Source organism: Humulus lupulus, chromosome 4 (genome assembly GCF_963169125.1).
Source record: "Humulus lupulus chromosome 4, drHumLupu1.1, whole genome shotgun sequence".
In the NCBI taxonomy this organism is placed as follows: domain Eukaryota; kingdom Viridiplantae; phylum Streptophyta; class Magnoliopsida; order Rosales; family Cannabaceae; genus Humulus; species Humulus lupulus.
The window spans coordinates 213,221,071-213,293,159 of NC_084796.1; the positions used below are offsets into that span (position 1 = coordinate 213,221,071).

Sequence of the window (72,089 nt, forward strand, 5' to 3'; positions counted from 1 at the left end):
ACACCTAACTAATCACCAATTATATTCCTCAATATCAAATAGCCTCCAATAAATTTCCCAAATTCCCAGATATACCCCCAGGCTCCCCCAAGCCGGGTATAAATCCCCACTGTGACTTTTTTGCTAAACTGCTCACTAGGATTGCCTCGAGTCACAAGTTGTAGATATATCCACATAATAATGTGGCCTCAACGATTTATCACAAATATTTACATTTATGCCCTCAATGGGCCAAAATTATGATTATTCCCTTATAACCTAATCAGGGCCTACATGCATACTATTACTCATAATCATGCATTTTAATAATTTAAATCACACATAATCCATTTATGCCCTCCTGGCACACTAATCAAGACTCTTAAGCCTTATTAGTAATTTTGGGTCGTTACAGATAAACGGAAACATAGAAAAGAAAACTTCCACTAACCAAAAAGATCAAAGGATTCTAAAATGCTCATGTCAACAACATGTTTATTAGACAATGACGCACTTAATCCTTTGGTTAGAGGATCCGCCAACATCAATTCTGTCTTGCAATTATCTATAATAACATCTCCTTTCTTGACTAGGTCTCTGACAGTCAAATACTTGATCTCCATATGCTTCGAAGCACCACTGATCTTATTATTCTTGGCAAAGAAAACGACAACATTATTATCACAATAGATCAGCACAGGTAAGGCAATCGAATCAACTACTCGTATCTCTGTAATCAGATTCTTTAGCCACATAGCTTGTGGATGCCCCATAATAAGCTACAAACTCAGCATACATAGTAGATGAAATAATCAAAGTCCGTTTTACACTTTTCAAAGAAATAACTGCACCATCCAAAGTGAAAATATATCCAGAAGTTGACTTTAAATCATCCACAGAACCACCAAAATCAGAATCTGAATAACCAACAACTCAGAGATTCTAAACTTGCTTATAAAAAGCATAAAATTCTTGGTTCTCTATCAGTATCTCAAAACTTTCTTTGTAGCAACTCAATGATCACGCCTAGGATCAGACAAATATCGTCCAAGAACATTTACCACAAAAGAAATATCAGGACTAGTGCAAACCTGAGCATACATCAAACTCCCTACCATACTTGCATAAGGGACGTTTGACATTTCTTCTCTCTCTAAGTTGTTCTTAGGACATTTTTGCTTACTAAATTTGTCCCCTTTCAGAATAGGGACAGAACCAGGTTTACATAGATCCATGTTAAACCTTTTTAGCACACGATGGATATAAGCTTCTTGAGATAAACCAAGAACTTTTCATTTCCTGTCATAATGAATATCAATCCCCAAAACAAAAGATGCTTCTCCAAGATCCTTCATATCAAAATTTGTAGACAGGAAAAGTTTGGTCTCATTTAGTAGTCCCAAATCATTACTCGCTAGTAAAATGTCATCCATATAAAGAACAAGAAAAATATAATGACTCCCACTGAACTTCATATAAATGCATTGATCAAACGTGTTCTCTATGAAACCAAACGATGTCACAACTTTATCAAACTTCAAGTACCATTGATGAGATGCTTGTTTGAGACCATAAATAGACCTTTTCAATTTGCAATCCCTTCCACTTTCCTTGGAACCTTCAGGCTGAGACATATAGACCTGCTCATCCAACTCCCCATTGAGAAAGTAGTCTTTACATCCATTTGATGCAACTCTAAATCAAAATGTGCAAATAAGGCAATAATAATCTCGAATGAATATTTTGTAGAAACAGGTGAGAATGTTTCAGTCTAATCAATACCTTCTCTTTGAGTAAAGCCCTTTGCCACTAGATGTGCTTTGTATCTTTCAATTTTACCCTTATTATCCTTTTTGGTTTTGAAAATCCATTTACATCTTATTGGTTTAAAACCAACATATAACTCAAGCAATTCCCACACATCATTATTCTTCATGGATTCAATTTCATCTGTCATGGCTTCCATCCATTTAGAAGATTGTTCACTTTTAAGCTTCACTATAAGTCACGGGATCAACAACATGACCAATATCATATTCTCCTTCTCCAAGATAAACCAAAAAATCATTAGAAATTGCTGATCTCTTTGCCCTCTGAGATCTTCTTAAAGGAATGATTTCTGGAGTTGTTGCTTGTTGTTGAACGCCATCTTGAATGACGTCTTCAGTAGCTGGAACTTCTTCAAAGACAGGAGACTCATCCATAGTGGGAGCATTAACAACAGGAGTGGGAATAGGATCATTATGAGTATCATCTATCTGTATTATATCATCTCTTGAAAGAGATAAAGGAATGAAAATTCCACCAGATGAATCACCTGTTTCAAGAGATGGAGTAGAAACTTTCTCAAAAATATCAAATTCCAGAAATTTGGCAGTCTGAGATTCAACAATTCTAGTACCGTGAGTAGGACAATAAAATCTATAACCTTTTGAATGACCTGGATAACCAATGAAAAAACAACGAACTGTTCTGGGGTCTAACTTTTTCAAGTTAGGATCATAAATCTTCACTTCAACTAGACAACCCTATACACAAAAATTGTTCAAACTAGGCGTTCTACCAGTCCATAACTCAAAAGGAGTTTTGGGTATATATTTACTTGGAACTCGATTCAAGATGTAAGTAGCAGTCAAAAAATAACTTCACCCCATAAGAACTCTGGCATATTAGATCTATTCATCATACTTCTGGTCATATCCATAAGAGTACGATTTCGTCTTTCAACAACTCCATTTTGTTCAGAAGTACCAGGCATAGTGTATTCTGTAATTATACCAATATCCTGTAAGTACTTACACTACACCAAATACCCCTTTTCATAACATATGAATATAATACTATTGAAAAAGTATTATGATATATCAAATAATTAAATAATAGGTGGCAAAGAAAAAAAAATGGCGGTACAAAATTTTTGGAGCCCGCGTATTCCTTGTAAAGTTATCTTCTATCTTCTACCTTTTACTTTTTTATTTTCCTCTACTTTTTTATTTCCAAACCTCTAAAAATTTTCCATCGCCTACGATCATCGACTGTATTTCCAATGAAAAAATATCTTGTTCCACTCCTACGATCATTAACAGTGTTTTCGATCGCCTACGGTGTCTCCGAAGTTAGCCCACTTGTAACGCCCTGCTCCCTTAGAGCCGTTACTTAGTGAGTTTTGAAACAAAAGAAAAATGTGCAATGAACTCGCTAACCGAGGTTTTTAAATCAAAAGTGTGACTAAGCAAAAGTTAAGGCTGTAAACTTTAAAAATGCGTTGTTTCATTGAAAACTTATAGTATTTAACATTTGGGATCCCAAAATAAGGTTTGAAAACTATTTACAACTTAAAATAAGGTTACAGTCGATTAATTACTAAAATCACAGATTATTACAGCCATTTCTCAAATAAACCCCCAACCAAAGCAGTCGGGCAGGCCAAACATGTACGCGTCGCTTCATGCTCTCCGTACTCATGGCTGGTTGACTCAATCTTTGCCCTTACTTGCAACACAGAGCACCCGTGAGCCAAAGCCCAGCAAGAAAACTCATACATTATATAGCATATGCGGATTACACAGCTAACATATCAGATTATCCACGGATAAATGAGTATTCCATCAAACTAAACAAACACGACCATGCCATCCCAGAGGCATTACCTAAGCCTGGGGTCTCGGTCCTCACCGTAAGGATATCCCCTGTATCCATTGGGGTCCCACCCTGTCTACCAGCACTTCACGTGCTAAGTGTTACTTCCGGCCCCACTGCCGTTCTCGGCTCCCTTGCCGTTCATTCTCACTATAATCGCAATTAGCATAACTCAAATAACATTCAAACATATATCAATTCAATTAAGTCTGCACCCTAACATGTAATGCAATATAGGGCCGTGCCCTGATATCAATTCAATCAAGTCTGCACCCTAACATATAATGCAATATAGGGTCGTGCCCTGATATCAATTCAATCAAGTCTGCACCCTAACATATAATGCACTATAGGGTCGTGCCCTGAAATCACACTATGGGCCCATGCCCTGTCCTACGGGTGCTATAGTTTTCTTACCTGTCAATTTGATAGCTTTCATCACTTGACTCCTTGAGCACGATCCCACTCGAGCCCTAGTGCACACCTAAACACAGCCATAGGTCAAAGTCATCACCGAACCTCAAGTCCGAAAACCTAGCCTCGGGACCAATCCCGAGCCCCCGGGAAGTCCTAGATCCACAAAACAAGATGGTGGAATCGAACCCCGAACCCTAGGTCAAAATCCCTTAAAAATAACCCAAAAACCCCTTTCAGGAAACAGGGTAGCGCTACAGCGCTCAAAAGAGAGCGCTATAGCGCTACAAGCAGAACCGCACCACCCAGAAACAGGGCCTAGCGCTACAGCGCCCAAAGACTAGCGCTGTAGCGCTAGTTGCAGGCAGGCAACACCAGTTTTCTTTTTCTGCGATTTCTTTGAGCCAATCTCAACCCAAACTTCCCCAAATCTTCACAAAACTCAAAATGAAGCTTATAAACACTCTCCACTCATCCCAAGCATCCCCAAATCTCAAAACCCAAGCTCATGCATCCCAAATCTCAAGATTCACCATAGATGAACCCTAAACCCAGAAATTCAGTCAAACATCAAGTTAAAGGCTTAGAATTCATACCGTTGATGCAATTTCGACTTTGATTCAACTCCTACACCTCCTTAGCTTGCTCTTCTCAAATCTTGCCCAGAAATTCCCCTAAGATTCCCATCAATCCAGCTTAAATACACAGCCCAAACCAGTCAAAACCCAAAACTGAAAACTCTAAAAACTTACCTCAAACATTGATGTGATCTTGCTAATCCCTTGGAAAATATTCAAGCCTAGCTTAGGATCCTTGATGCTCAGCCTATCCTAGCTCTTCTCTGAGCTTTGCCCCAGGAAATTTGAAGAGAAATGGTGCTAGAATCCTCAAACCGCCCCTTTTAGGAAAACCCTCTGTTTTTCTCTCTTTTCTTTTTCTTTCTTTTTTTTTCTTTCCTTTCCTTCAGATTTCTCACACTCTCTAACAATCCCACTCACTATATAAAGCCTCATTTAATCTATCTCTAAGAAGCCAATTGACCAAAATGCCCTCCCTATTAATTCTAAACCCTTTTGTCCATGTAGGGCCATTTTAGTCATTTTACCCAATTCCCGCTAATTCCTCAAGAGTCTTTAATATTTTCCCGTTGCTTCCCAATACCTGATAAATCACCAAATATGTATTCCTCATTATCAAAATTAATCACAATATATTCTCTAAATTCCTGTTTATACCCGCAGGCCCGCTCCGAGCCGGGTATAAATTCCCGCCTGGACTTTTCCGTTAAACTGCTCTCTCTGGGATTGTCTCGAGTCACAAATCACAGATACATCCACATCACAATGTGGTCTCAACCATCAGCACATATCAATACAGTTATGCCCAAAATGGCCAAAATTACAATCATGCCCTTCCAACACAATCAGGGCCTACATGCATACTAATACACATAGTCATGCATCTCAAATAGTCAAATAGTCATATAACATGCTTTAAATCATAACCATACATTTTACTCAATAAAGTCACACATAAATCCCAATATGCCCTCCAGGCACACTAATCAAGGCCCTTAAGCCTTATTAGCGAAGTTGGGGTCGTTACACCACTGCTCTGTCTACAACAGTCGGCTCTTCGGCGTTTCCAGTCGTTCAGCTCCATCTTTGGTGGTTCTGATCACGCACTCACATCTCTCGGCTTCTCCTCATCAGTCCCCGAACACTTTAAGGTTCAAGAACTGTGGTTTTGGTGCTTTAATTTCAGGGAAGCTTTCTATCAAAGTTAAAGGTGTATTGAGTATTCATATCTCTCCTCATTCTTTTCTCTCGCCAAAAACACTTTGCCCGATAGCTTCTCCATCCGACAATTCAACGCCCATCTCCATCATAGTGGTATTCATGCCTATTGTTGGTTTGGCCTATATGTACTTAATGATTCTTGTGTTTTCTTGAGATGATTACTTCATAGCAGAAGCAGCTGCACTGAGACGAGGCATCCTCCTTGCGATGCCAGAATCTTCCTTGCGACATTGGCATGACCCCGTCGGTGGCTTGAGGTTTGAGATTCCAGACTGCTTTATCCTTGATGGTTGAGGTATTTTTATATGAATGATGATGATTTATTTACCCAATAATTTGTTGCTTTTTTGATTGATTATTACTCCCAAGTTTTGATTGATTTTTTGAAGATTTAAGCTTGATTTTTGGGCATTTTAGCATTTCAGCTAGATTTTTGGGCATTTTGTTGTGTTTCATTTACAAATCAAGTACCTCAGAGGTTTGTGTTATTGTTTATCATTGAAACTTCTTTATTTGGGTTGGTCTTGAATCTTAGAGATAAATATGTTACTTGTTTGTTTAGTTTCATAATGGGTTTTTCTTAATTTGAAAAGATCATGTCCTTCTTCATTTTGGGTATCTTATTTGATGTTGTGTATGAAGTATAATATTTAGAGATGCTTAGCTATTATAGCTGAAAACCCTTCTATCTTTTGCTCAGGTGATGTGGAGCATACTCACCTGTGGTGAAAGGATTGGATTATGCTTTACTTAATAAAATTCGGAGTGAAATTGACAAGAAGCCAGATTCTGGTGAGGAAAGTGATGGAAAACAACCTAGGTAACTTGCATATTCTTTGTTGCAACTTCAAGAGCCATTATAGTCTGCCATGTTTTGTGGATTCTGACTATGTAGATGCTAATTGCTTTATTATTATAATTATTTTTTGCTTTAGGATGAATGTGGGTAAAAGCTCTTAATTTTGTTTTTGATTTAACAAGGATGCCATTTTAGACCCGATCAAATTAAGTGAAAACTAACTAACAATTTTAGTAGACACATGTGTGTATTAAAGAATATGATACACATGTATTTTGCAAATCTGAGGTCTAGTATGTCTTGAAGTCTAAGACATCCAACTCCAGGTTGTTTATTGGAAAAGTGAAATTTTATTTGTTATGATTTGACAATTATTGACATATATTAATTTCTTATTTCTGTAACAACAATTAATGAAACCTCAGTTAGTATGCTTCGGGAAAAAGAAGAAGAGACTTATGCGATTAAAAACTTTGATTTCTCGCTCTCAAATATTTGTTTACTTTTCCTTGTTTTGTATTTTCGTTTTTTTAGCGGGTGATACTACCTTTGAAAACAGAGGCCTTTCTTTCTCCATTTTTTCTTTCTTTCTTTCTTTCTCAATTCATGTGAGGTAGTAATGTAGCCATATTGTAACACCTACACTGACATATTCATGTTGTTCTATGACAGGGCATCCAAGGAAGATTAACGATTGTTGTTTCGCACTGCGATTGCAAAGGTTCATTAATTTTGTGAATAAAGAAAGAGACATTTTATTCCTTTTATATCATAATTTCTTAACATATGTCTTATGTGTGTTTTCAGTCTGTTTATCAATGGATAGTGAAGCCCTAAACTGTTATCAAGTCAAATGAAATGTTCCTTCCCGGTAGAATGGCTTTTATTTTTAACATGGTAAATTATAATGGTTGTTTTTATTGACTTTTATATTTCTACTACCACCCAAACATGTTTAAAGTTCTACAATGGGAATTAATTTGGCCATAGGCCTGTCCCAGATAATTTAATCTTCCTATAAGAATTTTAGTGCTCTAACGCTTTTTCTTTTTCCATTTGTACCAGGAAAATGGGTATTGTCATGACATTTCGACTACGATGCATAGGAGTAGAGCTAACTGTCCACAGCCTAAGGTTTAAAGTTGTTGAACACTTCTGCAGTCTTATTTTCGGTATTGTACATCTTATTCAAAACTTCATTTAATTTTCATTGGGCAAGAAATGGTCACTGTCAGTGTAGATGGTTCTGTGCTTGATCGAATTTCTAAAATCATGTCATATTTACGTCTTGGATCTTCTGGGAAAGTTCTCAAAAATAAAAAGAAGGAAAGAGATGTAAAAGGTAATAATTGCAAGCAACTTGTAGCTTGAACTTTGTGGATATTGCCAAGCATGTCATTATTAGTTTATTTCATTTCATAAATAGTATTGAGATTTTCTTTGTTTGGGGTAAAATATAATCTATAAGAACACCAAAATTTCTAAGCGTTAATATAATTTATCCTGGAAGCTCTATAAATATATACTGTCCCAGTAGTCAGATTTGGTATAACTTAAAACAGTATTTCCAGGGAAAAAAGGTACAATTATATCTGGATAAGGAATTATTTGTCACAGTGCTTCTTCCTCCCCTCGCGCCGCCTGTTCTGGTCCTCGTCGCCGTTGTGCCGTCAGTCGTCCAAAGTCCCCGGCGCTGCATCTATCTCTTCGTCCATTAATTTCTTCAACAATTGTATTCACAGTAAAAACCCTTAAGCCCCTACATTCTTGTAGTGAGCTTAGTTACTTGCAAGTGAGAATGAAATTCTTTGTTATCATTCTATTTAGAAAAAATGAAGTTAATTTTAGGTTTAGTTGGTTTCACAGAAGAATGATGTGATTATTTATCTGTTATTAAATGAAAATTCCTCTGTTGGTTGAGAAAATATGTGTTTTCTTCCATGATTAGGAATTGTTTTGCTGATTTGAGAATTATGTATATATAATTGGCTTAATTAATATGTGCGATAGTATAATTAATCATTAATAATGATAATAATTACCTTGGCGTCCTTTCTTGTTCTGTGATTCATTCCAGCAATTCTTATCCCACAAATGAGCCTCATACCATGCTTACCATTTGTTTAGTATCAATGTGTACATTTTCTCACTTTTTGTCTATTGTGATGATACAATATTTATTTGGGTTTCTAATATCTCTGAATAGCATAGAATTTCAAGAACTTTGTTTATTAGTGCATACATTCTATTCTCTTAGCCTATTATTTTTTGGCTTTGCATCAGATAGGAAACCTCTATAGAAATAGTACCTACCTAACTAATGATAGAAGATGAAAATACTTGTATACATTTGATAGGAATAACATCCTCCCTATCATTACGCATTGTTCTAATAACTGTGCTTACCTATTGAACTTGTTCTCTTAAACATGATGAAAGAATAGCTTTGGAATTTCTTCAAAAATTTCTAAGCATCTCATGTATAGTTTCTTTCTAGAGTAGGCCCCAAGACGAGAGAGGTTCATGTTACAATCAGGCTCACTTGGAAGAGCTCTTCCATTCTGTCAAAAAATCTATCCCATTCATATAAACATTAATCAGGATGTTATATCTATTGATGTCTACTTTATGTTGTCCCTTTTCCATACAAGTAAGAACATTATTCTGATTCAATTCAAGTTTGTGATATGCGTGACTTAATTGTCTTGTTAAATTTGTTCAGGTCGTTTTTTTTTATTATGAATGTGCCCTCTGTTTCATTTGTAAATGCATACAAATGCATTACTAATGTGCTCAATTTGTTCCCAGGTTTGCCAAGGTTTCATTGTGAGCCCACCTTTGCATGCCTTCAAACAATAGACCCACTCAAATATTGTCTTTTCTTTGCATTTTCATTCTCTATCATATCAGTGCTTTCTGGTGTGACCACTCTATACAACAATGGATTAAGGTTTGGTGGCCCAGTGTCTCTTATTTATGGTTGGTTTGTAGCTTGATCTTTCTCCATGTTGGTTGCTTTGTCCATGGCTGAGATTTGTTCTTCTTACCTTACTTCTGGGGGTCTCTACTATTGGAGTACCAAGCTTGCTGGCCCAAAATGGTCACCATTTGCTTCATGGATAACTGGATGGTATGTAATAATATTCTTTTTCTAACTGTTAACTTGGGAAAATGTCTTTCTTCAATTTTTTCTAGTAGACTGTTTATACTTTGGCTTGGAGCTTTTAGAGTTTCATTTGGGGTCTAAGATTGTAATGCCTGTACAGTACAAAGTCACCATTAGTAAATATAGCACATACTTTAATCTTAGCACTAGACCTTATATATATATATAATTTAGTTAAATCAGTTAATTTAGTTAAGTTATTGAGAGTAATTTTGAGCTTAGTACTGGACCTTATATGCTTAAATTAGTTGAAACAGATAGTTTAGTTAAGTATAGGACTGTATCTTACTTTTCTTGATTCTTCTTTGTGGCTTGTATATATTGGTGCCACTTGTATTTTGTATTCATTCAATTCAATACAATTTCATTTTCTTTTATAATATGATATCAGAGAATTAAACTATTCTAGCTTCATTTATCTCCTATACTTTAAAAAGACAAGGTTCAAACTTGTATCTTAGGCATGTCTTTGACTAAATGAGATGTTCTTCATTGGAGATCATCACTTATAGATTTGTAAACTTGTTTAGAACAAATTTTAAGGAGCTAGGGTCTGGTCTATCCTATATAGGGTCAAAAAGAATGATTTTTAACACAAAATAACTGTGCCAAATCCATCTTTTTGAAATAACATCCTCTGATTTCTAAGCACTGTAGTTTCAAAGTCTTCAACGTTTTGTAATCATTAAGTAATAACACAACATGTATTTACATATTTTCAGTGGGCAATCACATTAAGTGCATATTTTTTTCACTTGCATAGCTTATTCAAGTGATCATTTCCCTTAGCACTGGTGGAAAAACTGGTCGTGGATATGAGGCTTCAAAGTACTCAGTCATTGCTTTCCATGGAGGAATTTTGCTTCTTCATGCTATCACAAACAGTCTTCCCATATCTTGGTTATCTTTCTTTGGACAGTTCGCTGCTGCATGGAATATTGTTGGTATGATCAAGAGTTTCCCTCTCCTGCCTATACCATACATTTTCCAATTTCTCACTGAAAATTACTGAAATTTTCACTTACTCATGAGTGTTTGTTCTTATTATCCTCATTCCTTCTATTGCCACTGAGAGAGCTAGTGTCAAATATGTCTTCACTCACTTCAACACTGGTAATGAACAAGGAATCGGCGACTCGGTTTACATTTTCATTCTGGGGCTTTTGATGAGTCAGTATTCACTAATTGGTTATGATGTATCTGCTCACATGGTATGAAAAGTTTATACTTGTCTCATATATAATAACAACTTCTTACCAAGATGCATATGACATTTTTTCCTAATTGACTTGTGTAGTGACCCCAATTTTTGTTCTATGTAACAGAAGGGTCAGCCTAATTCTTCTTGTTTTTCTTATTATAGACAAAAGAAACCAAGAATGCTGATAATAATGGACCAAGAGGAATAGTTAGTGCTGTTGGGATTTCTATCATTGTTGGATTGTGTTACATACTTGGCATCACTTTTGATGTAACCAATATCACATCCCTTTTGGATGAAAATAATGATTCTGGTGGTTATGCCATTGCTGAAATATTTTACCAAGCATTTAAGAGTAGACATGGTAGTGGTGCTGGGGGTATTGTTTGCTTGGGAGTGGTTATTATAATTCTGTTTGTGGCCTTTTATTGTTATATGACCACTGATTTTAAATTTGGGGACTTGATAATATAATTGTTATTCTAAATTTAATATGGAATGCTATTATACATACACATATATAAGTATTACATATACTTTGATGTAGATCATATGACTAATTCTGGTTGTGGGCATATAATAAGTATTTACTGAAATTTTGATTTAATGCTTTTGTGAAATCTAGTCTGACTTGAGAGAAAATAAATGGAAATGTATACATCATGTTGTTTTGTGTTTTTTTTTTTTATGTATTTAATAAAAAAAATTATTTATTAATCTAATTATTACTTTGTTCTTTTGTGATGGGCAGTCATGGGGTGGTGGTGGTGGTGAATGGATTTGGTGGTGATGCAGGTGGTGGTGGACGAATGCAGGTTGGTATTTCTAGTCTGTTTTTTTTCTTTTAATATCTTCGGATTTGAGATAAAATAAGAAAATAAATAAATATGAGTAATGTTCATTTCTGACATTTGATCTGATTTTTTTATTGAAGAAAGCTATTGATTTTTGTGGTATGCCCTGAAACAATATCTATTGGGTTGTTTATTGGAGTTGTTATGTTTGGTTTTTCTATTTGTGTTCTTTTTTTTTTGTATCTTTTACGTAAAACATTTTGGGTATTATTTTTATAGAAATAGAACGAAGTATATATATATATATATAACTTTACGGTGATGAAACAATATTGTATACATATTTCTTCAAGTCTTATGTAGTATGGATATGAGTTTATTTCTTATAATCAGTTTTGAATTTTTCTTGCTCTTGCATTTTTCATGGAGATACAAATTCTAGTTTTTCCATTTCTTCTTGAAAGTGAAATATTGATATGCCAATTTTTTTTTCTCTCTATTTTTATGTGGTAAGAATTGGTCAATATTTTTTGTTACAGAATACTAGAGAATCATGAATGACATTCATAAGACTCTAGATGTGCTCAAACCTTGTCTGAGCTTGAATGCACTTCATGTAGAGTTTGGCCAAACTCCAAACTAAGCACACCATAAAGAGTGGACCTCATTGAAATCCTTGTGAAGGTGATCATACTTTTCCTTTAAATAGTGCAAGTTTAGTTTGAAATGTGAGTTCAGATTTCTTTTCATTAGTTTGCATGGTTATGTTTTATAGTTAATTGTGATCCATAATATGCTTTTATACATTCAGAGCGTTAGGAGCTCTTTTCTCACACTTATTCATTTTTTTTTGTAATTCTGTATTTTTTTTTTTTTTTGTATGTCAACTCTTGCTAGTAATACCTTCTTTTTCTTTAGCTCTTCTCTAGTTGTAGATTCTAAAGTGATGAATTGTTTTGAGTGTCATTTCTTATGCATTGAAACATTAATATATTGACATGAATAGACAAGCTTATAACGTGATACACTAATAATGATGTTATGAAAAGTAGAGGAATAGAAATATAGAATCTATTGTGACAGGACCCAAGTGTGAAAGGTAATATATGACTTACTTTTTAAATTTCTATGCTTCTACATACAGAAAACTTATACAAATACCATTGACATATTCATGGAATCTTTCAATGATGGATTATTTTTATTCAATTGTACTAAGGCATAATATTTATGTTCAGCTGAAACTATTGACCCTTCTTTGTGTTTGTGATAATTCGTTGAGGTGTTTCTTCTTGTGTTCTTGTTTTAGTTTTTATGTTATGCATAGATAGCTTGATTTGAGACCCATCTGGTTTGCTATTTAGTGTTATTGTGTTGTCTGGAGTCTGGGTTTTGTGTAGATTGTTGCTATGTTAGTCTTTTGTTATTAGTTACTCCAATACAAGCCATATGATGCCCCGTTTATGTTGTAGATAGGCATACACTACACCAAATATCTTTTTTTTTTTTTACAACACATGAGTATAAGACTATTAGAAAAGTATTATAATAACTAATCTAAAAGTTGGTAGAGTGTAAAAGGCGGGCCTGAAAAATTATTGAGCACCAAAGTAAAAGGAAAAATGAAACTTTATTCTCTCGCCCAAATAAGTCACCCTCTGATAGCTCTTCTCTCACCTCCTTCACATTCTCTTACAATCTAGGTCTTTTGGAAAGAGTCTTAGAAAGCCCATGTCCTTTTAGCCAGATGAGATGAGTAGAACGATCTCATTTGCTCTAGTCTTCATTGTTTGTTCTCATATTAGGCTCATTCTCTTTCATTCTTTTTTACGTTCTCTCTTATAAGGGTAGAGGTATGTTTTCTGTGGTTTTTTTCTTCCTTTTTAATCAAATAAAGTCATATGAGTTTGATCTGTTCTGACTGTATATGGGTTTGTTCTATTATGAGTTTCCAAATATATGGATAAAGTTTATGAGATATTCAAAGTTTATTTTGTATTTTTTTTATTTGATCTTATGTGAGATTCTTATTTATTTATTGTTTTGCATTTTAATTTTTATATATTCTTTTTGGTATTTTTTGTATGATATTGCTTATGTGATATATATATATATATATATTTATATATGTATGTTAAAGTTGATTTCAACCAATATTAATTGAAAGCATCAAATTTGGGCATAATTAATTGATAGTAAAAATGGCCTATATTGAATTGTTCAATTTCAATCAAACTGTAAGAGTACTAATATAGTGGCTATTAAGCATGTGAATAATTGAATTCATAGATGGTCTATCAGCTACAATTTCTATTAGTTTGAGAGCTGTTGAAGAGACAGAGGTCTTCCTTGATAAGTAAAAGGATATTCTTGTGAACAAGGTGTCTCTAGCTGAACTGATCTATGTGAAAAATCAGTGCAAGGAGAGAAAAAGCGAGAGGAAAACAGAGGAATAAACTTGTTCATTGGTTCAACGAAGGTTGTTTTTTTTTCTTTTTCATAGAAGTATACTGTGGCATTTTTTTCTTTCATTATATTATATTTGGATCATCATATGAAAATTTTGATCTATTGAGTTGTTGCTTTTAGACATAAAATCATTGTTTTGCTTGCTGATTTTAGAAATTTGAGTCTTCAATAAAAGCCTAATTTATACTTTCACTAATTGTTTTGCTTGCTGATTTTAGGAATTTGAGTCTTCAATAAAAGTCTAAGGTATACTTTCACTCAGATTTGCCTAAGGTATAAAAGGCACATACATATTTAGATGGATACTGTAATTTCACAAGATCAAGTGACATTTGGTTCTCTGTTCTTTGGTTTTTCATGTATATGAGGATTTCTCTGATTTTTTTTTTTATTTTGGTTTGATAGAACTACATGGTGCAACATCAGTAGATGCTTAAGGTGAGGCCCAATATTTAACCAATGAGATGTTGAAGAAACCATTTCTGAGATTTTCAACAACTTTCTTTTGATTGGAAAATCGGAGGTCAGTATATTGAGCTATGATTATCTTTCAATGATGGTTTATGTAACGACCCCAAATTCGCTAATGAGGCTTAAGAGCCTTGATTAGTGTGCCGGGAGGGCATTATTGAGTTAAATGTGATTTGAATGACTTTATTGACTTAAAAGCATGATTGTGTGATTAAAATGCTTGTATGATTATATTGGTATTAATGTGATATATATATATGGTTTTGTGAGAACCACATTATTATGTGGGTAGGTCTGCACTGCATGACTCGAGGCGATCCTAGGGCTAGATAGCGGGAAAAAGTCACAATAGGGATTAACAGTTGACTTTGGATAAGTCAGGGGTATTTTAGGTATCGGGTAGTTATTTAGACTATCGGGTTATGAAAATAAATATATGGAGATATATTTGAGGTTAAGAAGTCTAGGCGGGAATATTGGGGAATTTTACCATTTCGCCCTCGGAGACGTTTCGGTACCCCGAGCCTTGGGATTGACTTAAATAATTAGTGATAGACTAAGTAAAATATAGAACTCAGTGGAACAAAATTTAGAACCGACCTTCATCCTTCTCTTTCTCTTTCTCTCTCAAAGGAACCACATAAGCAAGATGAAATTGGTTGGGAAATTCAGAGAAATTGAGCTGAGGCTTTGGGGATTAGCTCAGGGTTAGCTAAAGGATCTAATCAAGAGTTAAGGTAAGCTCTGAGTTTTACTTTTGGTGGTTAAATTCTGTGTACATGGCTGAGTTCTAAGTGTTTATGGGTTTTGGCATTAAAGGTTGAATTTGAGGCTGGAAACTTGGAAGTTAGGTCAGAGAACTCTTGGAGAAGTGGTTCTGCAGCTGAGGTAAGCTCTAATCTAAGGTTTGATGGCTGAGTTATAGTTTTTTCATGGCTGGGTTTTATGTTTTTAAGTTAGAAAGTTTCAGTAATTGAAATGGGTTTTTGATGGGTTTCTAGCTGTAGAGTCCAAGAACTTTACTTAGCTAAGATAGATAGTAGTATGATAGTATTTATAGCATTATCTTTGTTACTTTGGATTTTTGGTTCAGACCGGGAGTTATTTGGACACTCATAGTAGTACTTATAGATTTTCTAAGTTTAACCTATAGTTTAAGAATATTAAGTATAACCTAAGGTTTGATTAAAGTGACTGATATTAAGGATTATATTATTATATTATAAGGTTTAGACATCAACCAATAGGATTTTAAGCACATGTTTTGAATGGTAATTAAGGATTAAGATTTTTGAGGATTAAATATAATAAGGAGTAAAGTTTGAATGTTATAGGGTCAGTCAGCAGCTTTGAGTACGTTGAGGGCTTAGTCAAGGCTGTTTACTCCATTCAAACCTAGCTAAAAATGTGTAATTTCGTGTTTAAATATTCAGCGTATGCCGATATATCGCAGCTATAGGGGGCGATATGTCGCAGCACGTAGATACGGAAAACACGAAACGATGCACGGTCGCCTCGGGCATACTGGCCCAGGCGATATATCGCCTACAGGGGGCGATATATCGCCTCCTTCAGCATGGATTCAAACTCTTTTGAATTCATTTCCTTTCAGCCATTCAAACTCCTTCAACAGTCCAGCATCTTGTGAACGAGTCTTCAGCCTCTGCTGAACGATTATTCAAATGATTTTCACCTAAAAAGCCATTATTTTTATTCAAGTAAAATCAAGATATTTTCATTCCCAAACTCTATAAATAGGACCTAGTACCCAGCCATTATTCACCATTTGCTCTAAGTTCAGAAGCTGCTAGTGTTAAGTGAGTGTGAGAGTGTAAACACTTGGTTTGGGGAAAAACTATAAGCTTAAACATCATAAGCTTATCAAACACTTTGGGAAGTGAGTTCTATAGTATTTCGGTGAAGGTTAGATTGATCTTGCAATCTTTGAGGTAAACCCAAAACTCTAGTTCCTTTCTGTATTTTATGTTATTTCCTTTCTCAAAACCTTCTACTCAGTCCCCTAACCTTATTCTTATTTTGGTTAGGGAATCCAAGCTCTTAAGCATATAAGTTGGTAAGTATGTTTTTATGGATTAGTCTTTCCATCTCTTTCATTTCATCTCCTTTCTTTAGACTCACTCTTTCTTATGGTTTTAGGAGTGTTCCAAAAGTCCCAACTCAGTCCATAATCTCGGTAACTTTGGTAAGGAAAATAGGCTAGAATTAATATGTTATGTGCTTATGTTATCTATATGTTTTATGTTATTAAAAGTGTTATGATATGTATATGTGTATGTTTGTAGGCTTGGGCATATGACCCATATGACTAACAAGACCCCAAATGGGTTATGGGCATATGACCTACTTAGCTAGTAGGAACCCATTAACCCCATGGGCATATGCTTGTTTAGCCTATGGGACCCCAAGTAATAATGGCCATTATAATAAGTGTATTATGTGTTATGATATGTCTTTACGTTATTATGACATTATGTTTATGTTTATGACTATGTGTTAGATTTTCCTTGCTGGGCATTAGGCTCATTCCTTTCTGTTTATGTGCAGGAAATAAGCTTTAGAGGCGGAAAGATTCGTGACGCTTAGAGGATGTGTATCGATGGTGAATGGAGTCAAGGGGCCGAGCGTTATTCGATTCGAGGATGTAGTCTTGTTTATGTTTTTATGGTTTTAGAAGTATTTTCCGCATTTTCTATGTAACCCTTTTTAGTTTTTAAGTTATTTTTGTTTTAAAGACAATGGGTACCCATATCCTACTTATTTTATGAAAGTAACCTTTGTTTCCATAAGTTTTCAATAAAATTATGGTATTTCTGCAAAAATGTAAGATTTATGTATAGATTCGTTAATGGTCCAAGTAGTCTAGATTAGTGGGTCGTTACACTAGCCTAGGATTTAGCTGGGTTGTGTTGTTGGAATCTTGTGGGAAGTTTTTGGATAATTGAGTTGTGGTTTTGGGGTGGTTTTGAGTGAGTTTGTATGAGGTTTGAGAGTTAAAAATGGAGGTTTTTCTGGGTTAGAAGGGGTCGGGCCGCGACATAGTTCTTGGTGAGCCGCGGCCCTTCGAAGCTGATGGGTGCTGAGGAAAGAGGGTGGGCCGCGGCATGGTCTAAGTAGGGCCGCAACCCTTACCTATTTTTTTGCTTTGGGAGGCCTCTGTTTGGGGCCATGATGTGGCATGGATGGCTAATGCCATGGCCCTTAAGGGATTTTGGGATTTTGAGATTCTAGGCTTGGGAATTTAACCTAGGGTGCCCGGGATTGAATCTTTTACCATGTTTGGTAAAGTTCAATGTTCCGGAGACTAGAACTTTGTCTAGAAGCTCATTTATGATTGTTGATGGTATCCTTTATCTTGGTTGTGACTAGGTGCTAAGCTAGGGCTTGGGGATCAGATCGCGGTCAAGGAGCATCGCTCGTAACTAGTTCACTTGGATGCCAAAGGTAAGAAAACTGCACCTGGTTGAATATCTGTAACAGGACTAAGGGTTCCCTATTGTGTATGCTTGAAAATATGGTATTATGCCATGCAAGCTAATTAGTGAACCAACGGCCTAAGGGTGCCAATGGTTAATCGAGCGCACAGGGCACGGCTTGGCCACTGGTAGCCGAGGACAGCTTAATATGCACTGAGATCGGTTTAAGCGGGTCAGAGTCAATGGGATAAACAGAGGGTGCGGCCTAAGTTTTCGGCCCTGATTATTATGTGATATGAGTGTTATAAGTGATTGATTGCATCCATGATTATGAATATATGCTGAATGATTAGTGTGGATTATTTGGTGAAAGTTCATGCTTAGTGAATTTACTATCTGTTATTATTGTTTGTGTTACATATCCTGTTTTCTTGCTAGGCCTTGGCTCACGAGTGCTACGTGGTGTAGGTAAAGGCAAGGGCAAGCTTGATCAGCCTTGATTTGGAGAGCTCGGCAAGTGGAATGTACATGGCCAATTGCTCAACCGCCACGGTTGAGGTTTAGGCAGGGACGTGAGACCCAGAAATTGTCCATTTTTCCTTAGTATGGCTGACAGTTGTTTGTATTATTTTGGGAGTCTGTAATCCAACTTTTAAACTCTGTTTCTTTTGGGGTCCCGTGTATATAACTGCTTAATTATATAAAATGAAACTTTTGAGATCAAAACTTTTTTAACCCTAGCTCGTACATGTTTAGAGACACGTTTTTAAATTAATGACTTGATTAGCAAGTCTTGCTCCTTTATAAGTACACAGTGTAGCGGTCTTGGCTAACCAGGAAGTTACAGTTTAAGATTCTCGTGATGTATATAAGGTGAACATATGCATGTTCTCATCTGCATCTATACAAGCCCATGGAGATGGTTTATGTTTGCTAGTGCTTTTCTTGGAATTTTCTTTGATAATGCAATCACATGAATAAAATTCTGGTATGGTTCTAAACTTGATTCCAAATACAGTAGTCCTGTCTTGCATTATCTGAAACTCCAGAACCAAGCTCAAGATAAGGATGAGAAACTTAATTGGTAGATACTCCAAATTTTCATTTTGACTACAGATAGTATTACCATGATTTTGAATAAACTGCATATAAAATTGGTATAAGACCTTGTAATATTTGATTGTTGATAGTAGATTGAAAAAGATTGCCCTCTTATGGTGTTGTTCTTGATTTTTTTGTTTGTTTGTGTTCTCTGATTTGATCTTGTTTTGAGGTTTTGAGGCAAAATGGTCTTACCTTTACTTAGCATGGCTGCTGAAATTAGCTTTACTTAGCATGGCTTGAAATTTATATATTTGGTCTTTGATTATAAACCCTGTTTATTTTATAAAACAATCTGCACCTTCTTGTTGATTAAGATTCTACGTCCTGTATATGGAGGTTTCACTTAGCTCTCTTCCTAGATAAAAGAGCCTAAGTTGTGGAGTATTAGTAACATATTGGATTTATTGCATTGTAATTTAATATTTTTATGATCATGATTTTTTGTAGCTTTTGTGTTGTAAAGACTATTGTTTCTCTGTTCTTCATCAATTAAATTGAATCCTTTAGTGCAGAAATGAGCTATAAATGATTTTATTACTACAAAATTTATCTATTATGTGGTAGCTGATAGATTTGATATGGTTTGCTATGAGTCTGTTATTCTTACTCTAATTTTTAGCTCATTACAAGTGTTGAATCACAAATATTCAACACTTGCATATATTTTGATAAAGTTTAGTTCATTCATTCTCTATTCTCTCTGATGATATGTGCACACAAACATTTTACACATGACATGCCTTTTTAAACCAGTGAATAATTTTTTGGTTAGAAATAGTAGATTCTTTCTTGATTGGATATTTTTTTTACTAGTATAAATGCTTGTTCAACATTAACCGATATGCAATCCAAGATTATGATAGTATTATTGACTATTTTAGATGAATGGTATGATATTTCATGACCTCATTAGTTTTTCTTTTATGTTTTACTTACCAGATTCAACAAGTGAAGTGCAAAAGAAAATCTAATTTGGAAGACTTTGGTGTGCTGGCATTTGGAAGATCATAAATTCCTACCTTTACTTTTGAATATGGAATTGTTTAAGACTATTTTGTTGACTATTGTGAGAATGTTTTGTTTATGTTAATTAGGCAGTGTTGAATATCACAAGACTTTTGGATTATTTTTTAGATAATCTTGAATGTATTTTGACACAATTATTTGGCTATATGTGTTATGAACCATATAATTGGTACTCAAAAATATATTTGTACAATGTTAATGGTGTCTTAAGTATATTAAATGAAGCCAATTTGAATTAAAGAAATATAAAATAATTATAATGTACAAGTTTATATATTAATAATTCAAGCTTATCCAAATATTAGAATAATACAAAAAATGTGTTATTGTATCTTTTACAATGATACTGGTTTATAAGCATAAAATTATGTTATGCAAACTATTTTCTATAAATGAATATATAATGAGAATTTAAACTTATCTAAATATTAAAATAATATGAAAAATGTGTTATAATATCTATTACAATAACCCTTTTTATAAGTAAAGAATTTTGTTATGCAAACTTCATTATATAACACAAAAAATGTGTTATACTAAAGTGTAGTATAACACAAATTTATAAGTATTGAAATGTGTTATATAATCGAATATAAATAATATAATTAAACACTTATCTATTTATTAAAATAACACAGAAAGTGTGTTATCGTTGATAGTATAATAACACATCTGTATAACAATGATAAAGTGTTATGTAAAGTATCCTGACCTACGATAACATAGTCAGTCTTAACACGTCAAAAAGTGTTATGGTATGTTTTGATAACACATTTTTGGTCTTATTAAAAGCATTTTTTCTTGTAGTGTTAGCAAATGGCCCCATATTTTGTCCAGTCTCGGTGTACTTGCCATAATACTCACTTCCATGATCTGAACGCACAAGCTTTATAAATTTTCCTAATTGTTTCTCAACCTCAATCCGAAATACTTTGAATTTATCAAGAGCATCTGACTTTTCTTTAATCAAATAAGTAAAGCCATATCGAGAAAAGTCATCAATAAAAGTGATAAAATATTTCTTCCTACAATGAGTAGTAGAATAAGGCCCACTGATATCGGTGTGTATAATATCTAATAAATTATGACTGGGAGTGGCACTTTTCTTACGAGTTTTGATTAACTTCTCTCGAGCACAATCAACACAATTGTCCAAATCAAAAGCATCAAGAGGAGGAAGAATATCAGCTTTAATCAATCTATCAACTCGTTCTTTGGAAATATGACATAACTGTTTGTGCCACAAGAGTAAAGAATGTTCCTTGATACGAGATCTCTTAGCCACAATATTCTCAACATTAAAAGAGGAAACCAAAGGTGCCAAAGATAACTTGTAGAGACTAGCAGAATAAAAACAATTTCCAATAACTTTGGAGTCAAACATAATGTCAACTTTAGAATTCGCAAAAAGAAACGAATATCCTTGTTTATCCAAAAGCGGAAGCGAAACTAAATTTCTCTTAAAAGTAGGAACATAACAAGTATTGTTCAAAACAAACTTAAAATTGGTATGTAATTCAAGAATAAATGTGCCAACATAACAAACTTCAACTCCAACATCATTTCCTACTTTAAGTTTTGACTCCCTCTGATTTGGTTTCCTGAGATCCCTTAGCCCCTATAAGGTAGTAGTAACTTAAACTATGGCACCACTATCCAACCACCAAGAATCAATAGGAACATCAACTAGATTAGATTCAAAACAAACACAAGCTAAAGGAGTACCTGATTGTTTTTTCTTCTTTTCTAGCCAAATCTTAAATTTGTGACAATCAGTTCTTCTATGACCCATTTTAGTACAGAAGAAACAATTAACATTAGGATACTTCGATTGAGCATTCTCCTTATTCTGTCCATTGTTATGCTCCTTTATATTATCAGAGTTCTTAGGAGTGTTGTCCCTCTAATTTTTGAATCTCTCTTTTCCTTTATTTGGCTTGAGTTGAGAAACATAATGAGCTAACTCATTCTTCTCCTTTTTCGGTTTGTTTTCCTCAACAACACACTTCGAAATTAAGTCATTTATGATTCATGTTTGATTATAAGTGTTGTAGGTTGTCTTAATGAGACTGAAAGATGAAGAAGAGCACTGAGAGCATAATGAATAAAATAGGAATCAGGTAGAGGAATCTTACGATCTTTTAGCTTTGACTGAACATTGACAATTTTCATAATGAAGTCCCTCACTCCTTTAGTTTCATCACACTTGATGGTTTGAATCTCATCCAAAAGAGATCCAGTTTTAGCATTCTCACTAGTGTCATACAATTTTCCCACATTAGTTAAAAATTCTTTGACATTAGTTGTCTCAGGCAGACCACTCAAAAGATGTTCAGGAATCGATCTTTTAATAGTTATTAGACTGAGATGATTTGACTTTTCACATTGTGCATAGAGAGTTCTCTGGGCAGTAGTGCTAGCATCAGTTGGAGTAGCAGGTTTATCTTCACGCATACATAGGTCTAAGTCCATGATTCTCATACTAAAATCCACATCTCGTTTCCACTTCTTGTAGTTGAACCCAGTCAGAATTTGAATTGAAGCATTGTTGTTGTTCACCAAAAAAGAAATTGCAAGATAAAAGAAAAATGACAAAACTTGATTAAACTATGAGCATATCAAGGAAATATATAAATAGAGTCAAGATGGTCATCACAAACTCCCCTTTGGGGTGAGAATATAACACACATATGATCTATTTCCATGAAGTTAAAAAGAAAAAAAAATAAAAATTAAAAATTTATTACCTTTGGGCAAATAAATTCTCAAATGATATATATTAATTCAAACCAAACAAAATACACATAAAAATTATTACCTTTGGGCAAATAATTTTAAACATGTGTTATAATCAACACACTTCATGAGATATTAATTATTCTATATAATTACCTCTTTGGGCAAGTAATTATTGAAATCAATTATCCAAGAAAAATATTTTCTATAAACTGATGAAATTTGACGATAAAACAGTCATTGAAAAATAATATAATTAAATCACTTTGATGATAATAATTATAATATTTTCAACCAAATTCCCAAAAAATAAAAAATATTGCTCATTAAATGAATGAATGATCAAAACAATGTGTCCCACCATAACACATTATTTAGTCATCAAATAATTAAGTTGGTCACTTTAGAACAACAAAGAATATAGGTTTTTTTTTATGAAAATTAAACCCTATTGTTTGAGTGGAGAGTATAGGAAAAACAAAGGTTGTTCCAGAGAGTGAGTATGTTCAAATGATCGAACAAATACTCAAATAGTTTTCTGTGATTCCAAATTTTTGAAAAAACATTATAAATTATTTATTAATGTTTTATGACAGCGAAAGTAAGATTAATTCCATAATAATTATTTTAACATTTCAAAAAATTAAATAAAAATCACAGAAAATTCAAAAATTAAATTATATAAATGCTGGAAACAAGAAACGTCGAAAAACAACATCGGGAGATGCCGGACGCGCCCCACGCACCGCCTACCGCGAGTGGGCGTTGCCAGAATAGCTTGTCTTCAACCTCCAGCAAGTCTGAAACGGGTTGTGCGACCCGGATGGCGACTCGGTCGGGTCCGACGACTTTCCAGCCAAAAAAATGTGTGGTTTTGAGCGTTTAATGAGGGGTTTTCATTGTAAGATCATGAGCAATTGATTTATGGTGTTTATTTCGAGTAAAACAAGAAATTAAGTGTAGATCTAAGAGGATATATGCCAAAAAAAATGCATCAAAATTTCGGATAAAAGTAGGTGTAATGGCCGAATTTATACAAAATTAAAGCATGGTATATATTACACAAGCAATAATGAATACATACAATAATTGAATCTGGAAAAATAACCATGAAATTGAGATATATCAATTTTGAAATTTATGAAAAAACCCTAAAATGTTAAATACAAAATTCTTCATCAATATGTAACTAAATTAATCATATAATAAATGAATAGAAAGTAATTTCGAGATAAACAAAAGCCCTAATATTTTAGGATCTAAATATAAAAATTTTGACATAAAATAATAACGAAAATTACTTAGGTTTTATCAGTGATTAATCTCAATTTAGGTAAAACAAAAAATTATCAGCCCTAAATCGTATACAATTGGCAATCTGATACCACATGTTAGATATTCATTCAATATCTTATCAATAATTTTGCATACAACTTATAACACTATAAACAATTAAAGAATATAGAAAACATACATGATTAAGCAATAGAGAAAACATGAATTGTTAGTGCAATACTAACCAACTAAGCATTCCTCCCCAAGACCTCTATTTCTAAAGCAGATTATCAGACTACTGAATAGCGATGAGACTATTCATATATATATATATAGTTAGGGAGGAGACTTAACTTATATTAACCTAGTTGGACTGAGCCTCTTCATCAAGTGAAAATTACACCTAGTACCCAATTTAAGTTAACCTCTTTAATTTTTACCTACATTTTAAAACTCTTTGATTAATACCCAAATTATTAATGACTCTGCCCATTATACAGTAGTCTAGTGGAACTGACAGTTGAATATTATTTAAAAAGGGAAGTAAATGACACGACAGAGGCAAATATTGAGATTTTTACATTAGACTTTTAGTAATGTTTTAAGGGTAATATGAGAAATGTGCTTAAAAAAGTGGGTAATATTCAACTAAATATTATTAGTAGCTATTTTTAGTTAACTAATCCTAAAACTGGGTATTTTTCAAGTTATCCCCTTCATCAAAGACTTTAGTTAACTTTAAACCCACACTGTTGCTTCAACTAGACTACTATAGATACTAAGCCCATAAACAAGATATCACTAAAATTAAATGGGCTAGATCAACAAAGAACTATTTATCAACCTATATTTTATAAAACATGAAAATAAATAATGTAAACCCAAATAAAAATCTAACAACATTGTCTACAAAATAAAAAGAGGACCTTTATGACAAAGACCAAACTTTTTTGTATGACTTAATTTTCTAAAAATTATCTCTATAATATTATCACTATGGAGTAGACAATTTCTGGACCGAACTACATTAAAAAAGCTTTTGCAAGTGTCCCCATTACAGTTCTCATTTACATTACCAAACATAATTATCCCGTTGATAAAACTTCCATCAACTCTAATAATATATAATCTATTATCAAAAATAAAATTTTAAAAATATTTGAATGACATTGCTTCTTAATTTTTTATTCACTTTTTAATCTATCTCTATAGGATATCTAGGTACGTACATCGCACAATATATGCATGTGTGTTATTAATATTTTTCTCAAGCAAATCAAAATAACTTTCAGAGTTATTCATTCAATGAATGCAGTTCAAAGATGAGCATGACCATGTATAGAAGTCATAAGATTGACGATAATGTCAAAATTCAAGCGATATATCTCTCAAAAGAATGAATACTTGGAGTAATGAACTATTGAGTATATAACTGAAATAGACTAATGGTTATTGTTGTTAAGTCTGGTTGTTCTATTTGTGTTAGTTGAGGTGTTCGTCTGTTGTAACATTTTTAGTTACTCCTTTTATCTCTCTTGTAACTCTATAATTAAGCAGTACCCAAGTGATATGCAAAGCTCATTACTAAGCATTCATTTTCTCTTTAAGATTTCCTTTGTTTTTTCACCTTTTTCAAGCTTCTCAAATCTTAAGTTGGGTATCAAGAGCCAGTCGATCATTATGCCTCTTCCCTCTCCGCACTTAGTCCGGAACAATTTCTCGTATTGGAGGCCTCAAGTTTTCCTAGCTGTCAGGGCTCATGATCTCGAAAGGTTTTCTTCTTCAAGCCTCGCCCCCCACCCCAAATTCAAGAATCAACTAAATAAACTCGCATGCCCAGTAATTTCTGACTATACAAGACTTGGTTACATCTTGATCACTTTCTTATGTCTTGGCTAATGTCCTCTCTCTCTATATATATACACTTTCCATGAATGATTACTTTAATATTAACCATTAGATTAAGATCAATGATCCATATTTATAGTTGTTAATTAATATTTCTAAAATAAATTTTGACTTTTTCAAATTTTTGGAAGGATTGCCTCATAAAAAAAATGTATTTATTATGAAAATATAATATTGTAAACTTTTCATTTTTAAAATGCATGTCAATTTATAAATATAGCTAGTGTCTCTTATTGGTTAGAAACAACATTAATTATGGAAAAAAAAAAACTAAATTCGAAATTAATGTAGAAAAAAAATATTTACCTGTTGGTGACTTGCTATACTAAGTCACTATGTTGCTACATCATCATAATTGTTAGTATACATCTATGGGTAGTAACCATTAAAAAGTCTTATATATATATATATAAATATATAGGGGAATTCTGTTGTAGGGGCTTCAAAAAGAGCCCACCGATGGAACTCTTTTGTGTTCCCGACCCAAAAATAATTTTTTGCTTGATTTTTTTATGACCGTGTATATTAGTTATTTAGAGCATCCTGCAAATTTTCTGAAGATTACGAATAATTTACAGTAACGAAAACTAGGTTCAAACATGTTATTTTCCACGGGCATACAAAAATTAGTCATGCCTACAACAAACTGTTTTGAACCTAGTTTTTGACAGTGTAAATTATTCGAAATTTTATGAAAATTTGCAGGATGCTCTAAACAACTACAAAATACACGATTATAAAAAAAATTATGCCGAAAATTGGTCACGGGTCGTGAATACACAAGAGCCCCACCGGTGGGGCTATTTTTGAAGCCCCTACAATAGAATTTCCATATATATATATCATGTAAAAATATTAATAGTATAAACATATAATTTTACATAAGAAATATTTTATTGTAGCAACCATAACTAGAATGTGACATTTTTCATGTATGTAGATCTCTTACAAATTACAAAAAATTATACCTTTTGTAGCGTAGAACTATGCCTATAATTTCTTGTGACTTTTAGAATGCTTTCTAAGCACTTGTCTTCCAAGTTATGTCTTGCACAAATCAAAGCGAGTGTGCGGTCTCTTTGTTCAATGAGAAATTTTTTAGTACACATTGTGGAGTCTCAACACATGAGAGTGTATGCTATTGGGTGTTGTAGAAATCAACACACAAATATTTTCTCTTGCTTTGGGCATGAGCAATAGGGAGAGAAAATAATTTTTTTCTTTCAAATTTTCTGACAGGAAAAAATTAGCTTGAGCTTCCTCACATAAGGTTCTTTTTATAGAAGCATTGGAAGTTAACAGAGTGTTAGGGTTGGTGCGCTAAAAACATGTGAAAAGATAATTTTATTGAATTAAATAAAATTACAATTTTTTTATATTTTATTATCGTAATTGAAATTCCGTTTTTAGTAATTACCAAATTAATTACACCATGAATTAATTAAAATGCGGAATGGTAATTAATTATTTACACAGATAGCAGTTCTGTCGGAACAGAATCCGAACTTATCACGACAGAACTGAACACAATAAATAGACAGTGCAAAAATTAAAGAACACAACAAATTTTTACAAGGTTCAGAAACCCTTTCGGATAACCTACTCCTTGGGGCCACGCCCAGAGAATAAACCAATTAATAAAGAAACAAAGTGTACAAAAGCATTGACTTAAACAATCTAAGACTCCCTCTTAAACTACTGTCGCAATCTTGTTGTACTCTTCTCTACGAATCTGGTTTGATGAAACGCTGATTCTCTTGAACTCCCTTCAAAGAATAGCGAGTGCACACTTCCTCCCGAAGTGAGACTTAGATAGAATCCTCTCCCGAAGATCCTTATGAACACGTTCACAATAGACACTATCTGTTTACAATGGACTAGATAGATATCCGCAAGTACACTCAACACTCTCACAAAGATTAAGGTGAAGAAACTTAATCTCTACAAATAAAGACACTCTTCAAAATAATGTTTACAAATATTGAAAATGGAAGAGGTGAAAATTCCAAAAGGCCTTGGCAAGGTATTTATAGGTAGGGAAATCGTCCAAGGCCATGATTTTCTGGTATCTTTGAAATCAATTTACAAATTCCTTTGATTTAGGAAATCAGCCAGCCAAATGGATTCTGTGTCGACAGAAAAGGAAACTGATGAGTCAGCAACGAAATCAGTCTCATCTGGCTAAACGAACATGGTCATTTATTTTGACCATATTCATTTTCGACATCAACTTAATTCCAAAATAGACATAATCCCATATAATCCCTTAAAATAATCTCAAGATATTTGCACAATATATTTTTACCAAAAATTGATTATTTGAGATAAATAAGACAACAAATATATTCACACTTAAAGATCTTTTCACATTACAAAACAAGCTGAAAATATTGCCAAATAAAACCGAAAATCAATATGGAGATATGCTACTGATTTTTCTTTAAACAATTAAAATATTTTGTCTAAATTAAAGTTTAGCCAAAAAAGGATTTTACAGTAATTATTGTTTGAATAATTTATACATGAATATCATAAAATTCCATATCTATTTATGAGAATATAATCTTGTATGGGTACGAGAGATTTAAAATCATATATAATGAACAAAATAGTCAGCAACATATTAAAGTATGTAATTTTTTATCAATGGTTGCTAGTACGGTTTACTAAGCATATAGATGGATGCAAGTAATCTTGATTTGGATTACTAATGTGGATAGACATCTTAGTAAAGATACTTTTTATAATTAAGATTATATTTGATAGGACCAATGTAAATTAATTTCTTTATATAAACTTACCATTTGCCATAAAGATTTAATTCATATTTAAAATGACGATCATTTGTAGACCAGTCTAAATCTTGAGTAGTCATGAACGCTTGTTCATGTCTATTAGATATTTTGATTCATTCGTTAATGTCTCTTAATATAATGAGGCTAATGACTTTTGTTTTTGGAGATTCAATAACTTAAATGGCTGAGGACATGCTTTTACAATAATGAAATCCAAGTTTTCCTAACGGATTGAATATTGGTTCCCTTAATGGTTGATTTTGGAGTTGTATAATTATTGAGCTCAAATGTATAAAACAATTATTGATTAATTATTCACTAGTGAATTAATGGTTGTAACGTCCCAAATTATCTAATAAGACTTAGAGCTTTGATTAGGGGGTCAGGATAGAAAATTATAGAAATTATGTGTTTATGTGATATATATATATATGTGTATCATTATATGATTTTGTGAGTTATATTATAATATGACTTGATATGCATGTTTAGGTGTATTAAATATGCATGTGGGTCCATTTCTGATAAAAAATGTCATTTTCGTAACTTGGCCCATTATGGGTATATTTGGCATATATGTGATATATGTGTGGGACGACATTATTATGTGGATATATTTGAGTTACTTGGCATGAGACGATCCTAGAGAGAAAGTTAGTGGGAGAGTCACAACGGGATCAATATTTGACTTGGGGTGAGTGAAGGGGTATTTAGTATATTACCGGATTATTGGGTGGTGAGAATAAATATTTGAGGATATATTTCGAGTTAGTGAGACTAGGAGGGAATTCCGGGGATTTTGAGAGAGTGGCTTGGGCCACTTGCAAGTTTCGGGAGGATGCCTGAATATGGTAGGAGGTGGTATCCCAGACCAGAGAAGTAACCATTATGGAATGGGAAGAGTTCAGAACATTGTTTAACGAGAAATACTACAACAACGCAGTTAAAGTTGCGAAGGATGAAGAGTTCAACAAGTTACTTCAGGGTAACATGACAGTGACTGATTACGCCCTGAAGTTCGACAGATTTGGAAAGTTTGTCGGGGATCTGGTGCCCACTGATGGGACCAGAAGAGAGAGGTTTCTCTAGGGGCTACAGCCTATGATAGCCCCGGGATGTTCGTATTACTATTGTGCCAAGATTGACTACCTATGAACAAGCTATGGAGATGGCACTCATAGTTGAGAGCGCAGAGAACAAATTATGGCGTGAGAATGTGACCAAAGTGGATTCAAGGATGTCTGGACCTCCATTTGCAGGCTTTGGTAGGGGCGGAGGCCCTAGTGACAAAAAGAGAAAGACTCCAGTTACAGTTTTAGCTCCAGGGCCAAATAGAAGGTCACAGGGCATACAGATAGGCCGCCAGGGTGGCGATGGGACCTGGAAAGCATTCACAGAATGTAATCGGTGCAAGAGGCGCCATATTGGGGAATGTCAGGTGAAGGCCTACTTTTTTTGTGACAGTGTGGGGCATTTGAAGAAGGATTGGCCGAGAGCCAGAAAGGAAGAGCCCAAGAATATGGACAACCTGACGCCAGCTCGGGTGTTCACCTTGACCCAGGCAGAGGCCGAGGCTAGTCCCTCGGTGGTTACAGGCCAACTTTCTAGCACTGGAACCTTCTATACTGTTTTGATTGATTTGGGTGCTACGCACTCTTTTGTTGCTAGTAGGATTATAGATGGATTATGTAGACCATGTGACTTTTATCCTATGGGGTTTGGTACTATGTTTCCTACTGGGGAGTTAGTGGTTTCCAGGAGATGGGTTATATCATTATCAGTTACAGTGGATGGCAGGGAGTTGTCAGTTGACTTGGTAGAGTTGGTAATGACTGATTTTGATATATTTCTGGGTATGGATTGGCTAGAGAAGTATGGGGCAATGATAGATTGCAAGAAGAAGATGGTAACCTTTGAGCCTGAGGGTGATGACCCCTTTGTATTCGTTGGCACTGTGCATGGACCCTATATACTATGATATTTGTACTTAGAGCTAGAGATCTATTGTAGGGCTTATGCACATGGTTCTTAGCTAGTGTGGTGGATACCACTCAGTTCGTGCCAATGGGACCATGATATATCCGATTAGTCTGTGAGTTTTTGGATGTGTTTCGAAAGGATCTGCCAGGGTTACCCACACAAGGAGATAGAGTTTGTGATTGAATTGGCGCCAGGGGCAGAGGGAACCTTATAGGATAGCTCCACTGAGTTGAAGGAACTAAAGGTTCAACTACAGGAGTTACTAGACTTGGGTTTTATCAGGCCCAGTTTCTCGCCATGGGGTGCACTAGTTCTTTTCGTAAAGAAGAAAGATGGTTCTCTGAGGATGTGTATCGATTATAGAGATCTGAACAAGTTGACAATCAAGAACAGGCATCCTCCTCCAAGGATTGATTATCTATTTGATTAGATGCAGGGTAGGACGGTATTCTCCAAGATAGATCTTCGATCTGGTTATCACTAGGTGAGGATTAGGGAGGAGGATATACCGAAGACAACTTTTTGCACCCGGTAAGCATATTATGAGTTTTTGGTGATGTCATTTGGACTGATTAATGCCCCAGCAACATTTATGGATATGATGAATAGGGTGTTCGAAGATTACTTGAATTAGTTTGTGATCGTCCTTATCGACGATATACTAGTATATTCTCAATCAGAGACTGAACATGAGCAACACCTCTTATTGGTACTACAGAGGTTAAGAGAACACATGCAGTATGAAAAAATTAAGAAGTGTGAGTTCTGGTTGCCACATGTGACACTCTTAGGTGACATAGTCAGTAAGGGTGGAATTACGGTGGATCCAGCGAAGATTGAGGCAGTCAAAGATTTTCCAAGACCAAAGAACGCTTCAAAGATCATAAGTTTCTTGGGATTGGCAGGTTATTACAAATGCTTTGTGGAGGGATTTTCCAATATTGCATCATCACTGACAGAGTTGACACACAAGAATCAGAGGTTCATATGGTTAGACAAGTGTGAAGAAAGTTTCCTGAAAGTGAAGAAAAGTTTGATCACCGCACCGGTTCTAAGTTTTCCTACAGATCAGGACAAGTTTGCGATTTATTTTGATGCCTCCAGGGAGGGCCTAGGTTGTGTCCTTATGCAAACAGGGAAGGTGATTGCCTATGCATCACATCAGCTGAGGAAGTATGAGCAGAGGTACCCTACACATGATTTAGAGCTTGCAGTCGTGGATTTTGCATTGAAGGTGTGGCGGCACTTGTTAAGTGTGAGATATACACTGCCCAAAAGAGTTTAAAATACTTCTTCACCAAGAAGGATCTGAACATGAGGCAAAGACGTTGGTTAGAGATGGTAAAATATTATGATTGTGAAATCCTCTATCACCCTGGGAAATCCAACGTGATAGTAGATGCCTTAAGCCAGAAGGGTCTGGGATAGTTGTATAGTGCCAGGTAGATATCCAGGGAGTTGGCTGACGATATGACCAGAGCAGAAATTGAGTTAGTGGTGGGCCATTTAGCCAACATCACCCGATAATCTACTCTTTTGGAGAGGATTAAGGAGAAGCAGTTAGGTGACCCACAATTGGGGTAGATCAGAGGGGGCATCCTAGTTGGAGTAGCTAAGGACTATATAGTGTCAAGCATGGGCTTATTGAGATACAAAGATCAAATCTGTGTTCCGATGGACACTGGGATCAGATGGGAGATTCTGGATGAATCTCATACTACCTCTTATTCTCTACATCCAGGCATCAGGAAGATGTACCATGATCTTAAAGTTTTATATTGGTGGCTTGGATGAAGAAGGACGTGACTGATTACGTGGCAAAGGGCTTGACTTGTCAATAGGACAAGGCAAAGCATCAGAGCCCAGCAGGGTTGTTTTAGCCTTATAATATCCTATAGTGGAAGTGGGAGAACATCACGATGCATTTCATGGTAGGATCTCCCAAAACAGTGGGCCAACATGATTCAATTTGGGTCATCATGGATCGGTATATGACATCAGCTCACTTTCTACTGGTGAGGCCAAATTACACGGTTGACCAGTATTGTAACGCCCTAAACTCCAGGGACCGTTACGGTGTGCCTTGTAAACAGTGCTATACTCGCTAATTGAGTCATTTGGCCAAAATCGTGTAACTAAGTATGATTAGCAGTTTAGGAATTAAAATTTTTGGTTAAGATGTAACGTTTCATTAGAACGTTTACTGTATACATTGAAATCCCAAAAATATAATTTAAAGGTCTATTACAAGAAAATATTTACAACAAGTCGATCTAAGTGGAAAAACAGGGTTTAACCCTAGTTCTTCTTGAAACCTCGGCCATGGTGGTCGAGCAGCTGCATATGTACACATCGTCACCTAAGCTCTCCAACTCAAGGATGGTCCAGCTTTCTTTTTCCTTTACCTGCACCACATAGCACCCGTGAGTCGAAGCCCAGCAAGAAAACTCAATAAGCTCATGACCAGTAATAACATGTCATCAAATCATAAGGCACACAACTAGCAAATATAGCCCTAGTCAAGCAGGCAAACAAATCCACGTAATGATGGGTATCCAGGATAAGTTATCCTGCCCTCCTAAGTGGATGACTATCAAGTCAATCTCAATCAGATAAGTGATTTAACACTGGTGGTTTTGGTAACCATACCGGGCTGATAGCCCTAAATAAAAGAGTGGCAGTGGTACCAGTCACTAAGGTAGGTTCCGTTCCCTTTATAAATAAGTGATCCTTTCACTAGCTTAAACAGGATAGGTGCATGATGATTAATCATCAACATAACCTTCCTCATGACCACAGAGTCATAAACATGGGGTACTACTTCCTAGCCATGTGACAAACTGTCACCTAGGCCTTTGGCCCTAGCTCTGAGTAACTAGTCTTAGACTAGACAAGCGCTTATAATTTTCATCGACCTTTAGGTCGGTCCAGCATTAATACCCCATATGAGTCATTCAACGCTGACATCGATTAGATCTAATCTTCATTCGGCCCTGCGTCCTCGAAGCTTATGCAATTTCTGACTCTCAGGTCAGTAATACGCGACCAGTGCCGATCCTGAACAGTTGGTGCCACACACACAAGCAAACAATGCTACCAAACATATGTCATGTGTCAAATATCTGAATATAGGGCATTCGGCATGCTTACTTAACAACTGCTAGCATAATTAGGACCATGCATAATCACAGAGGCTCAAGCTCTGAACAATCTCATATTCAATATTCATAGCATGCCCTAATCACATGTTTCTTGTGCAGCACATGCATCACATTTAATCACTTGACATGCCTCAACAATAACCATGCATGTCACATTTAAGCATCCAACATGCATCAAGAATAACCATGCATGTCATATATACACAGGGTGTAGTTTTCTTACCTTTGGTCCAAGCATAGGTTACCAATAAATGAGCCACAAGCACGATCCTAATTCCAAGCCTGTGATGATAACCTAGTCACAACCACAAATGGTGATCCAATAAGTTCAAGTTCTTAAACCAATCCCAGAACCAAGACCTAGCCTCCAAGACATCAAACCCCACCAATCCGGGTGGTAGGAATGATCCCAAGGCCTAAAACCATGTTCCCGAGGTCAAAACGCTCAAACGGGCTCAACACCCAACCTGAGCCGCGACCCTAACACCTTGAGTCGCGGTCCTCAGCCATCCCAGGAACAAGGGCTGTGGCGTCCACTAACCAGTGCCGCGGTGCCCAGCACAGGCCACAAGCCTACACTAGCTTCTTCGAACTAGGGCTGCGACCCCCTACCCAGAACCATCCATAACCCCGATTTTAACCTTTTAAAACCTTTAAAAAACATACCTAAACACCTCCAATTCCAAAAATCAAAGTTCCCAAACATCCCCATGATCCAAAACCCATAAAACCCAAGCTTCAAATCTAACAAAAACTCATCAAAACACAAAGTCCAATTCAAGCTTAAAAAACTTTAAAAACTTAAAACTTGAATTACCTCCAATTGAGTTGTTTTCATCTAAATCCTTCGGCTAATAAGCTTCTAATCTTTCCTAGGATCACTATGCCTCGATCCTCGCTTAAATCTGAGTCCTAGATTTCAAGTTACCTTTGAAAGTACGATCGGGAGACGAAAAAGGAACTTAGAGGGAGAGAGAACGTACAGAACGTTCTTTTATTCTTTTTAAAAGGTTACTTCAAGCTTAAGTAGGCTCAACCAAATCCTAATGCTCGAGGTCCCGAAAACACTCCCGGGGACAAAATAGTCAAAACCTCCAGAATTTTCCCTCATCTTACTAACTTCCAATTTATCACCAAATATTAATTCTCATTACCCAATAACCCGGTAATGCTCTAAATACCCCTTGACTCACTCTGAGTCAAGAATAAATCCTGTTGTGACTTTCCCACTAGCTTACCTCATAGGATCGTCTTGTGCTGAGTAACCCTAGCATAACCATACAATAATAAAGCACCACACACATATCACATATATGCTAAATATGCCCGAAATGGCCAAAATATGAAAATCACCCAATTACTCATAAATGGGTTCACATGCATATTTAATACACCTAAACATGCTTATTATCATTTAATAACACAGCAAATCAATTATGGCCCTCCTGGCCTCCTAATCACGGTCCTAAACCTTATTAGGAAATTTAGGGCATTACAACTATCCCCTCCTTATAGAAATTTCATCCTCGAAATTTATCTAAATAGCCCGGAATAAGAATCCGAACAACTAATTTCAGTTTCCAGGTCGTTCCCTCGACCTCACTGATTCTGTAACATACCTCAACCCAAGGCATAACTTTGTTCCTCAGAACCTTATTCTTTCTATTTCATATCTGGACTAGTTGTTCTTTACATGATAACTTGGCCTCAATTCCCCGATTCTCATAACTCAACTCATGAGTTTCCTTCAACCCATGTCCTTAGCATGGAAATACATAACACACTGGGTACAACTGACAGTGCTAAAGATAATGTTGATCCAAAGTCAACCTAACCAATCTTATCCATGACTCAACTATTATACTACTCTAGGGCTCAACTTGCCCTTAACTCGTCACCCCTTTCCATGATTATACTTTTTAAGGAAGATATGATCTTCTACCTGGAACTCTATGTTCCAGCTTTCCAATTCAACAAAAATTTTCCATTTACTTTGAGAAGTGAGCAACCAAGCTTCAATCTCTAATAATCTCAATAGTCCCCTGAATCACCTCAGGATCCAAATATATATTAACTCATTTATCTTATAAGATGTTCTTCCAATAATAATTGGATAACTCTCTCTCTCTGATTTACCATCAGTCTGATAGTAATAAACTGTACTGAATTCCATCTATATACTCATCGCCTTCTTAACCCTTCCAAAACCTGGAAGTCGCAATAGAGTCTTCATCTGATAAGATAAATCTTGAGTTTCATGAAGGCGCACTATTTCTTTCTCACATAGAGATCTGAATACTGATCAACTATATAATTTACTCTCACTGAAAGAAGTGAACTCACTTGGAAAAACTGGTCCACAATGACCCAATGCCAATTCACGTTGACCCACTAACTTGGGCAATCCCACTGCGAAACCCATCGCGATGCTCTCTTATTTCCATTATAAAATACTCAAAGGCTACCATGGCCTCACCGATTTCTGACACTCTGATCTGACCTGCTATCAGACTAAGAACTTACCACGCATTCCATTACATCCCTCTCCATCTCAGGCCACCACTATAAAGCTTTCATATCTTGTTTTATTTCCATAATGCCTGAATGAAGAGAATAGAAGAATAGCATGAGATTCATCCAGAATCTCCCAATTAATCTCAGTGTCCATCGGATTCCAAATCCGACCCTATGCTACAATAAATTCATATCTGACACTGTACAACTCTTAGCTAATCCAGCTAAGACTTTCCATTCAATCTTTCTTATCTGTGGTTCACTTAGTCATCTTTCCTTTTTATCCTTTCCGAAATGATAATCTCAAACATAAAACTAGCCACCTGGCCCCGAAATTCTACTCTAGTTCTGGTCAGATCCTTTAACCAAAATATTGCTTAGGCAATTACTTTTCTCTGTCACTGAGATGTCATAATGACCCACTAACTGAATCTGATTTGCAAGAAGACTCAGAATTCTTTCCCAAGTAACCTTTACCACCTAAGGACACTCCTACCCCTAAGGCGTTCCTTAACCTTGGCAAATCTCCACAGAGAAAATACCACAATACCATCGTCCAAGACGATCACAAATCCCTATTCAAATAATTCTTTGAATGCTCTGTTCATCTGTTTCATAAACACTTGGCATTAAAAAAATTCCCAAGACATACTCAGCACTCCCAGTGCCCTTATCTGATACAAACACAGTCCTTTGTATAACTTCCTCTCCGATCTCTAACTGGTCCTAGCCAGATCCAAGATCACCTTGCAGAATTCCATCTTACTCAATAATTGAACCTTTAATTCTTACAACTCCGCTGAGCCATTCAATAGAGCGCCTTAAACCTGATTCCATCCCTGGCACTAACCCAATCACCATTCTATCTTTTCATATAAAAGAAACCCTGGAAAGTCCCCTGGAAACTCATCTAGAAATTCACAGACTAATCCAGTATGTCCTGATCCTACTGACACAATTTAAGTGGTATCCACCACACTAGCAAAGAGTTCTATACACCTTCCTGCAATAAGATTCTAGCTCTCAATACAGATACCCTAAGCATACAGAACCATGTGCAGTGCCAACTATCACAAGGCTTTCCACTCTCAAGCCCAAGAGTTACTATACTTTCCTTACCATTTAGCATTGCCCCATAATTACTTAACCAATCCAAATTCACAATCATACCGAGCCAGTCATAACCAGCTTTACCAAAACCACTGATGAGTCCTTTTATCATAACCTAACTCATCTCTTAAGTCACCAATACGGTATTGCCTTCCCATCACAACATAATCATGTGATTTGCATAAAAATTCTATGCTTCTCTATATGCAACAAATAAAGAAACAACATGGGATCAAAACCAGTCAGCATAACTCAAAACTCAGAACTAGAAAACTGACTTGTCACCCCTGAGGAACTAGTCTCAATCTCAAATTCCGACTGCATCGGAATGAACACTCGAGTTGGGGTCGAGCTGTCCATCCCCTTTTGCTCATCCTTCCTTCGCATTGGGCAATCCTTCTTATGATGTCCAAACATATTACATGAGAAACATGCCCTTGCTCGGCATTCTCCTAGATGATGCCTGTTACACCGATCACATACTGGATATGTCTTTCGGCTTTCCTTTTTACTTGCTCCAATAAGTGGAGGTACCACTATCTGAGCTCCGTGCTTTCCAGCACTCTGCTGCCCAATCTGATGTCCTATGCTCTCAACAGCAAGAGCCTTCCCTATCACCTCAGCATAGGTAGAGACTTCATGCACTAGGGCAACTTTAATGCCCTGAACTATTCTAGGATTCAACCCCTGAATAAACCTTTCCTTCTGAGCTACATCTGTGGGTACCATGTCAAAAGCAAACTTGGCCAACCCATCAAATCTGTTAACATACTCAGCTATAGTTGCATCACCCTGAACGAGATTCAGAAACTCATTCATCTTAGCAGTCTTGGCTACATCACAATAATACTTCTCATCAAACAACTGCCTGAATTCTTTCTAGTCCATCACAACTGTGTCTCGTGTCTGGGATACTACCTCCCACCACATCCGGGCATCATCCCGCAGTACACATGTAGCACAGATCACCCTATCGTGACCCACCAGCCCCATACAGTCAAGAATGGAACTGATCATGCCCATCCATTGCTAAACTCTAAATGGATCTAGGTCTCCCTCGAAGACTGGAGGGTAATACTCCTGGAATCTTTCACAGAGAAATTCCCATCTGTTCTCAACCCTAGGCTGAGCTAAAGCTGATGCCACTCCTGGCATAACCAAGGAAGAAGTGCTCCCCAACAGATTTCGCTGTTGCTTCAGGCACCTGATCTCTTCCTCATGCCTCTGCAATCTTAATTGCAAATCTGTGAATATCTACTGAAAATTCATAGGAGAAGATGAAGAACTGATACCCTGGCTATAATTCCCAGCCTCTACATAACCACCACCAGGCCTTATATCTGCCTTGGCTATAAACCTGCTGATCGAATTTGCAGTCAATAACCTGACCCATTAATCATGATGAGCATATCAAGAACTTTCCCCACGGGAACAATCTTACCACACCACATTCATAAACCACTTGCAGTGCCATAAACATGCCCATGGCATTCATACATTAATCATAATCCCTGCTCTTCCAACATTCACACCATGCCTCCAACTCCAGCATGCAAATATTAAAGTTATATATTCATGGAGCAGGTAATCATATAATCACATCCACATATATATATATATATATTCATGGAGCATATAATCATATAGTCAAGAGCCAAGCTCTATCAGAATCTCATGCTCCCTAATACAATGTGCAGGTAAAGCATTTACATTCTATTTAAGCAGTTAAGCACACAACTACAGAAATAGTTACCATTCCCTGAGTGAAGCTATCTTCAGTGACGAGTATACATGCCCAGCTTGTCTTCAGGAACCATAAACCTTGGCTCGCTTTGATACCAAGTTGTAACGCATTAAACTCCAGGGATCGTTACGGTGTGCCTTGTAAATAGTGCTAAACTCGCTAATCGAGTCATTTGGCCAAAATCGTGTAACTAAGTATGATTAGTGGTTTAGGGATTAAAAATTTAGGTTAAGATGTAACGTTTCATTAGAACGTTTCCTGTATACATTGAGATCCCAAAAATATAATTTTATGGTCTATTACAAGAAAATATTTACAACCAGTCGATCTAATCGGAAAAACAAGGTTTAACACTAGTTCCTCTTCAAACCTCGGGCATGGTGGTCGAGCAGCTACATATGTACACATCGTCACCTAAGATCTCCAAATGAAGGATGGTTCAGCTTTCTTTTGCCTTTACCTGCACCACATAGCACCCGTGAGCAGGAGCCCAGCAAGAAAACTCAATATTCTCATGACCAGTAATAACATGTCATCAAATCATAAGGCACACACCTAGCAAATATAGCCCTAGTCAAGCAGGCAAACAAATCCACGTAATGATGGGTATCCAAGATAAGGAATCCTGCCCTCCTGAGTGGATGACAATCCAGTCAATCTCAATCAGATAAGTGATTTAACACTGGTGGTTCCGGTAACCATACTAGGCTGATAGCCCTAAATAAAAGAGTGACAGTGGTACCAGTCACTAAGGTGGGTTCCGTTACCTTTATAAATAAGTGATCCTTTCACTAGCTTAAACATGATAGGTGCATGATTATTAGTCATCAACATAACCTTCCTCATGACCACAGAGTCATAAACATGGGGTACTGCTCCCTAGCCATGTGACAAATTGTCACCTAGGCCTTTGGCCCTGGCTCTGAGTAACTAGTCTTAGACTAGACAAGCGCTTATCATTTTCATCTACCTTCGAGTCAGTCCAGCATTAATACCCCATATGAGTCATTAAACGCTGATATCGATTAGATCTAATCTTCATTTGGCCCTGCGTCCTCGACGCTTACGCCATTTCTGATTCTCAGGTCAGTAATACGCGACCAGTGCCGATCATGAATAGTTGGTGCCACACACACAAGCAAGCAATTCTACCAAACATATATCATATATCAAATATCTGAATATAGGTCATTCAACATGCTTACTTAACAACTGCTACCATAATTAGGACCATGCATAACCACAGAGGCTCAAGCTCTGAACAATCTCATATTCAATATTCATAGCATGCCCTAATCACATGTTTCTCGTGCAAAACATGTATCACATTTAATCCCTTGACATGCCTCAACAATAACCATGCATGTCACATTTAAGCATCCAACATGCATCAAGAATAACCATGCATGTCATATATACACAGGGTGTAGTCTTCTTACCTTCGATCCAAGCATAGGTTACCAATAAATGAGCCACAAGCACGATCCCGACTCCAAGCCTCTGATGATAACCTAGTCATAACCACAAATGATGATCCAATAAGTTCAAGTTCTAAAACCAATCCTGGAACCAAGACCTAGCCTCCAAGACATTAAACCCCATCAATCTGGGTAGTAGGAATGATCCTGAGGCCTAAAACCATGTTCCTGAGGTCAAAACGCTCAAACGGGCTCAACACCCAACCTGAGTCGTGGCCCTAACACCTTGAGTCGCGGCCCCTAGCCATCCCAGGAGCAAGGGCCGTGGAGCCCACTAACCAATGCTGTGACGCTCAGCATAGGCCACAAGCCTCCACCAGCTTCTTCGAACTAGGGCCACAGCGCCCAAGAACAGGGCTGCGGCCCCCCACCCAGAACCAGCCATAACCCCAATTTAACCTTTTAAAACCTCCCAAAAACATACCTAAGCACCTCCAAATCCAAAAATCAAAGTTCCCAAACATCCCCATGATCCAAAACCCATAAAACCCAAGCTTCAAATCTAACAAAAACTCATCAAAACACAAAGTCCAATTCAAGCTTAAAAACTTTAAAAACTTAAAACTTGAATTACCTCCAATTGTGTTGTTTTTAACTAAATCCCCCGGCTAATAAGCTTCTCATCTTTCCTAGGATCGCTATTCTTCGATCCTCGCTTAAATCCGAGTCCTAGAACTCAAGTTACCTTCGAAAGTACGATCGGGAGACGAAAAGTGAACTTAGAGGGAGAGAGAATGCACAGAACGCTCTTTTATTCTTTTTAAAAGGTTACTCCAAGCTTAAGTAGCCTTAACCAAATCCTAACGCTCGGGGTCCCGAAAACACTCCCGGGGGCAAATTAGTCAAAACCTCTAGAATTTCCCCCTGGTCTTACTAACTCCCAATTTATCACCAAATATTAATTCCCATTACCCAATAACCCGGTAATGCTCTAAATACCCCTTGACTCACTCCGAGTCAAGAATAAATCCGTTGTGAATTTCCCACTAGCTTACCTCCTAGGATTGTCTTATGCTGAGTAACCCTTGCATAACCAAACAATAATAAAGCACCACACACATATCACATATATGCCAAATATGCCCGAAATGGCCAAAATATGAAAATCACCCAATTACTCATAAATGGGTTCACATGCATATTTAATACACCTAAACATGCATATTATCATTTAATAACACAGTAAATCAATTATGGCTCTCATGGCCTCCTAATCAAGGTCCTAGACCTTATTAGGAAATTTGGGGCATTACAAGTATGCATATCTCTATGTGAGAGAGATAGTTCACCTTTATTGGACTTCGAGGTATATCGTTTTTGATAGGGACCCTATTTTTCTTCCAAGTTTGGGGGAAGTTTACAGAAGGCAATGGGTACACAGCTGAAGTTCAATACAACTTATCATCCTCAGACCGATGGTCTGTCTGAGAGGACTATCCAGATGTTGCGAGCATGTGTATTGGACTTTGAGGGGTCTTGGAGTAAATATTTTCCTCTGATAGAGTTTTCCTATAATAACAGCTACCATTCGAGTATTAGAGTGGCATCTTATGAGATGTTGTATGCTAGGAAGTGCAGATCGCTCATTCACTAGGATGAGATGGGTGAGAGGAAATATTTGGGTCTTGAGGCAGTTCAAAGGACCACTGAGGTTATTGAAAAGATTAGAACTCGGATGCTCGCATCTTAGAGTAGGGAGAAGAGTTATTCAGACCCAAAGCGGAGGAACGTGGAGTTCCAAGTGGGAGACTATGTCTTCCTTAGGTTCTCACCACTGAGAGGGTTGAAGAGATTTGGGAGGAAGGGCAAGCTGAGCCCTAGGTTTGTTGGACCATTTGAGATTCTGGAGAGGATCAGTCAGGTGGCCTATAGGTTGCCTTACCCCCTGCACTGTCTAGTGTGCACAAAGTATTTCATATTTCCATGCTGAGGAAATATGTATCAAATGGGACTCATGTATTGAGTTATGAGGATCAAACTGGAGGCGGATTTTTCCTATGAGGAGTAGCCAGTTCAGATTTTAAATAGGAAGGACAAGGTTCTGAGGAACAAGACTATACCTTTAGTTAAGGTATTATGGAGGAACAACAAGGTCGAGGAAGCGACCTGGGAGTTGGAGGCAGATATGCAGAATCATTATCCCGAGCTATCCAGGTAAAATTTTGAGGATGAAATTTCAATAAGGAGGAGATAGTTGTAACGTCCGAAATTACCTAATAAGGCTTAGGGCCTTGATTAAGGGGCCAGGATGGAATTTTATGGAATTACGTGTTTATGAGTTATATTTATGTGTAATTATTTGGTTATATGAGTTATATGATATTATGGCTAGATATGTATGTTTAGGTGTATTAAATATGCATGTGGGCCCGTTTCTTATTAGAAGAGAAATTTTCGTAATTTGGCCCGTTATGAGCATAATTGTATATATGTGATATATGTGAGAGACCAAATTATTATGTGGGTTTATTTGGGTTACTTGGCACGAGATGATCCTAGGGAGAAAGTTAGTGGGAAAGTCACAACAGGACTCAATACTAGACTAGGATCGAGTCAAGGGGTATTTTGGGTAACTAGTACGATACCGGGTTATCGGGTAACAGGAATAGATATTTGAGGATATATTTGGAGTTAGCGAGATTGGAAGGGAATATCGGGGATTTTGACAATTTTCCCTCAGGGACGTTTTTGGTACCTCAAGCCTCGGGATTAGCTTAAGTTACTTAAGCCTTAAGAAAACAAACAAAACACAAAAAGCACTCTCTGTTGCCTCTCCACCAACTGACTCTCTCTCTCTCTTAACTTTGTAAGGGGATTTCTTGAAAATTAAGGAGAATTGTTGGCTGAAAAGTAAGGAATTGAAGGCCCAGGTTAAGATTTGGGATTTGTTGTGGCTAGGAGATCATCATACACAGTAGAGGTAAAGTTGTAATCCCTGTTTTAGTTGAATTTTTTCATGTTTTCCTTGAGTATTGAGGTGTTCTTGAGCTTTGTATCTCAAGTGATAGATTGTGAGTTTTGATGGGTTTTTAATCAAGTTTTAGGTTGGATTTTGCTGCTTGTATTACGATGATATTGTTCTGAAGATTGAATTATAGTTCTAGGAATCATTTGGGATGATTTTGGTGGGTTTTTGGATGGAGAACAACAGAGAATTCCCAGTTCGTAGGGTCAGGTCGCGACCCTGTTCTTGGGGCGCCGTGACATGTACGAACCCAGGGCTAGGCGGGGCTTCTATTTTAGGGGCCTTCTACGGCCCTATAGGGCAAGTCGCGTGTAACGTCCCAAATTCCTTAATATGGTTTAGTGCCTGGGTTAGGAGGCCAAGAGGGAAATAACTAATTTAATGCATTATTATGTGATTATATGCATGATTATGTGTGTTGTATTATCATATGATTGGAATTGCATATATACGGGCCATTTCTTATAAGAAGGGCATTTTCGTAATTTTGGCTCGTTGAGGACATATTTGTATATTTATGCATATGTATGTGTTATATGGGTAAGACCACATTATTATGTGAATATGTTTGAGCTATTCGGCATGAGACGATCCTAGGAAACAAGTTAACAGTTTAGTCATAATGGGGTAAATTATTGGGCTCGGGGTGAGCCTAGGGATAATTTGGTGCTTAGTACATTACCGGGAATGAGCAAGTAATGGGAAATTATTTGATAATTATTTTAGGATATTGGGAATGACGAGAATTGAGAGGCATTAATTATAATTAACGGGATAAGTAGAAATGACAAAATTTCCATTGGGTGGCTTTGAGGAAGTAGAATGGCCCTAGTGACATTTTAGTCATTTTAGGCCATTAGATATACTTAACCAAGGGTTGGCTGTAGAAGGAACCACAGTAAAAAAGGTACTCTCTCTCCTTCTCTCCCCACTACTCATTTTCTCTCTCTCGGATTGATTTTGGGGTGGAATTAAAGGATTCAAGTTTGAAGATTTAAGGCTTAAGGATTTAAGAGTGTGTTGATGTAACTGAAGGTGTTAATTCATAATTGAGGTAAAGATTCTAAGCTTAAACTTTAAGTTTTCCTTTGTTTTTATGTTGCTTATAATTGAGAGTTTTAAATTGTGAATTGGGTATTTGGAGGTGTTTTAGGTGTTATGAAGCTTAGGTTTTATTGCTAGATTGGTGGTTATATGGTTTTGCGGTTTGGTTTTGATATTGGGTTTGTTTGGTTGTGTTTTTGGCTGAGTGTGACTTGAAGAAAATGCAGGGCAGCTTGGTTCATGGGGTCAAGTCGCGACCGTGTTCTTGGGCACCGCGACTTGAGCGAACCCTAGAGCTTTCATTGGGCTTTGTCTGACAGGCGCCCCGTGACCCTAAAGGGCAAGTCGTGGCGCGCCCTTGGCACCCAGACAGGGGGGCTATCTGTCTTGGAGGCATGCCGCAACCCTTGGGGGCAGGTCTCGGCCCGCCTGTCTTTTTATTGCCCTGGCTTGGTTTTACTTGGTTTTAAGAGCGGGTTTTCATATCTTAAGGCTCGAGATAAAATCTGCTACTCGTTTAGGTAGAATTTGAGGTCTCGGGGGCTAGGACTTGGTTCGAGAACCTTTTATTACTTATTTTATTGATGGGATTTCATATTTGGTTATGACTATGTTACCGCTATGGGCCCAAGGACAGGATCGTTCTTAACTTATTTTACGCTCGAGCCTGAGGTAAGAAAATTGCACCCATTATGTGACATACGTTATTATTTTTGAAGCATGTTGAGTGCTCTATATCTGGATATTTTTTGCATTATGAATGCTTGATTGGATTGGTTATTTGAGCAGCTCATTGACTTATCAGTAAAAAACAGCAATAGTGCTAAGTGCTGGTCGTGAAGCTGTGACTTATCTGTCAGGATCGGCAATAGTACTAAGTGCTGGTTGTATGGTATTGACTTATGAGGAAAGAGCGACAATAGCGTATTGAACGTTGGTCGATACAATTATAACTAATCAGCAGGTGCATTATATGCTCGTCCGACCTGATGGTCGAAGAAAACTAAAGCGCTTGGCTAGTATATGGCTAGTTATTCAGAGCCAGGGCTAACAGGCCCAGGTGACTTGATGGTCACATGGCTTAGGGCATAGGTCCCTAGGATGACTTAACAGTCATCAACTCAGGGCATATAACCCCACGATGACTTAATAGTCATCTATTTAGGGTGCAGGATCCTAGAATTACTTAACAGTCATCTAATTAGGGCACAAGACTCCAAAATGACTCAACAATCATCATTTGATTAGGGCTGCGAGCCCCAGAATGTTTTCATGATCATTTATTAATACTTGTATACATGCATTAATAAGTTTTCTTATTGAGCCTTGGCTCACGGGTGCTATGTGGTGCAGGTAAAGGGAAAGAAAAGTTTACCCAACCTTGAGTGGAGAGCTTAGATGGCGACGTTAACATATGCGGCCGCTTGACCACCACGACCAAGGTGTTTCAGGGGAACTAGGGTTTAACCCTATTTTTGCTGCTTAAGTCGGCAGATTGTAACTTTTGAATTGTAATGACCATTTTGGATTGTAAACAAATTTGTAAACACTTTTATGAGATCCCATGTACAATTAAACTTTTTAAATAAAATATATCCATTCATTTTGATCGAAATTTTAACCCTTGCATCTTAATATAACTTAGATGCACGTTTATGGCCTAAAGACTCATTTAGCGAGTTAAGCACTATTTAAAGTACACAATGTGACGGTTCTGGCTATCAAGGGTGTTACAACTTGGTATCAGAGTCTGCCCAGGTTTAGGGTTCCTGTAGACTGGCTGGGCATGTACACTCACCGAAGACAAGCTTGACTCATCGTTTAGTAACTATTTATGTGGTTATTTGTTTAACTACTTAAATAGAATATAAATGATTTACCTGTATGCATGAGATACACTGACAGGGCTTGCCCTTGACTGCTGCATGATGAGCAACAACGTGCTTATTAGCACTGATATTGCTAGAACATGATTATTAGCATCGTTAATTGTTAATTGCTAAGTGCTAAATGTTAATTGTTAAGTTTATGAATTGACATGCTTATTAGCATGACTGTTGAACGTGGATGAGTTTCTGCTTGATCTTGGACCGTGAGGCGGCAAGAGGTTTAGTTATCACTACCTAACTGGTCGCATTGCTTATTGCAGCAAGGTATAAGTTGAAAGTATGTTTTCAAGACAGGTAGATTCGCCAGCTAGCCAGAAAGATCAAGGCCAAAATGATAGACAGGGTCAGGATAATGACCAGGGTCAGACCCCTCAGCCAGCTCCTGAAAACTGGCAGAATTTCTTGTTGATTTGCAAGCCAAGGTTATAAGGCAGGAAGAAGAAATATGCCTCGTGAGACAACAATAGGTTCCTAGAGGGAGCATTTTGCCAAAGGCACCACCTATAATGGTGCCAACAGTTGAGCAGCCATCAGAGGCTGAGAACAAATGGGAACCTCTTTATGAAAGGTTCAGGAAACAACACCTTCCAATTTTTTAGGGTAGTGTAGATCTTGCCAAGGCTGAGCAGTGGATGACCAGGGTTACCACCATCCTAGACTTTATGAGGGTTTTTGGTAATGAGAGGGTGGCTTGTGCCACATATATGTTTCGGGAGGATGCTCAAATTTGGTGGAGGTGATATCCCAGACCAGAAATGTTAATGCCCTGAGTTGGGAAGAGTTTTAGACTTTATTCAATAAAAAGTAGTACAATGATGCCATCAGAGCTGCGAAAGCTGAAGAGTTCAGGAAACTGTTTCAGGGGAGTTTGTCAGTGACTAAGTATGCTTTAAAGTTTAACAGAATGGCAAAGTTTGTAGGAGAACTGGTGCCCATTGATGGCACCAGAAGGGAGAGGTTTCTCCAGGGGCTACAACCTAGGATAGCCCATGATGTTTGCATTACCACTATGCTTGGAGTGACTACTTATGCAGAGGTGGTTGAGAAGGCGCTCACAACTGAGAGCATAGAAAAAAAGATATGGCAGGATAATGCAGCAAGGAGAGACTTTAGGAGAGTGGGACCTCCATTTTATGGGCTCGGGTTGGAGAGAGGCCCTAGTGATCAGAATAGAAAGGCTCATGATGCCTTCCTAGCTCCAAGCCCTGGCAGGAGACCACGTGGCATTACAATGGGCAACCAGGGCGGCAGTGTGGTCTGGAGGAGTTTTCCTGAGTTCCCTAGATGCAAGAGGTGTCATTTAGGGGAATGTTGAGCAAGAACTTGCTTTTTATGCGGGGTAGTGGGACACTTTGAGGAAAGATTGCCTTCGAGCAAGAAAGGAGTAGCCAAGCAAGGCGGACAGCTCAGCCCTAACTCGATTGTTTGCGTTGACTCATGCAAAAGCTGAGGCTTGTCGCTCAGTAGTTACAGGTCAACTTTTTAGTGCAGGAACCCATTATACTGCTTTGATTGATTCTGGGGCCACACATTCTTTTGTTGCTAGTAGAATTATTGATAGATTGTGCAGACCATGTGATTATTATGTTGTGGGGTTTAGGACCTTATTACCCACTGGGGAGTTAGGAGTATCTAGAAGGTAGGTCAGATCATTGCTATTCGAGGTAGGTTAAATCATAACTATAATCTACGATAATGATAGAAGTCTTGGGATCTATTTGCTATCTAAGCAACTATATTTCCCAAGTTACTACAACGTAAAACATAGCACAGAAACATAACATAACATATAAGCATTACATAATACATACAATCTAACCTATTTTCCTTACAAAAAACTAGGAAATTGGAGACAGGAACGGGATTGGAAAACTCCTAAAACCAAACAGTAAGAATCATAAGTTTCTAAAGAAATGGGGATTAAAAGAAGATCTAAACCACCAAGATAGAAACTTACTGAAAACATTAAGTTTCAAGAAACTCAAACACCTAATCAAAGCTATTATAATAAGTTAGGATGTTTTGGAAGAAAAAGAAAGAATAAAAAGAACTATAATGAACCAAACCTGAGGATAAGAATACCTTGGATAGATTAGAATTCTGATCTACACCTCAATACCGAAATATCACTCTATCTTACTTCCCAAGTGTTTATAAAATCTTAGATTGGAAAGCTTTTAATCCCAAAACTCTAGTGTTTTCTCTCTGGAATAAACTTAGCAGCTTGGAGGCTCTGAAGAATGCTTGAATGATGAATGAAATGGCTTAGTGCAAGGTCCTATTTATAGAGTTCAAGGAATGAAACTAACCCCTTTTAAAAAGAACAAATAAATGAATAAATTTGAATATTCTGTCAACAGATGCCTAGAACTCGATCAAAAACGTTCAAGAGCAAGTCCTAGTTGTTGAGGGTTGTTTCTTGTTCGATTTCTACAAAGTTTCAAAAATACCATAAAAAGGCGATATATCGCCTACCCCTATATCCCGAGCCTTCTTGGTTTCGTTCGTGGGAAGTCGACGTATTTTCCGTGTCATCCATAGGTGATATATCAGCCTCTATAGCTGCGATATATCGGCATACACTGATATTTTAAACACATTTTTGCGCACTTTCAGCACACTTGAAGTTTGTTAAAACAGGATTGACTAAATAAAACGTGATCCTAACAGCTGTTGGAAGGTTCTAGACCTTCTAGATCTATCCATTATTAATTTATTCATCTAAAGTGCTTAAATCCTTAATAAACATGCATGTGACAAGTGTCACATTCTTAATCATTCTATCTAAACCTTAGGTTATAATAAACAATATTTCTAGGACCAACTATATTAATCAAACTTTATATTAAAATTAATATTTCTAAACTATAGGTTAAAATTATAAAATCCATAACTATTTCTATGAGTTTCCAACTAAATCTCGGCTTGAACAAATAATCACGAAAACTAAAATACTACAAGCTACTACTACTACTACTACTATCTAGCTAAGTAAAATTCTGAGAGACGCTACAGAGAGTTATCAGTTGATTTGATAGATTTGGTTATGACCGACTTCGACATGATTCTGGGTATGGATTGGTTGGTAAAGTATAGGGAAACCATAGATTGCAGAAAGAAGATGGTAACCTTTGAGCTTGATGGTGATGAATCTTTTGTGTTTGTTGGCACTGTGCATGGACCCCGTATACCTATGATATCTGTTCAGAGGGCTAGAGACTTATTTCCAGTTGGTTTCGTAGGGTTCTTAGCCAGTGTGGTTGATACCACTCAGGTCATGCCAGTGAGACCAGAGGATACCAGACAAGTCTGTGAGTTTCTAGATGTGTTTCCAGAAGATTTACCAGGGTTGCCACCACACAGAGAGATTGAATTTGTGATTGAACTGGCACCAGGGATGGAGCTAGTGTCTAGAGCACCTTTCAGAATGGCCTCAGCAGAGTTAAAAGAATTGAAGGTGTAGCTGCAAGAGCTGCTAGACTTGGGTTTTATAGACCTAGTTTCTCACCGTAGGGTAAATCTGTTCTGTTTGTGAAGAAGAAGGACTATTCTCTGAGGATGTCTATTGATTACAGAGAACTGAAAAAGTTAACAACTAAGAGCAAGTATGCTCTGTTAAGGATAGATGATCTATTTGATTAGTTGCAGGGTAAAATGGTATTATCAAAGATAAACCTTCGATTTGGTTATCATCAGTTGAGGGTCAAGGAGGGAGATATACTGAAGACTGCCTTTCACACCAGATATGGGCATTATAAGTTTTTAGTCATGTCCTTTGGGTTGACTAATGTCCTAGCTGCTTTTATGGATTTGATAAACAAAATGTTCAAGGATTCTTTGGACCAGTTTGTGATCATTTTCATTGATGATATACTGGTTTATTCTCAGTCAGAGTCAGAACATGAGCAACATCTGAGGTTGGTTCTACAAAGACTGAGGGAACACAGATTATTTGCAAAGTTAAAAAAATGTGAATTCTGGTTATCTCAGGTAACTTACCTAGGCATATTGTCAGTAATGAGGGATCAAGGTGGACCTAACCAAGATTGAGGCGATCAAGGATTGGCCAAGGCCAAAGAATGCTTCAGAGGTTAGGAGCTTCCTGGGGGTGGCAGGTTATTACAAGAGTTTCATGGAAGGGTTCTCAAAGATTGCCATTTCATTGACTGAACTGACACACAAGAATCAGAAGTTTGTGTCATCAGACAAGTGTGAGAACAGCTTCCAGGAACTGAAGTAGAGGTTTGTTGTCCAAAAAATTGGCATTGATGACGTGGCAAGTGAACCCTGGACACGTGGCTGACGCTTGGAGAAACTCTGCTAGTGTATCGACCAGAGGACGTATTAGAAGCAGTAAGCATCCCAGTCATACCTGCGACCAGTCTGGTCGATAGTTTCGCATACAATGTAATATTACTGTAAAGATCTTTGTAGATCCCGAATTTAACTCACAGAATCTCCTGAATATCCAGTTATTCAGGAGAGAAAATCGGCAACTAAATCGTGTAATCTCCCTTGAGCCTATAAATAGAGATATATAGCTCAAGAGAGGGACTTTTGGCTTTCGCATTACTTGATACTAGTGTAATTCTATCTGAAACATCGTACTGTTCTTCAGAGGTTGGTGAAACTCATTGAACCCTTGTTCTTTGATCACTCCTTTGATTCACACATCAATAACAATCTAAGTGGACGTAGGTCATTACCAGATCCTGGGGCCGAACCACTATAAAACATCATGTTCTTATTGTTTTTTGTCATTTGATTCTTCTCAACACATTAATTCACATCAAGCGTATTCTGACTCCGTGTCAGTTGACCAAAATCTGGGTCAACAAGGTTGATTATAGCTCCAGCTCCAAGTCTTCCGATAGATCAAGAGAATTTTGCGATATACTGTGATGCCTCACATCAGGGTTTGTGTTGTGTTCTTATGCAGTCAGGGAAGGTGATCGCTTATGCCTCACGCTAGTTGAAAGAGTATGAGCAGAGATACCCCACTCATGATTTAGAGTTGGCAGCAGTGGTCTCTGCATCAAAGGTATGGAGACATTATCTTTATGTTGAGAAGTGTAAGATTTACACTGACCACAAGAGCCTGAAGTACTTTTTCACACAAAAATACCTAAACATGAGACAAAGGCGTTGGCTAGAGTTAGTGAAAGATTATGATTGTGAAATCTTGTATCACCCAGGAAAGACCAACGTGGTAGCAGATGCTTTAAGCTGGAAGGGTCCGAGACTGATTTTTAGTGCGAGGCTGATATCCAGAGAGTTAGTAGAGGATAGGACCAGAGCTGGCATAGAATTGTTGGTAGGCCAGTTGGCCAACATTACGCTACACTCTACGCTATTGTAAATGATAAAGGAAGGTCAGTTGGGTGATCCACAACTGACCAAGATCAAAGAGGACATTCTAGCTAAAGTGTCCAGGGATTATACATTGTCAGATATGGCCTTGTTGAGATACAAAGTTCGGATATGTGTTCCGATGGACGCTGCTATGAGGCAGGAGATTTCGGATGAATCTCATACTACTCCTTACTCTTTGCATCCAGGCACTACGAAGATGTATCAGGATGTGAGATCGTTGTATTGGTGGCTTGGGATGAAGAGGGATGTGGTAGAATATGTGGCTAAGTGCTTCACATGCCAATAAGTCAAGGCTGAGCATCAGAAGCTAGCAGGGCTATTACAGCCTCTAGACATCTCAGAGTGGAAATGGAAGGATATCACGATGGATTTTGTGGTAGGGTTACCCAAGACGGTGGATCAACATGATTCGGTGTGGGTTATTTTGGATCGATACACAAAGTCACCTCACTTCTTACCAGTGAGGACAACTTATACAGTTGACCAGTATGCATATCTCTATGTGAGAGAGATTGTGCGCCTTCATGGGGCACCGAGGTCGATCATGTCAGATTGGGACCCCACATTCACTTCCAAGTTTTGAGGAAGTTTGCAGAGGGCCATGGGCACATAGCAAAAGTTCAGTATTGATTATCATCCTCAGATAGATGGACAAATTGAGAGGAAAATCTAGATATTAGAAGACATGCTGCGAGCATGTGTGCTAGACTTTGGTGGGTCCTGGAGTAAGTATTTCCTTTGATAGAGCTTTCTTACAACAACAACTATCAATGAACCATTGGGGTAGCTCCTTATGAGATGTTGTATGGTAGGAAATGCAGGTCTTCCATTCATTGGGATGAGATTGGAGAAAGGAGATACTTGGGTCCTGAGGCAGTTCAGAAGACCAGTGAAGCCCTTGAAAAGATCAGAGCTCGGATGCTCACTTCTCAAAGCAGATAGAAGAGTTATGCTAATCCCAAATGTAGAAATGTGGAGTTTCAAGTGGTAGATTATGTGATTTGGGAAGAAGGGCAAGCTGAGCCCTAGATTTGTAGGTCCATTTGAGATCCTGGAGAGGACTGGTCAGGTGGCCTATAGGTTGGCCTTACCTCTGGCATAATCGGTCATGCATAATGTATTTCACATTTCAGTTCTTTAGAAGTATGTGTCAGATGTTACTCATGTGTTGAGTTACGAGGATCTGGAGCTTGAGGCAGATCTCTCCTATGAGGAACAACCAGTCCAAATACTAGACAGAAAAGACAAGGTCATGAGAAATATAACTATACCTTTGGTCAAAGTATTATGGAGGAACAGCAAGGTCGAGGAAGCGACCTGGGAGCTTGAGTCAGTGATGCGGGAACAATATCTCGAGTTATTCAGGTAAATTTCGAGGACGAAATTCTCAGTAGGAGGGGATAGTTGTAACGACCCAAAATCACTAATAAGGCATAAGAGCCTTGATTAGCGTGTTGGGTGGGCATAATTGGTTTATGTGTGAGTGCTGCACCTATTGTGCCACCTGTTATGGCACCACCTGTTCAGGCACCTGAGGTTGGAAACAGGTGGGAGCCACTGTATGAGCGGTTCAGGAGGCAGCATCCTCCAACCTTCAAGGGAGGACCAGATCCACTAAAGGCCAAACAATGAATGAGTATGATTACCTCTATCCTATATTTCATGAGGGTAAAAGGTAATGATAGGGTGGCTTGTGCTACATATATGTTGAGAGAGGATGCCCGCATTTGGTGGGAAGTGGCATCATAGACCAGAGATGTTTCTACTCTGACTTAGGATGGGTTCAGAGACTTGTTCAACCAGAAGTATTATAACGTAGCCGTCAGGGCAGCAAAAGTGAATGAATTTGTGGGATTGGTACAGGGCAATATGATAGTTGCAGAGTACGCCCTGAAGTTTGACAGACTTGCGAAGGTCCCACTAGACCTTGTGCCTACTGATGCAGCTAGGCTGGACAGATTCATTAGAGGGCTTAATGCTATGATTGCCCGAGATGTGAGAATTATAATAATACCTTGGGGGACGACTTATGCCCAGGCTGTTGAGAAGGCTCTTACCGCTGAGGAAGCGGAGAACAAGATTTGGAGGGAGATTACTGTGAGACGGGAGGTTCACAGGGTGGTGCCTCCATATTCAGGTTCTGGTAGGGGCAGAGGCCCCAGTGATCTGAAGAGGAAGACCCCTGACACTTCGACTGCTGCTAGCCCTGATAGGAGGGGTCGAGGTGTTCAAGGTGGCCTCTAGGTAGGCGGTGACACATGGAGGAGCTACCTAGAGTGCATGAGGTGTAGAAGACACCATCAGGGTGAATGTCAGGCGAAGGCTTGTTATATGTGCGGGGTGATGGGACATCTCAAGAAGGACTGGCCAAAAGTGAAGAATGGGGAAGCGGGGAAGGTGGACAGCTTGACTCCATCTCGAGTGTTCACCTTGACACAGGCAGAGGCCGAGGCTAGTCCCTCAGTGGTGACAAGTCAGCTTTCTAGCGCTGGCTCTCTTTTACTGTGTTGATTGACTCTGGTGCTACACATTCATTTGTTTCTAGTAGGGTGATTGATAGATTGTGTAGACCTAGTGAGTACTGTACTGCGGGGTTCGGGACTATATTGCCTATAGGAGAATTTGTAGTTTCTAGGAGATGGATTAGAGCGCTGCCAGTGATGGTAGATGGTTGGGAGCTATCCGTAGACTTGAATGAGTTAGGGATGGAAGACTTTGACATGATTTTAGGGATGCATTGGCTGGTCAGATATGGGGCTACCATTGATTGTAGGAAGAAGATGATGACTTTTGAGCCTGAGGGAGAGGATCATTTTATGTTCATGGGTACGGTATGTGGACCCCGCATACCCATGATATCAATGCTGAGGGCCAGGGACCTATTATAGGGAGGATGTATAGATTCCCTAGCTAGTGTGGTGGATACTACTAGAGTTTTGCCAACAAGGCTGGGAGAGACCAGATTAGTTTGTGAGTTCTTGGATATGTTCCTTGAGGATTTACCAGGGCTGCCGCTGCACAGGGAGATTCAGTTCGTCATTGAGTTGGCGCCGGGGACCGAGCCAATGTTGAGGGCACCATATAGAATGTCACCGACAGAACTGAAGGAATTGAAGATACAGTTACAAGAACTTCTGGATTTGGGTTTTATCAGGCCTAACTACTCGCCATAGGGTGCTCCAGTTTTGTTTGTGAAGAAAAAGGACGAGACTCTAAGGATGTGTATAGACTACAGAGAGTTGAATAAGTTGACAATCATTAATAAGTAATCTCTACCAAGGATTTATGACTTGTTTGATCAGCTATAGGGAAATACGATATTCTTGAAGATTGATCTTAGATGTAGTTATCACCAGCTAAGGATCAAGGGTGAGGATATACCGAAGACGACCTTTCGAACGAGGTATGGCCATTATGAGTTTCTGGTCATGTCATTTGGTTTGACCAATGCCCCAGCAACCTTCATGGACCTAACGAACAGGGTGTTCAAGGAATTCTTGGATTAGTTTGTGATTGTCTTCATCGACGACATCTTAGTGTACTCCAGTTCAGATGCAAAGCATGAGCAACATCTTCGACACGTCTAGCATAGATTAAGAGAGCACCGATTGTATGCAAAACTTAAGAAGTATGAGTTTTGGCTACCAGAAGTAACATTTCTTGGACATATTGTTGGTGAGGATGGGATTAAGGTGGATCCATCTAAGGTGGAGGCAGTTAGAGATTGGCCGAGGCCAAGGAACGCCTCAGAGGTTAGGAGTTTCATTGGATTAGCAGGTTACTATAGACGATTTGTGGAAGGGTTCTCTAAGATTGCTGCACCGATGATAGAATTGACACGGAAGAATTTGAAGTTCGTCTAGTCAGACAAGTGTGAGAATAACTTTAAGGAATTGAAGTGACGACTTATTACAGCACTTGTGTTGAGTCTTCCTTCAGAGGAAGGAAAATTTGTGGTGTATTGTGACGCATCGAGGTTGGGTTTGGGATGCATATTGATACAAAATGAGAAGGTTATAGCTTATACATCACAATAGTTGAAGGAGTATGAGTAGTGGTACCCTACCTATGATCTGGAGTTGGCAGGGGTGGTATTTGCACTGAAAGTGTGGCAACATTATCTATATGGAGAGAAGTGTGAGATATACACTGATCACAAGAGTTTGAAGTACTTCTTCAACCAGAAGGACCTGAACATGAGGCATAGGCATTGGCTGGAGTTGGTAAAGGACTATGACTGTGACATTCTTTACCACCCAGGAAAAGTCAATGTAGTGGCGGCTGCATTGAGCCGGAGAGGCTCGGGACAGTTGTTTAGTTCTACTCAGATTTCGAGAGAATTGGCAGAGAAGATGTCCAGAGCACGGATAGAGTTGGTGGTGGGCCGGTTGGCAAATATTACTTTGCAATCGACCCTACTAAAGTGGATAAAGGAGAGTCAATTAGTTGATGCACAGTTGCAGGAAGTTAGAAGGAATGTCTTAGCAGGGGTGGCTAAGGACTATTCCATCTCTGAGGTTTGTTTGCTACGGTATCAGGGTAGGATATGTGTTCCAAATGATATGGGAATTAGACGTGAGATACTGGATGAATCCCATACTACACCGTACTCACTCCATCCAGGCACGACGAAGATGTATCAGGATCTACAGACGTTGTATTGATGGCCTAGAAGAAGAAGGATGTGGTGGAGTACGTGGCCAAGTGTTTGACCTGTCAGTAGATGAAGGTCGAGTATCAGCGGCCAGCAGGGTTACTACAACCTTTGGGTATTCCCGAGTGGAAATGGGAGGATATTACAATGGATTTTGTTGGAGGTTTACCCAGGACAGTGGGGCTACATGACTCGGTGTGGGTGATAGTAGATAGAAATACCAAGCCAGCTCACTTTCTGCCAGTAAAAATGACTTATGCTGTGGATCATATGAGGAGTTGTATGTGAGGGAGATTGTGCGTCTCCATGGGGTTCCCAAGTCTATAGTGTCAGATCGGGATCCTATCATTACCTCGATGTTTTTGAGTGGATTGCAAGAGGCTATGGGGACTTAGTTGAAGTTCAACACGACCTTTCATCCTCAGACTGATGGACTATCTGAGAGAACGATTCATGTATTGGAGGATATGCTCAGAGCATGCATGATAGATTTTGAGGGGTCTTGGAGTAAGTATCTTCCGTTGATCAAGTTTTCATACAACAACAATTATCTATCAATGATTGGAGTAGCTCCATATGAGATGTTATATGGGAGGAGATGTAGATCGCCCATTCACTGGGATAAGATGGGTGAGAGGAGGTATTTGGGACCGGACATGGTTCAAAAGACTAACGAGACTATCGAGAAGATCCGAGCTTGAATGCTTGCCTTGCAGAGCCATTAGAAATACTACATTGATCCTAAGCGTAGGGATGTGGAGTTCCAGGCAGGGGACCACATGTTTTTGCGAGTTTCACCACTGTGAGGGGTGAGAAGGTTTGGGAAGAAGGGCAAGCTGAGCTCTAGATTCATTGGACCCTTTGAGATCTTGGAGAGGAACGGGCAGGTGGATTACATGTTAGCTCTGCCACCATCATTGTCGGGAGTTCATGACGTATTCCATATTTCTACGCTTCATAAGTACGTCTCAGATACAACAAATGTGTTGAAGTATGAAGACTTGGAATTGCAGACAGATTTGTCTTATGAGGAGCGACCAGTTCACGTCTTAGACAGGAAATATAAGGTTCTAAGGAACAAGACGATTCCTCGAGTTAAAGTGTTATGGAGGAATAGCATGGTTGAGGAAGCGACCTAGGAGCTTGAGTCAGTGATGCGGGATCAGTATCCCGAGTTATTCAGGTAAATTTCGAGGATGAAATTCTCAGTAGGAGGGGATAGTTGTAACGACCCAAAATCACTAATAAGGCTTAAGGGCCTTGATTAGCGTGTTGGGAGGGCATCATTGGTTTATGTGTGATTTTAATGATTAAATGTTTGATTATATGATTATATGGATATGTAAAATGCATGTTTATGTTATTAAATATGTATGTGAGCCGTATTTAGCTTATAAGGGCATATTCATAAATTTGGTCTGTTGAAGGCATAAATGTGATTATATGTGATAAATTGTTGAGACCACATTATTATGTAGATATATTTGCAGTATATGGCTCGAGACAATCCTAGTGAACGGATTGGTGAAATAGTCATGACGAGGATTTATACCCGGCTCGGAGGAGCATGGGGGGGTATTTTCGGGAAATTAGAAAACATATCGAGGATTATTAAACATTGGATGAATAAATGAAAATTAAGTGGATGACGAGATTAATTGGTAGATGTTAGGAACACTAGATGAATTAGCGGGAGCTGGGAGAAAATGACTAAAATACCCTTAAGCACCCTTGAAAAATTGATAAGGTTAGAGGGGTGGGGTGTACATAATCAGCTGCTCGTCTGCCATGGCCAAGGGATGATACAGGGACAGGAAAACCTAAAATGTGTATTTTTCCATTAGAGTGGAATTTGCTTGTATTTAATTTTTGAAAGTTGTAAATTTGTTCTTTAAACTATGTTTTTGGGATCCCATGTACTAAACGTTCGTTTAAATGAAAAAATACTTGTTTATGACCAAAATATTTTAACCCTAACTTGATTATGACTTTAGGGTCACATTTTCAACTAAACGACTTGATTAGCAAGTCTTGCACATTTATAAACACACAGTGTAACCGTCTTGGTTATCCAGGGCGTTACAACTTGGTATCAAACTCCTTAATGAAAAGTCAATGGTTCCTTGACCAAAATTTTTAACCCTAACCCTTGACATTAATCCTAGTTACACGTTTATGACCAAATGACTTGATTAGCAAGTGCGGCACTATTTAAAGCACACAGTGTAACGGTCCTGGATTAGGAGAACGTTACATTAATTATCTCGCAACTCTTAGCTCAATGAATTTATTTATTAACATTGAGATTCGTCCACTAAAAATTCATATTTACACTCTCAGAATTTACAATCTTATAATATTAGATTTAATAACTCATATAGTTGTCCATTAATTTATGAGCCTATCTAATTATTCATCATTACAGCCAGATCATCATCCGTTAACCTCTCTAGCTACATGTTTATCAATTAATTCCCTTGATACTCTAATGAACATTTCTAAGTCATATACAAATGAAATTTATGTTCTCGACAGAAATTGAGTGCTCTAAATTCAAGTACCGCTATCAATACTAAAAGGAATATTTATGTATCTTTGATGTATGTTCCCAGCTACTCATATTCTAATGACTCCAATATATCAGGGATTAGTTCTACGTTCTCTTTTGTAAATTGTACTCGATAAGTCAAAAGTCGTAAGACTACAAATATGAGTCCATTACTCACTTCAGGATTAAGGTCAAGTCTCAAATGTCCATCGAGTGATGAATGATGAACTGCTATATTTTAATGGAGATTATTAGAAGTTCTTTCTTTCTTCGTGTATATGATACCCCTATCTCCATGTGTCAACTACACGTAACAATATAGATAGATTATTCAGTCAAAAATAGAAGAGAGACCATGCTCACAATCTTAATTAATAAAAAAGCTCTTTCTTTAATATTAGCAATTACAGATAATGTTTATGTTATTACCTTGAATTAAATCATCTTTTATACATAATCACACATATATATATATATTTAATTTAAGATTACATGTAATAACAATAGTTTTTTCTATATAAATAACATGTAAATTAAATTATAAATATGATTAAATTTATTTTCTTTATTTAAATATTCAATAAATATTTTACAAAAATACGTTTTAAGGATACATATACCAACATTAACTTCAAGCCACAAAAAACGGTCTATGTCCTTAGATGAGTATATGCTGAAGATGAAAGGATATGTAGATAATCTGTGAACTAGTTCTTTACATCCTTGGTGGTCTTGGCAATGAAAATATCAATTGTTCGTAGTCAATCTCACTTCCAAAGATATAGCTAATCTCCAAGAAGTTCAGTACATGATGTACAATCATGAGATGCGATTGGACATTGGTGAATGCCACCGATGTCCTTGATCTACATGATCCAATTGCCAACTATTCTCATACCAAGAGAACATCGAATGGAGCTCCTGACAACACTAGTCATGGTTACAATAATGTTAGAGAATACATCATTCAATGGAATATATACAACTCTAAGCAAGAAATACAGTAGATATGGCTTCGACTAAAATGAATGTTACAACCTAAAAATACAAGTAAATAGATGTGAGAAGAAGTAGAAGAGAAGAAGATTACAAACTCAAAAACAAAAATAATACAAATATATATATATATATATATAAACTTAGAAAGAAATAAAACAAAAGATGTAAAGAACAAAATAAAAACAAGAACTCTCACATACCAAAGTGTAGAGCAGTGAGGATCACCAACTTGAACAAGGTTCAAAACCTTTGTCCAAAAGCTTATTTCCCCCTCTTCTATAAGCACTATGGGACTCTCAAGTTTGGAAATAACTCTTTGGAATTATCAAACATTTTGTTGTATTTTCTAGCCAAGTGCTTTGTGGGTAGAAAAATGATGTATCTTGCAAGTGAGCATTATGCCACTATTTATAGAGTTTTGAGACATTCTTTGAATTTCAAATTCTACCAACCCCTTGGTTGTTACCCTTGTTTAATTGGATGTTTATGGAATTAAAATGAATATTTGAGAGTTACTTGAGATGTTAAAACTGTTTAAAATTGAAAATTGGAAAATGAGATTTTGCTGTCAGCACCTTAGGCCGCGACCATGGACATTCACGGCCGCGACCGCTTAGTCTCTCTCTCCTAGGCCGCGACCAGCAGGCTGTTACAACCTCCCAATTTTTTTCACTTTTTCCAAAATGTCCCAACCCTTTCCCACTCAATTTTGTAACCTCCATACATAATTGGAGTTAAAATCATATCTTTAGAAACCATATCACATTATGGCTTTGTGAAATTCAAATCAAATGTGTAACTCTCTTTACGCATTATTGAGTGATATTTAGAAGTTACAAATTTATAACCGATTTTGTAACTCCAAAATATGTTGCACAATTGGATATACATACACATTATCCAATTTGAAACTCTCAAATATTATTATGTTACAATATGTGACAAATCACATTTTGTCACATTATTTAATCTAAAATTATATTATATAAAAGAATATAACAAATAATAATAGAGGGTGAGGGCAAGGGTGAGTGTAGAGTCCAAGACATTTACTTAGCTAGTTAGATAGTAGTAGTAATAGTAATAGCTAGTAATGGTTGTAGTATTTTTATGACCGTGGATTTTAGGTTCAAGCCGGGATTTAGTTGGACACTCGTAGTAACACTTGTAGATTTTCTAAGTTTAACCTATAGTTTAAGAATATTAATTATAACCTAAGGTTTGATTAATATGACTGATTATGGAGATGATAATTATTATACTATAAGGTTTAGATAGACCCAATAAGATATTAACACTCGTCATGTGTAGGTTTAATGAGAAATTAAGTATTTTTGAGGAATAAGTTTATTAAGAGAAATATTTGAACATCCTAGGGTCCGCCAGCAGCTTTGAAATCGTTAAAGGACTTAGTCAAGGTTATTTACTCAATTCAAATTAGGCTGAAAAAGTGTAATTACGTGTATAATATTTCAGCGTATGCCGATATATCGCAGCTCTAGGGGTCGATATATCGCCATACGGGGATACGAAAAACACGTAGCTTCGCATGACAACCTCGACAAGCCTCGGGCATATGAGGCCAGGCGATATATCGCCTATAGTGGGCGATATATCAGCCCTAGGGCATAAAATTTGAATGATTTTGAAACTGAGCTCATTTCAATCCTTAACCTCTTGATAAGTCTAGAATCTTTCTGACCGAGTCTTCAACCTCTGCTAAACGATTATTCAAATATTTTTCAATCAAAAAGCCATTATTTTATTCAAGTTAAATGAAGATCTTTTCATTCTTGAACACTGTAACTAAGAACTAGTACCCAACCATTTCTTCATTCATCAAGCTAAGTTCAGAGCCTACAAGATGCTAGGAGTACTTTAGAGTGTTAAACACTTGGGTTGGGGTTATAAGCTTAATAAACACTTGGGAAGTAAGGTTTATAGTATATTTCGGTTCGAGGTGTAGTTCAGTCATAGAAGCATTCAAGGTATTCCTAATTCTAGTTCATTTCTATATTGTTTCCTTAGTTTTTCTACTAAAATCCTAACTTGTATTCTCTATTCTTGGTTAGGCATCTAAGATCTTGAATGTAAGATTCTTGTTGGTAAGTATGATTTCGATGGTGTAGTTATTCTTTTCATCTCTATTCCTTAGTATACTCACCTCTCTATTATGGTTTTTAGGAGTGTTCCAAAGTCCCGATCTTGTTCTCACATCCCGGTATTTTTGGTAAGGAAAATAGGATAGTTTTATATACTTATATGTTATGTTGATATGTTATGATAAGTTATGCTATAGTATGTTATGTTATGTTTTCTTATGTTTCAAGGTTATGAATTACCCTACCTCAGATATTAGATAGGGGACGTAGATGGGTTATCATAAACCTACCATGTTGTTGACCCAAGATTTGGCCAACTGACACGGAGTCAAAACGTGATTGATATGGACGAATGTATAGAGAAGAACACAATGACAAAAGTAAAGAAAACACAGTAATTTATAGTGGTTCGGCCCCAGGATCTGGTAATGACCTACGTCCACTTAGAATAATATTGATATAAAATTAGAAGGGTGATCAAAGAACCAGGGTTCAATGAGTTTCACTCTCCTCTAAAGAAAAATACAGATATACTTGGAGAATTACTATCGTTTTTCTCTGATTCGAAAGCCAAAAGAAAAAGTCCCCTCCTTTGAGCTATCTCTTCTTATTTATAGGCTCAAGGAGGGTTACAAGAGATTGTTACAAATATTCTTCCCTGAATCATCGGATATCCAGAAGATTGTATGAGCTATATTCGGGATTCATAAAGATCTTCCCATAAATGTTGCCTTGTACACGGAACTACCGACCAGACTGGTCGCGGATAAGACAGGCTTGCCCTGCTTCTACTGTGTCTCCTGGTCGATACTCTAGCAGACGCTTCCAGGTATCAGCCACATGTCAAGAGGTTATTTGCCACGTCACCAATGCTAATTTATTGGATAACATTTGCCCCCCAAAGTTTATTTACTACGAACAGTAAATAAACTTTGAACGAACGACTCTTCGGTAACCCCTCCTGACGTGTCAGAACCCTACGTGTGCTCTTGAAAAAAGCAACCCACTTCTGTCTAATCATGTCTTTTTAGTTCCCCAGAAACAATTTCGACGGCCATCACGTTTCCCCATACTTTGAAAAAGGAAAACTAATGATGACACTCTTTTGATATCAGAGATAAACTTATATAAGACCGTCGGAGCCTCTCCTTTCTTTTTACGCACGCCATTATCTTTGTAGAAAACCCTAAAAACCAAAGCTTTAATCTTCTCCGGAGACCGTTTTCCTGCACTTCCAAGACTCACACCGCGGACTCTTTAATCTCCGAAGACCTTTCTTCCACCTTCACGATCACTTTTCTTGGTAAGTTTTCGAAACCCCATGCTTCTAATTTCTCGTGATGCATGCTTCTGGTGGTATACTGTTTAAGTCTTTCTGTTTCTGGTTTAAAATGCTTGTAGACAGAATGTTTTGTAGGCGTAGTAGAGCTACGATTTAGTTTAAAAATCCAGGATCATGCTTTTTAGGACGTAAAGCCGAAGTAACATTTCGATTTTTAAGCCAGCTGAAAAATAAATTTTTCCCGCCCTAAGGGGAGTTGAAAAAGCTTTCACAGAAAAACTTTGTACTTTCACCCTTTGATCCGCTTTTCAAACTGTTCGTGTAGAAAAACTAGCTTTTTGATAGAATGCTGTTGTATAAAAGCCTAACTTTTATACTCGACCAGCGTTATTCTAAAAAGCTTTTTAGAGTTCTATTTCCTCACCTCCCCATTCTTCTGTTTGCAGACTTTAATGCCAGATTTGTGGGGAGGTGAAAGACCCATCGACGACGGCCTTCTTGCCCAGCTGCTCGAGGGGGAAGAAACTGTACGCGTCGATGAGATTCCTTTCTCGCGATCCTCTTCCAGACCCCATCCTTCCTTTCCAATGGCCCGCTCCAAGTCTTCTGGCAAGAAAAGGCCCGAGTCTGTTCGCAGGCTAGGGCTCCCTCGACCAGCAGTCAAGAAAATCTTGTTCCTGAACCTAATATCCAAACTAGGGCTCATCCTCGTCATCGGAATCCGCCTGATGTCGAGTGGTATACTCCCCCAGCAAGTTCAGTGACCCTTCGAATGGTTGCTAACTGCTTCAGGAAATTCCCCCTTATGGGGGTAACCATTATACGTCCCACCGCGGACCAGAAGGCAAACCGTCCAGGAGGAGCGAACAGCGCCTGGTCCCGGTATCACATTGAGGCGGGAGCTTATCTCCCTCTTCATCCCATCTTTGTGGGGGTGGCCAATTATTTCGGCGTCACTCCCTTCCAAATAACTCCAAACGGATATAGGATGTTGGCTGCACTCTATGTCCTGTACAAACTTAACAAATGGCCAGAACCTTCACCCCACGAGGTCAACTATCTTTTTGACCTCAAGTCCAACCCACAGCACAACGAGACGGGCTTTTTCCACTTCTGCCACCAGGAGACCGGCCGGACGTTCTTGAGTGGTACTACCCATATATCAAACGTGGGGCACTACAACAAGGATTACTTCTTTACTCCAGACATATCCAGTAACAACTTGGCCTTCGCGAGAGGAGGTATAAACTTGTCTTTGTCTGGTCGATACTTTAACATAGAGTGTTTCCTTTCATTTTTTCTCAAACTTAATCTGTTTTTCAGGCCCTTGGTTACGTCCGGCCCCAACACCAGACATGGTGTTGAGGTCTAACACTCTGGCCAGGATGTCTGATGCAGCAAAATGTGTCAAGACCCTGACACTCGAAAAGAACTTGAGGTCGTCTGGCCTCCTGGCTCCTCGCCATGAAAATAGAGGCTCCGTGGTGGACGAAGCCACTGCCGAGGGGGTTCCCGAGCAGCAACCTCCTGTGCCTCCTCCTAGGAGGAGGCCAACAGGAGTTACGATCAGGGAACCCACGGGTAGCCCTTCCGTAGAAAGGCCTTCTGCTCCCCAAGGCAAGGGGAAAGAAAAGGCCAAAGAGCCTATTGTTGACTTGGGAGAATCTTCCGATGATAATGGTAAAGTTATTTCGCTTTTAAATGGTTTGCCGATTCCCTGTCACTTGTTTGATGGGGATGGTAACTTTACATATGCTCCAAACTTAGGGTCAGACTTCTTCATGCCAGATAATGAGTATATGACTAATAAAGTCAATAGTGTATCGACCAGTAGTTGTAGCTCGGGTATTTACTTTGTTACCTCCTTTCAATTGTCTAACTTACTTTCACCTGCCTCCTTTTTATAAACTTGCTATGTTTATCTTCATGCAGATATGTCAACTCCCAACATTTTTGACATGTACCAGGCCGAGGAGGAAGAGGAAGTTCCTCAACTCCAATGGAAGCCTAAGAAGAGAACTGGTGAATCCAGTCGAGGCCCTCCATCCAAGAAGGGTCGATCAGAAGATCCTCCTCAAGGTACGCCTACTGGGCAAAGTCCTACGCCAACTGGGCGGACTCCTACTCCTCCTCCAGCTCCTTCTGAACAGTAAACTACTCCTGTTTGGCCGAATCCTCCAGCTGCGCCTGCCAGGGAGCAGCTTTCTCGTGAAGAGGCTCATGGGGTCAGACTCATGAGTCGTGCCATTCGATATGCCAGGGACCGCCTCGATCGCATAGGCAAAGGCGAGCGTGTTAGGGCCGCAATGGTCCAAGATGAAGAGCTGCCAGTCGACCAGATCCTGAACAGGGCTCTGAACGAAATCTCCAGCGTAAGTGTTTCTTTATTCTTCGAGTCTTTAGTATTTTAGTCCTCGTGATAAGTTCTAACTCCTTTTTCTTTGTGCACAGGCCTTACTTTCTGCCACTACTGTTCGTACCCGAGCCCAGGCTTACATCGAGCAGGTCGAGGCAAAAGCCATCGAGAGGTATCAGGTGAAGGCGGCCGAGGAACTTTCGGCTGCTGAGGCTAAGCACGCTAAGGAGTTGGAGGCAGTGATCCGAGAGAGGGATGCAGTGGTGACTAAGCTGTCCGAGGCTGAAGCTGCAAAGGAAGCAGCGGTCAAGTTGAGGCAGGAGTACCGGGAGTTCAACAAAACCCACCCCCGCGAAATCAATCATCTGGGGGAGGTACTCAAGACCAAGGATGAGGCTATTCTCTCCCTCGAGGGTAAAGTGAAGCAGTTGGAGCTTGACAACTCCAAGAATCTGGAAAAGTACAAGAGGACAAAACTCCGATGTTTCTACAATTTCTGGAAACACAATCAGGGTGCTGACTTTAGCTACCTTTCAGAGGAAGTCAGAACTGCGGAGTTGGCCCGATGTGCTGCCCAACTGGCCGAAGAGGAGGCAAGAGCCGCGACCCCTGCCACTCCAAGCGTCGCTGGTTTGGAAGAAGAAGATGTTGTTGAGGACGTGACTAACCAGGATGCTGCCCAGGATCCTCCAGCCCCGAATGCCTCTTGAATTCTTCTCATTTGTTTTTTCTTCTTTTTGGATATACGACCCAAGGGTCGTGATGTAAAGACAATAGTTTCTTTTTAAACTTTGCTGCACGGGCAGCAAATCTTTTTACTTGAACAATTACATCCAAGCTGCGATGCTTGCGGTGTAAAAGCTTAACTCTTGGTGCTATAATTATTTATTATAACATTTGTCCGTATGACCGGACTTAGCATAGTACTTTGGCATGATTTAATAAAACATCAATTTTGAAAAATACTCTAAGTACTGTAGCATGCTTTCACTTATTTTGTTCATGTGTTTACATACCTTGAGAGTATGCTTTGCTATCGATGTGCCTTATATGCCCCCCAAGTGATCAAGGAGCGTTAGGTCCTTGGTCACTTGCCTTGACCATAACCTGCTCGAACATTCCTGTTCGTAGTAAAACTGATACTTGTAATACAGCAAAACAACACACGTAATGAACAAATACTTGTAAATATAAATTCACAAAGGTTGGCAAGAATGACTGGCTGAGCACAGTCCCTTATAATCTCGTATTAAAAATGGACTAAACATGTCTGTACGAGTGATTCTGAAATAGAATCTTACATATACGAGCAGTTAGCCATACAATGTGGCTAACCCTCTTTGCAAAACTTGTAAAAATTAAGAAGAGAAATTTAAACAAGCCAGTCCTTTAAGAAGGGTTGTTCATTGATAATACTTGCGCAGGTGTTCTCCATTCCAATAGCGCAGAACGAGATCTCCGTTTAAGCGTGCAAGTTTGTAGGTGCCTGGGTGAAGGACTTCTTCAATCTGTTAAGGTCCTTCCCAGTTAGGTCCGAGCACTCTAGCAGTGGGGTCGCGGGTATTTAAGAAAACTCATCGTAGTACCAAATCTCCGACGTTGAATTTTCTTTCTTTAACTTTGGAGTTAATGTACCGGGCGACTTTTTGCTGGTAAGCAGCAACTCGGAGTTGAGATTTTTCTCGCATCTCGTCGATCGAGTCTAGGGACTCCATCATCAGCTGACTGTTCACGTCCTGGTCGTAAGTCAAACGCCGATGTGAGGGGGGATCTAACTCGACAGGTAACATGGCCTCATATCCGTAGGTTAGGGAAAATGGGGTATGCCCTGTTGCTGTTCGGTGGGATGTTCTATACGACCAGAGGACTTCAGGCAGTTGCTCTAGCCACGCTCCTTTGGCTTCTTTAAGTCTTTTCTTCAGGGTGTCCTTAAGAGTTTTTTTCACGGCTTCGACTTGCCCATTCACTTGTGGATGCGCAACTGAAGAAAAACTTTTAATGACCCCATGCCTTTCGTAGAAATTGGTGAATAAATCACTGTCAAATTGGGTCCCGTTGTCTGAAACTATCTTCCTGGGTAATCCATACCGGCATACAATGTTCTTGATGACGAAGTCAAGAACTTTTTTGGTCGTGATGGTTGCGAGTGGTTCAGCTTCAGCCCATTTTGTGAAGTAATCGACTGCCACAACTGCGTACTTTACTCCTCCTTTACATGTTGGTAGGGATCCAATCAAATCTATCCCCCATACTGCGAAGGGCCATGGGCTCTGCATCTGTTTTAGTTCATTTGGAGCTGCTCGTGGGATCTTGGAGAACCTCTGACATTTGTCGCATCTTCGTACATACTCCATTGAATCCTCGTTGATTGTTGGCCAGAAGTAACCTTGTCTTAGAACCTTTTTTGCCAAACTCTTCCCCCCAGCATGATCTCCGCAGAAGCCCTCATGCACCTCCCTCATGAGCTCCTTAGCTTTTTCTGGTGTAATGCACCTGAGCAGTGGCATTGAATATCCTCTTCGATACATAACGCCATCGACCAGTATGTACCTAGCGGCTCGCCTTTGCAGAGTCCTGGCTTTGTTTCTATTTGTTGGTAGTGCACCATTTGTCAGATACTCCAAGTAAGGCGCCATCCATGTATCTTCCATTCGAATTTCCATACTGGACTCAGTTGCTTGTATACTTGGCTTGCTCAATCTTTCCACTGGCACAATGTTCAAAGTGTCAGCGTCCTTCGCACTCGCGAGTTTAGCTAAGGCGTCTGCATTCGAATTCTGGTCTCACGGGATTTGCTGGAGGGTGTACTTCGTAAACTGGGCTAGCAAATCCTTTGTTTTATTTAGGTAGGCCATCATCTTTAAGCCTCGCGCTTGATATTCTGCCAGGACTTGATTTACGACTAGCTGAGAGTCACTGTAAATATCAAGTGTCTTTATGCTCATATCTTCGGCCATTCTTAATCCAGCTAGGAGTGCTTCGTATTCCGCTTCATTGTTTGATGCTGCAAAGTCGAACCTGATTGCGCAGTGAAATTGATGCCCTTCCGGCGTTATCAATATCACTCCTGCTCCAGCGTGGGATTCGTTGGATGAACCATCCGTGAATAGCTTCCACGAAGGAGTTTTGTCTTGAGGCATAGGCGCTTCAGGCTGTTCGCACTGCTCACTGCCTGGGAGTTCGGTGAACTCCGCGACAAGATCGGCCAAGACTTGTCCTTTTATTGCTGCCCGCGGTGAATAGGTTACATCGAATTGCCCTAGTTCAACAGCCCATTTTAATAGTCTTCCAGCCTCCTCCGGTTTTTGGAGGACTTGTCGAAGGGGCTGGTCGGTTAGAACTGTTATAGGATGGGCTTGGAAGTAAGGACGCAACTTCCTGGAGGCTAGAATAAAGCAATATGCTAACCTTTCGATTGGCGGATATCTTTATTCTGCACCGATTAACCTTTTGCTGACATAGTAGACTGCTTTCTGTACGCCTTCTTCCTCCCGTACTAGTACCTCACTAGCAGCAACTTTGGTAATCGCCAGATAAATATACAAAGTTTCTCCTTCGATTTGTTTTGATAAGATGGGAGGTTGCGCCATATGAGTTTTTAAGGCCTGGAATGCTTGTTCACAGTCTCTCGTCCATTCAAACTTCTTATTCCCCCTGAGTAGATTGAAGAATGGGACGCACTTGTCAGTTGATTTCGAGATAAATCTACTTAGGGCCGCGATCCTCCCAATTAAACTTTGTACATCCTTAATCCTCTCTGGCGACTTCATGTCGATCAGGGCTCTTATCTTGTCGGGGTTGGCCTCGATCCCTCTTGAATTTACTATAAAACCCAAAATCTTCCCTGATCCGACTCCAAAGGAACATTTGAGGGGATTCAATTTCATCCGGTACTTGTTTAGCACATTAAAGCATTCTTGTAGATCCCTCACATGTCCTTCTGCCTTTTTAGACTTTACCAGCATGTCATCCACATATACTTCCATGTTTGCACCGATCAGCTCCTTAAACATGTGGTTGACTAGCCGTTGGTAAGTCACACCTGCATTTTTTAGCCCGAAGGGCATCACTTTGTAACAGTATAAGCCCGTATCGGTCCGAAAGCTGGTGTGATCCTAGTCAGGGGGGTGCATGCTGATCTGGTTGTAGCCTGAATATGCATCCATGAACGAGAGGATCTCGTGTCCTGCAGTTGCATCGACCAGCTGGTCGATCCTTGGGAGCGGGAAGCAATCCTTTGGGCAGGCTTTATTGAGGTCCGTGAAATCCACACAGGTCCGCCATTTGTCGTTAGGCTTGGGGACCAGCACCGGATTGGAGACCCACGATGGATAAAATGCCACCCTGATAAACCCGTTCTCCTTAAGCCTTTCGACTTCTTCTTTCAAGGCCCTTGATCTTTCTTTATCGAGCAGCCTTCTCTTTTGTTGCACGGGTGGAAAGGTTTTATCTATGTTTAGGACATGGATGATTACTGCAGGATCTATCCCAACCATGTCTTTGTACGTCCAGGAAAAAACCTCTTGGTTCTTTTGCAAGAATTCCACCAGTGCTTGCTTTATAGTAGGCTCTAAGTTCTTCCCAACCTTTACGACTCTGGTCGGGTCTTTTTTGTCGAGTTGGACCTCCTCCAGGTCCTCGACGGGTCCAACATTTTCTTCAAAATCCCCAAAGCGAGGATCCAAATCTCCATCCTCACTTTGGGCCACACCCTATTTGGTGACTTCTCCACTGGATTGGGCTTGCGTGTCTATTGCCATCTGCAATCGATCTGGGGTAGTGCTCCTCGATGTTCCACTTTTCGCCTTTGTGATCGAGGCGTTGTAGCACTCCCTGGCTTCCCTTTGGTTCCATAAGGCGCGTCCTACCCCCGCGTCCGTCAGGAATTTCATGGCTAGGTGCCACATAGAGATGACGGCCCATAGATCAACCAGTATGGGCCTTCCAATAACGGCGTTGTATGCCGAAGGGCAATCGACCACTACAAAAGTGGTGAGTAATGTCCTTGTTGTGGGCGCTATACCCGTCGTTACTGGAAGCTTGATCGTTCCGGCTGGGGCGAGTCCTTCTCTAGAGAAGTCGTATATGGTTTGATTGTAGGGCTCCAAGTATTTTACGGACAACTTCATGCGTTCCAGTGTTGATTTATACAGGATGTTCACTGAACTTCCTGTATCGACCAATACCCTTTTTACCATCATGTTGGCCATCTGGATTTCCATGACCAGCGGATCGGAATGTGGGAACCGAACGTGCTGGGCATCGCCATCAGAGAAGGTTATCTCACCCTCCTCTGATCGAGCCTTTTTTGGTGCACGGTCCTCCACAGTCATCATCTCGATGTCCTGGTCATGACGTAGAGTCCGAGCGTATTGTTCTCTGGCCTTTCCGCTATTTCCCGCGAGGTGCGGGCCTCCACAGATGGTTAAGAGTGTTCCGGCCACGGGGGCAGGCTGTAATGGTGGCGAGCGTTGGCGTGTAGACGCCTGCTCGTTGCCACCTGGAGCTTCTCGTTGGGAAGTTCCCGAGGCCCGTACGTACCTTCTCAAGTGTCCTTGTCTAATAAGGAACTCGATTTCGTCTTTTACCTGGTTGCATTCGTTAGTGTCATGTCCGTAGTCGTTATGGTAACGACAAAACTTGATGGTGTCTCTTTTCAAAATGTCTTTTCAAATGGGTCCCGGTTTCTTGTAAGGCACACTAGAGCTTGTGGCCTGATAAACCTCTCCCCGAGACTCGACAAGGGCAGTGTAGTTAGTGAACCTAGGTTCATAACGATTACCCTTGGCTCGTTTGTTGTCGGAGGTGGAAGGCTCGTTATACGGCCGTTTCCCACCATTTTTGCCATTACTGTTGCCGTTTCCGTTGCCTTTGTCGTTGC

The 72,089-nt window shown here is 38.4% G+C and overlaps 1 pseudogene; it reads left to right on the forward strand.

The window, feature by feature from the left end:
- Window positions 1–9,620: 9,620 nt before the first annotated feature.
- Window positions 9,621–12,876, forward strand: LOC133829393 (amino-acid permease BAT1 homolog; annotated as a pseudogene).
- Window positions 12,877–72,089: the final 59,213 nt, after the last annotated feature.